Source organism: Arachis stenosperma, unplaced genomic scaffold (genome assembly GCF_014773155.1).
Source record: "Arachis stenosperma cultivar V10309 unplaced genomic scaffold, arast.V10309.gnm1.PFL2 arast.V10309.gnm1.Scaffold_1734, whole genome shotgun sequence".
Taxonomy (NCBI): Eukaryota; Viridiplantae; Streptophyta; class Magnoliopsida; order Fabales; family Fabaceae; genus Arachis; species Arachis stenosperma.
Window position 1 is genome coordinate 41206 of NW_026651388.1, and position 72089 is coordinate 113294.

At 37.9% G+C, this 72089-nt stretch overlaps 2 non-coding genes across 2 annotated transcripts; both read left to right on the forward strand.

Annotated features, from left to right (window-relative positions):
- Nucleotides 1-43393: 43393 nt before the first annotated feature.
- On the forward strand, nt 43394-43497 carry LOC130960148 (small nucleolar RNA R71). Its single transcript, XR_009079006.1, has one exon. It is a non-coding gene; the product is annotated as a small nucleolar RNA R71 (small nucleolar RNA).
- Nucleotides 43498-50543: 7046 nt separating this feature from the next.
- Nucleotides 50544-50647, forward strand: LOC130960149 (small nucleolar RNA R71). Its single transcript, XR_009079007.1, has one exon. It is a non-coding gene; the product is annotated as a small nucleolar RNA R71 (small nucleolar RNA).
- The last annotated feature ends 21442 nt before the right edge of the window (nt 50648-72089 follow it).

Sequence of the window (72089 nt, forward strand, 5' to 3'; positions counted from 1 at the left end):
ATTATTTCTTTTTACTTCCTTCCAATTCAATAAAGGTAATTCATAATAAAAGTGTTCCTTTTGATTGTTGTTGTTAATTTCTTTCAATAATTGTTGTTAGATTTCATTCTTGTTGTTGATTTACTATGTTTTCCTTTTATGCCTTCCAAGTGTTTGATGAAATGCTTGAGAGGATGTTAGACTAGAATTTTATGTTCTTGGCTTGAGAAGGTAACTTAGGATTTCTTGAGTCACTAGTGTCCAATTGATTGCTAGTTGATAGCCATTAACTCTAGCCTTCATTAATCCAATAAGTGGAAAGCTAGGATTTATGGACTAGGATTGATATAACTCACTTGACTTTCCTTTGTTAATTGATTTAAGGATGACTAAGTGGGATTAATCCTTGCAACTACCATACTTGTGGCTAGTGATAATGATGAAGATTCTTGACAATCAAATCTTGCCAAGACTATTTTCTTAATAAAGTTTTCTTACCATTTACTATTCATGTTTCTCATCTAAAACCCCAAAATAACTCACAACCAATAACAAGACGCTTTATTGTAATTCCTAGGGAGAACGACCCGAGGTCTAAATACTTCGGTTTATAAATTTCAGGGGTTTGTACTAGTGACAAACAACTTTTTGTACGAAAGGATTATTGTTGGTTTAGAAACTATACTTTACAACGAGATTTTATTTGAGAAATTCTAACCCGTCAAAAATCCAATCGTCAAAATGGCGCCGTTGCCGGGGATTTGCAATGGTGTTATGTTATTGGTTATTGTACATATGTGAATATTGTGAATAGGTTTATCTTTTGTTTGTTTCTTAATTTTTGTTAGTTTTCCTTTGCTCTCTCACTATGAATTCTCACCTTGGCTATGAGTTTGGCTCTAATTGTGTTGCAGGAAATGTGGACTTTAATGGCAACATGTACCATGGATGGAACCAACAAAGATGGGAGGAGCCTCAAGGAATTGATCACTCCTATTGGCAACAACCTCCGGATACTTATAGGTATAATTCCCATCCTAATGCATGGCAACTTAATGGCTATGATGACTCTTTTTGTGACACTCAACAATCACCATCATATGCCTATGAATCTCATCCTCAACATGAACCTCAACTATTCTCACAAGCCTTTCCATACCAAGCACCTTCCTATAATCCATATCCATCATATGACCAATCATCCATACCATATTCTTATAACCATTATGAGCAAGAACCCTTAGAACCACCACAACCCTACCGAGATTACTCCCAAGAACCACCTCAATACACACAATCTCCACAACCTTACCAAGAAGAACCACCCTCCTATTATGAACCCTCTCTCCAAAATGATGAACCTTCTTACTCACCCCAAGCCTCAATAGACGATCCTCTTACTTTGTTACTTCAAGGACAAGAAGCCATGAAGCGGGATACACTTGAGTTTGTGACCAACTTGACCAAGGTAGTGTCTACCTTAGCCTACCAATGCTTGAACACTCAAGGTACTTCCGTGACCACATGTGAAAAACCCAAAGAAGAGCAAAGCATGAAGGAGAAATTGGAAAATCCGGTGAGGAAGGAGGAGTCAAATTTTGTATTGGAACAATTGGAGAAGCCTATGGTTATTGAAAAAAAGGAAGAAGTGGTCGAAGATTTAGGAGATGTTGAAAGTCCATGGGAATGTAGCATCATGGAAAACTCTTCCAAGAAGCTTGAAATTGATGTTGAGGAGGCCGCGCAACCTCCAAGGCATGCCATCATTGGAGACTTGGAAGAGGCTTATCAAGAGATGGATTCAATCATGGATGAATTCCTCTCTACAATGGAATCCTCACCCGTTGGACGCAGAGTTGACATTATAGAAGAGTGTGCACAACCTCCCAAGGAAGACGGAAATGGCATGGTGTATATTGAAATTGAAGAATATGAAGGGGTTGATCAAGAGATGAATTCATTCATCGATGAATTCCTATCCAAAGTTGAATCACCTCCCATAAAACAATATGTCAACACCAAGCCATGTATCAAAAGGGAAAAGGTTGAAATTGAAGAAGCCGGTGAAGAGGTGGAAACAATCAAAGAGAAGCACAAGGAAGTGGACCTTGCATTGTCTAAGTGTGGGGAAGCCTCCCTTCCCAAATTGTCATCCAATACAACATTTAAGTGGGTAACATCTCTATCTCTAAGCTTTAATTTCTCACTTAAATATGGTTTGATTGAAAGTGATGGTCAACTTAGAACTCTTTTAGGGATTAAAAGTAAGAATGAGTTGTGTAGTGGTTGGAAAGTAGGTATTAAGCTTATCAAGGTCAAGACCTCAAGGCATAGGTATGATGTTGGGGCAAGGATCACTTTGTATGGATCTAGAAGGAAGCATTGGTGGAATAAAGAGAATTCTATGTGTCAATCACATTTATGCCATCCGCTCATCCGACAAAATCATGAGACTCAACTAACGGATGGATGTGAGAATAAGATATGGGATCCCGGATCGAAGCATGTCAACCAACTATGGGAGCTCATTTTTTGGGTGGAACTCTACCCAAGCTTAATAAAAATGGTTGGAAATTCTGTCAACCAATTGAGGAGCATGAATCCTTGGAGATTCAAGGATGAGTACAAGCATAAGCCACCTTGATAAGAAGCTTCTCAAAAATGTCCAACTTAAGGACTTAAACTAAAAGTGCTAGGTGGGAGACACCCCACCATGGTAAACTCTTTCCAATCTTTTACATTTACTTAATAAGTGATTTGAGTTACCATTGTAGGTAGATGTTTCATACAATTTGTTTGTACAACTTAATTGCTAGCTTAGTCACATGCATGTTGTGTTTAGTAGTAGATGAATAATGTCAAAATTGCCCTTTTGTGAATTGCATGATGGTTGAGTGAATAAGAGCTGTGAACACTAAGGGGAGCACCCAGCAATTTGTTTTTCTAAAAAAAAAAAAAAAAAAAAAAGAGAGAAGGGAGTGGACGCGAGCGCACCATTCACGCGCACGCGTCCTTGTGTGGATGCACCACGAGCCAACATTCCCGAGAGTTGGGCCTCCCTTGGGAAAATATTACGCCTTGAGCCCAACACTATCCACGCGGACGCGCACACCGTGCGTGCGCGCCGGTTTTAAGAACATGACCGTTCACGCGGACGCGCACATGCCGCATCCGCGCCGATTCGCTGCTGCAGATTTTTGAGCCAAACCCCAGAGAGTTGAGCCGGCTCTGGGCTAGCTTTAGGCCCGAGGCCCAACTCGGTCTGCGTGAGCGCGCACATCGCGCCATCGCGCCATCTCATACCATAGCAATGTACGCGCACGCGCACTTGGCGCGCTCGCGTCCATGCGTACTGACACCAATCTAGGCCAAGGACCCGAGAGTTGGGCGTGCCTCGAGCCCACTCTAAGCCTCAAGCCCAATCTATTACACGCGTGCGCGCACTGTACGCGCACGCGCCCATACCTCTTCTGCCATGCACGCCAGAGCGCAATGCACGCGCACGCGTGGATCTCCAACTCTTCTCACTTCGCGCGAACGCGCGTATGCCGCGTGCGCGCCGATCTGATGGCGCAATTTCCGGGCCATTCTCCAGAGAGTTAGGCCCGCTTTGGGCCAACTCTATGCCTATAGCCCAACCTCATGCACGCGTAAGCGCAATGTACGCGCACGCGTACCGTCCTATATTTCTCATCCACGTCTAAGCGCAGTGTACGCGCACGCGTAGGTCGCAAGTTTTCTTCATAGACGCGGACGCGCAAGGGGCGCGCGCGCGTCGATTCAAAACTTGGTATAACCCTAATGCGCGACGCATCCTGCGCAGTCGCGCACTCACCCCCTCAACCCCCATCATCTTCTTCCTTCTCTCAACCTCCAACGCCCGCCACAGCAGCGCCATTAACCACCACCGTGACCACCACTGTTCACCCACAACCCTCTTTCTCCCATTCTCTCACTCCCTCCCTCCTCTTCACCAACTCAGTCTCATCTCTCTCTTCCTCTGTCCCACCGCCACCACCTCATCTTCGCCGCCGGCAGCCATCTCACTCTCTCTCCTCCCGCTCTGTCCCCTCTCACTCTCTCTCTCTCTCTCATTCATTCCCTCGGTTCCTCACTCCTCCGGCAGAACCACCATTCACCGCCGCTGCTCGTCTTTCCCGCCACCGTTCACGGCGGCGCTGTTCTTGGCTGCATTTCTCTTCCATTTTCCCTTCCGTCACTGACCCCCCTGCTCCCAGGTTCCTGCTCCGTTTATGCATTTTCTCTGTTTTCTTTTGTTGCTCATGTATGTTAGTTCAATTGTATGTTAGTTAGTTTAAATTCGAATTTTGCATGTTAGGTTAGTTAGAAATAACTGCGGTTAGGTAGCTAGGGCTGGATAGAGGATTCTAGGCCTGATAAGTGCTCCGTTCGTGCTTCATTTGCTGTTTGATGTTTGGATGTTGTATGCTAATTTTGGACTATTTTTGTGCATTTCATGCTGCCTGAGTCATATACCAGTGGTGATGTACTCACTTGATGTTGTTTTATATGCTTATTGTGGTGATTTGCTATCCGGGAACATCCAATTTTAAGCCGGAATGCTGCCCAATTTTCGAGAAGATTGGTTTCATTTTTATCTTATTTCAAATAGTGGGCAACATTCCGCTTCTCTTTGACTTTCTGGATTTGCATATTCTTTGTGAACATGAACCACAACTTTTCCGTTCACTATGCATAAATTTCATCATATTACTAATCCATTTTCCTTAACCTACTAATGTCTCCAACTATCTAACTCCTGCTCACTTTAACCCTCTTTGACAATTCTTTCAAAACTATGATGACATTATTGCATTTTGGATATGAGTTGTTACCTTTCATGACACTTGCTTTCTTGGTTTATTTGTTCACTTTTACGCATTCCTTGCAACATCATGGTTGTTTCTTTTTGTCAATTGTATCCTGAACATGCTTTATTTGTTAAATGCTAAATGTCTTATATATTCTATCACTTTTTTTTTTTCAGGATGACTGACAAAGGCAAAGCCATAGCCACTACCTCTAAAAAGAGAAAACACTCTACTCCCTCCATTCCTTCCACCTATAAGAATTATGCCAAGAACCCCTTAAATGATGTGGACAAAGAGAATCAACAGTTGCCTTCCACCAATCCTGAAAAATTCCCTAATCTCTATTGTGAGCTCCGATTTTCTAAATATCGGACTACAAAGCTCAACATTGAGAAGAAGCTACTTCTCCCGATGGATGTGAGACGTTCTATTTCCGGTCAGATCATCGATTTGGGTATTGACTTTGTTGACCGGGATTTAGGGGATATTAATGTGTCTTGGGTGAAGGAATTTTACTGCAACTTCTTCCGTCCGACATTAGATTCGGTTCAGGTGAGGGGTAGGGAGATTATGATCACTGAGACTGCCATTGAGGAGGCACTACAGTGCCGGCATGTTCCGGATGAGTTGTGTGCCCATCAGCAGGCTGAGTTAGCCATACACAGTATGACCTTCGATTATGAGGCACTCAAGACTGTTATTGGGATACCAGAGGCTACTTGGGTTATGGATGCCAACAACACCAAGCCGAAGGGGATGTTGTTTACTCACTTGACTAGGGAGGCCAAGACTTGGCAGATGATCTTTGCTTGCTATGTCCTTCCCACCACCCACTTCTCTGAGATTCCTATGGAGATGCTTCTACTGATTGGGTGTGTCATGGAGGGGAAGGAAGTCTCTTTCCCTAGGTTGATCAGACAGTGTATGTGGCGGGCGCATATTCGTGGCCTACTCCCATTTCCTACTTTGATCACGAGTATGGCGGCCCTAGCTGAGGTTCCGTGGTTGGATGATGATGTGCGACCACCACCCCCTGATGTTGATGACAGGGAGGTTACTATCCCCTGGGGTGGTTGGGTGCACGAGAAGCCACTTGCTCGGCGCCGATCTCGGGCTAGAGCTGCCATTGGGACACCTTCACCTTCAGCCCCTACGGCCGCCCCATCATCCTCTACAGCAGCAGCTCCTTCATCATCTACAGATCCTCCAGCTGTCCCTGAGCCTACTTACCTCCTGGTCCAGCGCCTTTTCCGGTTCTTAGAGCGTGAGAGACGCCATGTTAGACGCCGTTTAGACAGGATGGACCAGGCACTGACTTCTTTGGGCGCTGAGCTACCTCTGCTCCCCGATTCTCCGGCCTCCGATGAGCAGGATCATCAGGAGGAGGAGGCAGAGGCGCCAGTTCAGCAGGACTCCCCTACCACTACAGAGCCACTAGAGATTCATGAGGAGCCGGTCCCACAGCCCGAGCCAGCACCTATCGTTGTACCTCCCACTGATCCTCCGGTTTAGCATCGAGGACGATGCTTGGTTTTAAGTGTGGGGAGGGCACCGGTAGCACTATTTGGGAACCGGTGAACTTTTTCAGCCTAGTTATCCTATTTTGCACATTTTGTATATATTTGGATGCATTTTTAGTTGCTTTGGGATACTTTTATTGCTTATTTTGGACTTTAGTTATTTTGATGCTTTTGGATATTTTAGATGTTTTGGATGATAGATTCCATACTTTTAGTTGGATTCTTCTTTATACATTTTGTTTATCTTTGTTTTTAGTTTGTAGTTGTGATTAGAAATCATACTTTGAATTGCAAATACTTAGTCACCCTTTTTGCATAATATATTGGTTTTAAGTGAAAAAGGAAAGGGTGAACTAAGAAATTTTTAAACTTTTCAATCACAACAATGCTTAGTCAAACATTGAGATTTTTCAAGAAGTTTAAATATAGGGCATTGACCCAATTGATTGAAAGGAAAATTTTTGGTGAAACTTGCTTGAATTTCATACCTTGTGAAGCATGTATTGAACTAAGAACACAAGCTTGTGAGACTTGAGCCTATTGATGTGGTTACATCTTATAACCACTTATTTTCCATTCTTGTGTGAATTTATTCTCTTTCTATGATTGTAATCCTTGATTTGCTTGATTCTATATGTCCAATTATTTCTTGTATTTATGCATTTATATGATTGAGGCCATTACTTCACTAACCACTTACCCAAATAGCCAACCTTTTATTCTCCATTGTTAGCCAATTTTGAGCCTATGTTTAACCAACTTATTCTCAATTTAGCACATTACAAGCCCAAGGCGAAAAACCAATAAAAGCCCTTGTTTGGATCTTTGATTAGCCTAGGCTAGTGAGAGTGTTTATTATTCAAAGTTGGTGAGGTTTGGGAACATTGGATGGGATAAAAGGGGTAGTACACTTTTATGTTTAGGAATTGGGTACATACTCATGTATTGATTAAATGAATAGACCTTGTGCATTGATGTTCTTGTATATAGTTTGACAAAAGAAAAAAAAAGAAATGAAAAGAAAAAAAAAGAGAAATAAAAGTGAAAATGAAAAAAACAAAAGAAAAAAAGAAGAAAGACAAAAAAAAAAGAAAATAATAAAAAGGGGACAAAATGCCCCAAAGTGAAGTCAAGAAGAAATCAATGCATAGGTGTTATAGATCAATTAAAAAATGCATGAATATGCAAGAAAAAGTGAAGAATGGGTAGTTAGAATAGTTCGAATTTGTATAGGTCATTATATAGGATAGGTGGGGAAGTCTATGCTAATCAAAGATTCAAATCCTAGTCCACTTAACCATAAAAGATCCTACCTTGACCCTAACCCCATTACAACCAAAATGAAAGACCTCATGATGAATGTATGCATGCATTGAATAAATGTTGATTGTTAGAAGAAAATCAAATTTTGGAAAACATGATTAGAAGGGAATTGAGTGAATCAACCCTTAAACACTTGAGTGAATAGAGCGGATACACATATCCGGTGAGGGTTCAAAAGTTCAATCACATGTGTTCACCCCTATTATCTATATTCTTGCAAGTTTAAATTCTTTTTGGTAATTCAATACAATTGTGGTTTGGAATTAATTCCTATTGCCTAGCCCTTGTGCTTATACATACTCTCTTGGCAAGTTGATGTGTTTGAATTAAGCATTTGCATTTATTTTAGATAGGATTCATATAGTTTAGTTGCATTCAATAAATGTCATAACCTTTAGTTCCTTTTTATTTTAGCATGAGGACATGCTAAGGTTTAAGTGTGGGGAGGTTGACAAACCCCAATTTGAGGCTTTGTCTTGTATTGAATTTAGAGTATTTTGATAACCTTTTGTCACATTTAGCCTATAAATTAGCATGGTTTTGTTATCTCTCCCGTATTTATGCCTAAGTGTAAAAACATGCTTTTAAACCTTATTTTGATGAATTCTAAAATTCTCTTTGATTCCATAAGATGCCTTGATGTGTTTGTTAGTAAATCCAGGATTAAAATAGGCTAGACATGGATCAAAGGAAGCAAGGAAGGAAGCATACAAGTGGAGAGAAGCACTAAAAGCCAAAAGAGCTGATCCAGGCCATGTACGCGTACGCGCACAAGGCGCTCGCGCGCACATTGCGAAATAGGCCAAGGACGCGCACGCGTACCATGCGCGCACGCGCCGATGATGGCACATGACTTCATTTATGTAACACGTGCCTGGCGATTTTGGAAGGTTTCAGCAACCAACTTTGGCGCCAAAATGCATATAAGAGCCAAGGATTGAAGGGGATTGACAACTTCTTTTCATACTTCTATACTTTTGATCATTAGTTTTAGTTTTAGAGAGAGAAGCTCTCACTTCTCTCTAGAATTAGGATTAGGTTTAGGTTTAGTTCTTAGATTTAGATTTAGATTCATCTTCTTCTACTTCCACATCTCAATTCCTTGTTGTTACATTCATTCTTCTTCCATTCTTTTATTGCAATTTCCTTTATGATGTTCTTATGTTTAGTTGTAGATCTAGTATTGTTTCTTTTTACTTCCTTCCAATTCAATAAAGGTAATTCATAATAAAAGTGTTCCTTTTGATTGTTGTTGTTAATTTCTTTCAATAATTGTTGTTAGATTTCATTCTTGTTGTTGATTTACTATGTTTTCCTTTTATGCCTTCCAAGTGTTTGATGAAATGCTTGAGAGGATGTTAGACTAGAATTTTATGTTCTTGGCTTGAGAAGGTAACTTAGGATTTCTTGAGTCACTAGTGTCCAATTGATTGCTAGTTGATAGCCATTAACTCTAGCCTTCATTAATCCAATAAGTGGAAAGCTAGGATTTATGGACTAGGATTGATATAACTCACTTGACTTTCCTTTGTTAATTGATTTAAGGATGACTAAGTGGGATTAATCCTTGCAACTACCATACTTGTGGCTAGTGATAATGATGAAGATTCTTGACAATCAAATCTTGCCAATACTATTTTCTTAATAAAGTTTTCTTACCATTTACTATTCATGTTTCTCATCTAAAACCCCAAAATAACTCACAACCAATAACAAGACGCTTTATTGTAATTCCTAGGGAGAACGACCCGAGGTCTAAATACTTCGGTTTATAAATTTCAGGGGTTTGTACTAGTGACAAACAACTTTTTGTACGAAAGGATTATTGTTGGTTTAGAAACTATACTTTACAACGAGATTTTATTTGAGAAATTCTAACCCGTCAAAAATCCAATCGTCACGCGTACGCGCCGATCTTCCGAAAAGTGCCATCCACGCGTACGCGTGATGTGCGCGGGCGCGTCGATTGTGCTGCACCCAATGCCCAGCCATTTTCCCGAGAGTTATGCCAGAACTGTGCCGGTGTTGTGCCTGGGGCACGAGGACACCCGCGCGTACGCATGGTTGACGCGTGCGCGTCGATTGGCAAGTTTTGAATCCACGCGTTAGCGTGCATGACGCTTGCGCGTCGATGAGTTTTTGAGGCCATCCACGCGTGCGCGTGGAGTGCGCGTACGCGTGGCCCTGTTTTCATCCCAAAGTTGATTTTTGAGTTTTAAAAGCCAAATCTCATACTTCTAAGCCTCCGATCTCACCATTCATGTCTTAAATCATCATAATATGCCTAGCTATTAGAAAGGGGCTAGTGAATGTGATAACTTGCGAGTGAAGCAAGGGAAAAATGTATGATCAATGAGGATCAAGATGATTATGTGAGATGCGGAGGATGGTGGTGGAAGTGTTGGTTATGCCATGGGCCGAAAGGCTGTAATTGTTAAAGAAATGGCTGGTTATGGATTTAACCGTGAGCCGGAATAGCTGTGTATGCTATGAATATTGGCTGGTTCTGGACTGAACCGTGAGCCGGATGGCTGATATGGATGTTGATCCATGGATGAGAATTCATGCATGTTGATGCTGAATTATTGATAATTGTAAATTGCACTTCCACTATCAGAGATACGAGTTTCCCTGGGTAGTAGCAGTGGCTAGCCACCACGTGCTCCAGGTTGAGACTTGATACTCTGTTGACCCTATGTCGTAAGTGTGGCCGGGCACTGTGAAAGGCCCGGATGAGCTCGAACCCCCGTAAATTTTCACCAGTGAGGGTGATGGATATGGATCATGTTTATGATCAAGTTTATAACGAGTATAACTCGAGTTTGGGGATGCACGACAGAGGGACAGTCCAATGGTTAGCGACCAGGACTTGTCGGGTTGGCGCTATAACCGACAAGATGATATCATCGGCCACTAGGGACAGGCATTCATCATATGCATATTATGTGAATTGTTTGAGATTGCCTATTTGACTGCATATAACTTGCTAATTGTCTAAATGTCTTACTTGCTCCTATGTGATATTCTTTGTTTGATATAACTGTGGTTGCTATATTATATCCTGCTGGTGGTTGGGAGGTTTGAAGGAATTGGAAAGGGAAGTATTAGTTAGACTGAAGAATCTTTAGTCAGATGCCCTTATACGGTTTAGCTTGTTTATAAGCTTAATATTATTTGGAGGAAGTTCTAGGATTGCCTTCGACTTTCCTCCATTATTATGTATTATATATGTGGAAGCTGTTACCATGCTGGGAACCTCTGGTTCTCACCCATGCGGATTTTGTGGTTTTCAGATGCAGGACGTGAGGTGTCCCGCTGATGCATGCTGGAGACTTCTATGTTGCGAAGATCCTTGTTCTCGGGACTATGCTTTGGTTTATATCTTGCTTAGATACTTTTCTCTCCATTAATTAATACAAACTGTGATGACTCCTCTTATGGGAGATTTTGGAGAATAGGTTTTATGTATTTGTGTCCCTTGGGGTTTCCTTTGGGGTTTTCCTTATTTGATCATATGTATATATTGTTATGCTCGGACCGGTTATCTTCGCAGCCGGATCTTGAGTCCTGATATTCCTGTTTTTGACACTCCTTTGTATATATAATCTCGCGTTGGTTTATCCTTGTTCGTTACGTTATCGATCGGAGTGATGCGCTTTTGAGTTGCGTTTTTTGTTTACCCCCTTTTTCTACAAAGGCTCCTAGTTAAAATCAATCATTCATACTACTATACGTACTAAATTTTTATTTTAGAGGTCGTAATACCTTGCCATCTCTGAATTATGACTTAAGCATAAGACTCTGTATGGTAGGGTGTTACATTATGGTATCAGAGCAGTTCGTTCCTGTAGAGCCTGAGGGATGGACTGATTATGCTTCTGTGCATTCTCTGTGTGTGTGTTATGTGCTATTAGTATATCTACTTGATATATTTGGCATAAACGTTCATGAGCATGCATTTGGGACTTTGAAGTACTAGACTTCCGATATTGAGACTGATCAACTTAATATCGATTGTTTGGTATGTATAGGAACCAGATGGCGCCTCGTGGACGCGGTAGAGGTAGTGCGAGAGGTCGTACGAATGCTCGTGCACCGGAGAATAACCCTAATGACCCGGTGAACTTCATGACTGCGTTGGAGAACATGGCTGCTGCTATGCAAGCCACTGCTGAGGCTCTTGGTCAACAGATGAGCAACCATGGTAATGATGGAAGTGGAGTTCAAGGCCCGATGACACTGGCAAACTTTTTGAAGGTTAATCCACCTAAGTTCAAGGGAACTACTAGTCCGACTGAGGCTGATACATGGTTTCAGGCTATAGAGCGAGCGTTGCAAGCGCAAGTGGTGCCTGAAGGACAGCGTGTCGAGTTTGCTACCTATATGCTTGTCGGTGAAGCGTCGCATTGGTGGCAAGGTATCCGACGTCTTCTGCAGCAGGGTGATGACTATATCACCTGGAATGTCTTTCAAGAAGAGTTCTATAAGAAGTACTTTCCGACTTCTGCTAGGACGGCTAAGGAACTTGAATTGTTACAGCTGAAGCAGGGCACTATGTCCATATCAGAGTATACTGACAAGTTTGAGGAGCTGTTCAGGTTCTCTCGTATGTGCCAAGGGACCCCGGTGGAATATGAAGAATGGAAGTGTGTTAAGTATGAAGGAGGACTCCGGAGTGATATCTTCAGTTCAGTGGGACCAATGGAGATTAGGACTTTTTCCGAGTTGGTGAACAAGTGTAGGGTTGCTGAAGAGTGTGTAAAAAGGGCAACCGCTGAGAAGGGGAGTCACAAAGGATCTTTCCCACAGAACCGAGGGAAGAGCTTTGCACCTAGAGGTCCGCCTTTCAAGAGGGAGGCTCCTTCAGGAGGCCCAACAACAACAACTCCCAAGGAAAGAAGTTTGGGAAGCAGCCTCAGAATGATCAAGCTTGCACTAGGTGTGGGAGTCACCATCCGGGAGCACCATGCAAGGCCGGATGGGGTTTGTGCTACAATTGTGGAAAAGCGGGGCATAAAGCCGCCAATTGTCTGGAGAGGCAGAAACAAGGTGCTGGAAAGGCACAACAGACTGGTCGGGTGTTCACCACTTCGGCTGTAGGAGCTGAGGGATCTGAGACACTTATTCGAGGTAACTGTGATATAGCTGGTCAAACTTTAAATGCTTTATTTGATTCGGGAGCATCACATTCATTCATTGCATTTGAGAAAGCTCATGAGTTAGGATTGAAGATTGTAACCTTAGGTTATGACCTAAAGGTATATATGCTACCCATGAAGCCATGGTAACTAGGCTAGGATGCCTGGAAGTTTCCTTTAGGTTCAAGCAGCGTGATTTTGTTCATGATTTAATCTGCTTGCCGATGATTGGTCTTGATCTTATCTTGGGATTGGACTGGTTATCTAAGAACCATGTTCTGCTTGATTGTTCTACAAAATCGGTGTACTTTATGCCGGAGGATACTGAAGGACCGGTCGTGGTGAATAATTATTACTTGAATTCGATGATGGTGAATTGTTCCGGAACCGAATGTCAGGGTATCTTGTTGTTAGCCGCGGGTGTTTCGGGTGATGATCAAAGGTTGGAGCAGATTCCGGTTGTGTGTGAGTTTCCGGAAGTGTTTCCCGATGATATTGATGAGTTTCCACCTAACCGAGAGGTTGAGTTTGCTATTGAGTTGGTGCCCGGGGCGGGACCAATCTCAAGTGCTCCTTACAGGATGTCACCGTTAGAGATGAACGAGCTAAAGTCTCAGTTAGAGGATTTGTTGGGAAAGAATTTTATACGACCAAGTGTTTCTCCATGGGGTGCTCCAGTGTTATTGGTGAAGAAGAAAGATGGGAGTATGCGGCTCTGTGTGGATTACAGGCAGTTGAACAAGGTTACAATAAAGAATAAGTACCCATTGCCGAGGATTGATGATCTCATGGATCAGTTACAAGGAGCTGGAGTTTTCTCTAAGATTGACTTGCGATCCGGTTATCACCAGATAAGGGTGAGGGGCGAGGATATCCCTAAGACCGCTTTCAGGACTCGTTATGGTCACTACGAGTACACTGTGATGTCTTTTGGGTTGACGAACGCTCCTGCGGTATTCATGGATTACATGAATAGAGTCTTCCGTCCGTTTCTGGATAAATTCGTTGTTGTCTTCATTGATGACATACTAATTTATTCCAAGACTGAAGAAGAGCATGCGGAACACTTGAGGACCGTATTGCAGATTCTAAAGGAGAAGAAACTTTATGCCAAACTGTCTAAGTGTGAGTTTTGGAAGAGTGAGGTGAAGTTTTTAGGCCATGTGGTGAGTAAGAAGGGAATAGCAGTAGATCCAACTAAGGTGGAGGCGGTGATGGATTGGAAACAACCAACCACCATAACAGAGATAAGGAGTTTTCTGGGTCTAGCTGGCTATTACCGAAGGTTTATCAAGGGCTTTTCACAGATAGCTTTGCCATTGACAAAGTTAACCCGCAAAGACACTCCGTTTGTTTGGACTCCTGAGTGCGAGGAGAGCTTTCAGACATTGAAGAAAAAGTTGACTACTGCACCTGTGTTAGTGTTACCCGAGTCGAACGAGCCTTTTGAGGTGTATTGTGATGCCTCATTGAAGGGTCTAGGGTGCGTGCTGATGCAGCATCGTAATGTGGTGGCGTATGCCTCACGACAGTTGAGACCTCATGAGGTTAGTTACCCTACGCACGATTTGGAACTCGCTGCGGTTGTGTTTGCCTTGAAGGTGTGGAGGCATTATCTCTATGGGGTTAAGTTCCAAGTCTTCTCTGATCATAAGAGCTTGAAGTATCTCTTTGATCAGAAAGAGCTTAATATGAGGCAGAGAAGGTGGATGGAATTGTTGAAGGACTACGACTTTGAGTTGCATTACCATCCGGGAAAGGCAAACGTAGTGGCAGATGCGTTAAGTCGGAAGTCATTATACGCGGCTTGGATGATGCTTCAAGAGGAGAAGTTGCTCAAGGGCTTCAAGAGTCTGAATATTGGTGCTCGAGAAGTATCCGGAACCTTGTGTTTGAGCCGATTAGAAATCTCAAGTGACTTTAAGTCTGAACTCCTAAAGGCTCATCAATATGATGAAGCTTTATGGAAGGTGTTACCGGCCATTGAGCAAGGAAACAGTGGAGAGTGTCGGAAGAAAAAGATGGGTTATGGAGATTCAAGGGTAGAATCATTGTGCCGGATGTTGGCACTTTGAGGCAAGATATCTTAAAGGAGGCTTTGTCTTGTATTGAATTTAGAGTATTTTGATAACCTTTTGTCACATTTAGCCTATAAATTAGCATGGTTTTGTTATCTCTCCCGTATTTATGCCTAAGTGTAAAAACATGCTTTTAAACCTTATTTTGATGAATTCTAAAATTCTCTTTGATTCCATAAGATGCCTTGATGTGTTTGTTAGTAAATCCAGGATTAAAATAGGCTAGACATGGATCAAAGGAAGCAAGGAAGGAAGCATACAAGTGGAGAGAAGCACTAAAAGCCAAAAGAGCTGATCCAGGCCATGTACGCGTACGCGCACAAGGCGCTCGCGCGCACATTGCGAAATAGGCCAAGGACGCGCACGCGTAGCATGCGCGCACGCGCCGATGATGGCACATGACTTCATTTATGTAACACGTGCCTGGCGATTTTGGAAGGTTTCAGCAACCAACTTTGGCGCCAAAATGCATATAAGAGCCAAGGATTGAAGGGGATTGACAACTTCTTTTCATACTTCTATACTTTTGATCATTAGTTTTAGTTTTAGAGAGAGAAGCTCTCACTTCTCTCTAGAATTAGGATTAGGTTTAGGTTTAGTTCTTAGATTTAGATTTAGATTCATCTTCTTCTACTTCCACATCTCAATTCCTTGTTGTTACATTCATTCTTCTTCCATTCTTTTATTGCAATTTCCTTTATGATGTTCTTATGTTTAGTTGTAGATCTAGTATTGTTTCTTTTTACTTCCTTCCAATTCAATAAAGGTAATTCATAATAAAAGTGTTCCTTTTGATTGTTGTTGTTAATTTCTTTCAATAATTGTTGTTAGATTTCATTCTTGTTGTTGATTTACTATGTTTTCCTTTTATGCCTTCCAAGTGTTTGATGAAATGCTTGAGAGGATGTTAGACTAGAATTTTATGTTCTTGGCTTGAGAAGGTAACTTAGGATTTTTTGAGTCACTAGTGTCCAATTGATTGCTAGTTGATAGCCATTAACTCTAGCCTTCATTAATCCAATAAGTGGAAAGCTAGGATTTATGGACTAGGATTGATATAACTCACTTGACTTTCCTTTGTTAATTGATTTAAGGATGACTAAGTGGGATTAATCCTTGCAACTACCATACTTGTGGCTAGTGATAATGATGAAGATTCTTGACAATCAAATCTTGCCAATACTATTTTCTTAATAAAGTTTTCTTACCATTTACTATTCATGTTTCTCATCTAAAACCCCAAAATAACTCACAACCAATAACAAGACGCTTTATTGTAATTCCTAGGGAGAACGACCCGAGGTCTAAATACTTCGGTTTATAAATTTCAGGGGTTTGTACTAGTGACAAACAACTTTTTGTACGAAAGGATTATTGTTGGTTTAGAAACTATACTTTACAACGAGATTTTATTTGAGAAATTCTAACCCGTCAAAATCCAATCGTCAAAATGGCGCCGTTGCCGGGGATTTGCAATGGTGTTATGTTATTGGTTATTGTACATATGTGAATATTGTGAATAGGTTTATCTTTTGTTTGTTTCTTAATTTTTGTTAGTTTTCCTTTGCTCTCTCACTATGAATTCTCACCTTGGCTATGAGTTTGGCTCTAATTGTGTTGCAGGAAATGTGGACTTTAATGGCAACATGTACCATGGATGGAACCAACAAAGATGGGAGGAGCCTCAAGGAATTGATCACTCCTATTGGCAACAACCTCCGGATACTTATAGGTATAATTCCCATCCTAATGCATGGCAACTTAACGGCTATGATGACTCTTTTTGTGACACTCAACAATCACCATCATATGCCTATGAATCTCATCCTCAACATGAACCTCAACCATTCTCACAAGCCTTTCCATACCAAGCACCTTCCTATAATCCATATCCATCATATGACCAATCATCCATACCATATTCTTATAACCATTATGAGCAAGAACCCTTAGAACCACCACAACCCTACCGAGATTACTCCCAAGAACCACCTCAATACACACAATCTCCACAACCTTACCAAGAAGAACCACCCTCCTATTATGAACCCTCTCTCCAAAATGATGAACCTTCTTACTCACCCCAAGCCTCAATAGACGATCCTCTTACTTTGTTACTTCAAGGACAAGAAGCCATGAAGCGGGATACACTTGAGTTTGTGACCAACTTGACCAAGGTAGTGTCTACCTTAGCCTACCAATGCTTGAACACTCAAGGTACTTCCGTGACCACATGTGAAAAACCCAAAGAAGAGCAAAGCATGAAGGAGAAATTGGAAAATCCGGTGAGGAAGGAGGAGTCAAATTTTGTATTGGAACAATTGGAGAAGCCTATGGTTATTGAAAAAAAGGAAGAAGTGGTCGAAGATTTAGGAGATGTTGAAAGTCCATGGGAATGTAGCATCATGGAAAACTCTTCCAAGAAGCTTGAAATTGATGTTGAGGAGGCCGCGCAACCTCCAAGGCATGCCATCATTGGAGACTTGGAAGAGGCTTATCAAGAGATGGATTCAATCATGGATGAATTCCTCTCTACAATGGAATCCTCACCCGTTGGACGCAGAGTTGACATTATAGAAGAGTGTGCACAACCTCCCAAGGAAGACGGAAATGGCATGGTGTATATTGAAATTGAAGAATATGAAGGGGTTGATCAAGAGATGAATTCATTCATCGATGAATTCCTATCCAAAGTTGAATCACCTCCCATAAAACAATATGTCAACACCAAGCCATGTATCAAAAGGGAAAAGGTTGAAATTGAAGAAGCCGGTGAAGAGGTGGAAACAATCAAAGAGAAGCACAAGGAAGTGGACCTTGCATTGTCTAAGTGTGGGGAAGCCTCCCTTCCCAAATTGTCATCCAATACAACATTTAAGTGGGTAACATCTCTATCTCTAAGCTTTAATTTCTCACTTAAATATGGTTTGATTGAAAGTGATGGTCAACTTAGAACTCTTTTAGGGATTAAAAGTAAGAATGAGTTGTGTAGTGGTTGGAAAGTAGGTATTAAGCTTATCAAGGTCAAGACCTCAAGGCATAGGTATGATGTTGGGGCAAGGATCACTTTGTATGGATCTAGAAGGAAGCATTGGTGGAATAAAGAGAATTCTATGTGTCAATCACATTTATGCCATCCGCTCATCCGACAAAATCATGAGACTCAACTAACGGATGGATGTGAGAATAAGATATGGGATCCCGGATCGAAGCATGTCAACCAACTATGGGAGCTCATTTTTTGGGTGGAACTCTACCCAAGATTAATAAAAATGGTTGGAAATTCTGTCAACCAATTGAGGAGCATGAATCCTTGGAGATTCAAGGATGAGTACAAGCATAAGCCACCTTGATAAGAAGCTTCTCAAAAATGTCCAACTTAAGGACTTAAACTAAAAGTGCTAGGTGGGAGACACCCCACCATGGTAAACTCTTTCCAATCTTTTACATTTACTTAATAAGTGATTTGAGTTACCATTGTAGGTAGATGTTTCATACAATTTGTTTGTACAACTTAATTGCTAGCTTAGTCACATGCATGTTGTGTTTAGTAGTAGATGAATAATGTCAAAATTGCCCTTTTGTGAATTGCATGATGGTTGAGTGAATAAGAGCTGTGAACACTAAGGGGAGCACCCAGCAATTTGTTTTTCTAAAAAAAAAAAAAAAAAAAAGAGAGAAGGGAGTGGATGCGAGCGCACCATTCACGCGCACGCGTCCTTGTGTGGATGCACCACGAGCCAACATTCCCGAGAGTTGGGCCTCCCTTGGGAAAATATTACGCCTTGAGCCCAACACTATCCACGCGGACGCGCACACCGTGCGTGCGCGCCGGTTTTAAGAACATGACCGTTCACGCGGACGCGCACATGCCGCATCCGCGCCGATTCGCTGCTGCAGATTTTTGAGCCAAACCCCAGAGAGTTGAGCCGGCTCTGGGCTAGCTTTAGGCCCGAGGCCCAACTCGGTCTGCGTGAGCGCGCACATCGCGCCATCGCGCCATCTCATACCATAGCAATGTACGCGCACGCGCACTTGGCGCGCTCGCGTCCATGCGTACTGACACCAATCTAGGCCAAGGACCCGAGAGTTGGGCGTGCCTCGAGCCCACTCTAAGCCTCAAGCCCAATCTATTACACGCGTGCGCGCACTGTACGCGCACGCGCCCATACCTCTTCTGCCATGCACGCCAGAGCGCAATGCACGCGCACGCGTGGATCTCCAACTCTTCTCACTTCGCGCGAACGCGCGTATGCCGCGTGCGCGCCGATCTGATGGCGCAATTTCCGGGCCATTCTCCAGAGAGTTAGGCCCGCTTTGGGCCAACTCTATGCCTATAGCCCAACCTCATGCACGCGTAAGCGCAATGTACGCGCACGCGTACCGTCCTATATTTCTCATCCACGTCTAAGCGCAGTGTACGCGCACGCGTAGGTCGCAAGTTTTCTTCATAGACGCGGACGCGCAAGGGGCGCGCGCGCGTCGATTCAAAACTTGGTATAACCCTAATGCGCGACGCATCCTGCGCAGTCGCGCACTCACCCCTCAACCCCCATCATCTTCTTCCTTCTCTCAACCTCCAACGCCCGCCACAGCAGCGCCATTAACCACCACCGTGACCACCACTGTTCACCCACAACCCTCTTTCTCCCATTCTCTCACTCCCTCCCTCCTCTTCACCAACTCAGTCTCATCTCTCTCTTCCTCTGTCCCACCGCCACCACCTCATCTTCGCCGCCGGCAGCCATCTCACTCTCTCTCCTCCCGCTCTGTCCCCTCTCACTCTCTCTCTCTCATTCATTCCCTCGGTTCCTCACTCCTCCGGCAGAACCACCATTCACCGCCGCTGCTCGTCTTTCCCGCCACCGTTCACGGCGGCGCTGTTCTTGGCTGCATTTCTCTTCCATTTTCCCTTCCGTCACTGACCCCCCTGCTCCCAGGTTCCTGCTCCGTTTATGCATTTTCTCTGTTTTCTTTTGTTGCTCATGTATATTAGTTAGTTCAATTGTATGTTAGTTAGTTTAAATTCGAATTTTGCATGTTAGGTTAGTTAGAAATAACTGCGGTTAGGTAGCTAGGGCTGGATAGAGGATTCTAGGCCTGATAAGTGCTCCGTTCGTGCTTCATTTGCTGTTTGATGTTTGGATGTTGTATGCTAATTTTGGACTATTTTGTGCATTTCATGCTGCCTGAGTCATATACCAGTGGTGATGTACTCACTTGATGTTGTTTTATATGCTTATTGTGGTGATTTGCTATCCGGGAACATCCAATTTTAAGCCGGAATGCTGCCCAATTTTCGAGAAGATTGGTTTCATTTTTATCTTATTTCAAATAGTGGGCAACATTCCGCTTCTCTTTGACTTTCTGGATTTGCATATTCTTTGTGAACATGAACCACAACTTTTCCGTTCACTATGCATAAATTTCATCATATTACTAATCCATTTTCCTTAACCTACTAATGTCTCCAACTATCTAACTCCTGCTCACTTTAACCCTCTTTGACAATTCTTTCAAAACTATGATGACATTATTGCATTTTGGATATGAGTTGTTACCTTTCATGACACTTGCTTTCTTGGTTTATTTGTTCACTTTTACGCATTCCTTGCAACATCATGGTTGTTTCTTTTTGTCAATTGTATCCTGAACATGCTTTATTTGTTAAATGCTAAATGTCTTATATATTCTATCACTTTTTTTTTCAGGATGACTGATAAAGGCAAAGCCATAGCCACTACCTCTAAAAAGAGAAAACACTCTACTCCCTCCATTCCTTCCACCTATAAGAATTATGCCAAGAACCCCTTAAATGATGTGGACAAAGAGAATCAACAGTTGCCTTCCACCAATCCTGAAAAATTCCCTAATCTCTATTGTGAGCTCCGATTTTCTAAATATCGGACTACAAAGCTCAACATTGAGAAGAAGCTACTTCTCCCGATGGATGTGAGACGTTCTATTTCCGGTCAGATCATCGATTTGGGTATTGACTTTGTTGACCGGGATTTAGGGGATATTAATGTGTCTTGGGTGAAGGAATTTTACTGCAACTTCTTCCGTCCGACATTAGATTCGGTTCAGGTGAGGGGTAGGGAGATTATGATCACTGAGACTGCCATTGAGGAGGCACTACAGTGCCGGCATGTTCCGGATGAGTTGTGTGCCCATCAGCAGGCTGAGTTAGCCATACACAGTATGACCTTCGATTATGAGGCACTCAAGACTGTTATTGGGATACCAGAGGCTACTTGGGTTATGGATGCCAACAACACCAAGCCGAAGGGGATGTTGTTTACTCACTTGACTAGGGAGGCCAAGACTTGGCAGATGATCTTTGCTTGCTATGTCCTTCCCACCACCCACTTCTCTGAGATTCCTATGGAGATGCTTCTACTGATTGGGTGTGTCATGGAGGGGAAGGAAGTCTCTTTCCCTAGGTTGATCAGACAGTGTATGTGGCGGGCGCATATTCGTGGCCTACTCCCATTTCCTACTTTGATCACGAGTATGGCGGCCCTAGCTGAGGTTCCGTGGTTGGATGATGATGTGCGACCACCACCCCCTGATGTTGATGACAGGGAGGTTACTATCCCCTGGGGTGGTTGGGTGCACGAGAAGCCACTTGCTCGGCGCCGATCTCGGGCTAGAGCTGCCATTGGGACACCTTCACCTTCAGCCCCTACGGCCGCCCCATCATCCTCTACAGCAGCAGCTCCATCATCTACAGATCCTCCAGCTGTCCCTGAGCCTACTTACCTCCTGGTCCAGCGCCTTTTCCGGTTCTTAGAGCGTGAGAGACGCCATGTTAGACGCCGTTTAGACAGGATGGACCAGGCACTGACTTCTTTGGGCGCTGAGCTACCTCCGCTCCCCGATTCTCCGGCCTCCGATGAGCAGGATCATCAGGAGGAGGAGGCAGAGGCGCCAGTTCAGCAGGACTCCCCTACCACTACAGAGCCACTAGAGATTCATGAGGAGCCGGTCCCACAGCCCGAGCCAGCACCTATCATTGTACCTCCCACTGATCCTCCGGTTTAGCATCGAGGACGATGCTTGGTTTTAAGTGTGGGGAGGGCACCGGTAGCACTATTTGGGAACCGGTGAACTTTTTCAGCCTAGTTATCCTATTTTGCACATTTTGTATATATTTGGATGCATTTTTAGTTGCTTTGGGATACTTTTATTGCTTATTTTGGACTTTAGTTATTTTGATGCTTTGGATATTTTAGATGTTTTGGATGATAGATTCCATACTTTTAGTTGGATTCTTCTTTATACATTTTGTTATCTTTGTTTTTAGTTTGTAGTTGTGATTAGAAATCATACTTTGAATTGCAAATACTTAGTCACCCTTTTTGCATAATATATTGGTTTTAAGTGAAAAAGGAAAGGGTGAACTAAGAAATTTTTAAACTTTTCAATCACAACAATGCTTAGTCAAACATTGAGATTTTTCAAGAAGTTTAAATATAGGGCATTGACCCAATTGATTGAAAGGAAAATTTTTGGTGAAACTTGCTTGAATTTCATACCTTGTGAAGCATGTATTGAACTAAGAACACAAGCTTGTGAGACTTGAGCCTATTGATGTGGTTACATCTTATAACCACTTATTTTCCATTCTTGTGTGAATTTATTCTCTTTCTATGATTGTAATCCTTGATTTGCTTGATTCTATATGTCCAATTATTTCTTGTATTTATGCATTTATATGATTGAGGCCATTACTTCACTAACCACTTACCCAAATAGCCAACCTTTTATTCTCCATTGTTAGCCAATTTTGAGCCTATGTTAACCAACTTATTCTCAATTTAGCACATTACAAGCCCAAGGCGAAAAACCAATAAAAGCCCTTGTTTGGATCTTTGATTAGCCTAGGCTAGTGAGAGTGTTTATTATTCAAAGTTGGTGAGGTTTGGGAACATTGGATGGGATAAAAGGGGTAGTACACTTTTATGTTTAGGAATTGGGTACATACTCATGTATTGATTAAATGAATAGACCTTGTGCATTGATGTTCTTGTATATAGTTTGACAAAAGAAAAAAAAAGAAATGAAAAGAAAAAAAAAGAGAAATAAAAGTGAAAATGAAAAAAAAAACAAAGAAAAAAGAAGAAAGACAAAAAAAAAAAAAATAATAAAAAAGGGGACAAAATGCCCCAAAGTGAAGTCAAGAAGAAATCAATGCATAGGTGTTATAGATCAATTAAAAAATGCATGAATATGCAAGAAAAAGTGAAGAATGGGTAGTTAGAATAGTTCGAATTTGTATAGGTCATTATATAGGATAGGTGGGGAAGTCTATGCTAATCAAAGATTCAAATCCTAGTCCACTTAACCATAAAAGATCCTACCTTGACCCTAACCCCATTACAACCAAAATGAAAGACCTCATGATGAATGTATGCATGCATTGAATAAATGTGATTGTTAGAAGAAAATCAAATTTTGGAAAACATGATTAGAAGGGAATTGAGTGAATCAACCCTTAAACACTTGAGTGAATAGAGCGGATACACATATCCGGTGAGGGTTCAAAAGTTCAATCACATGTGTTCACCCCTATTATCTATATTCTTGCAAGTTTAAATTCTTTTTGGTAATTCAATACAATTGTGGTTTGGAATAATTCCTATTGCCTAGCCCTTGTGCTTATACATACTCTCTTGGCAAGTTGATGTGTTTGAATTAAGCATTTGCATTTATTTTAGATAGGATTCATATAGTTTAGTTGCATTCAATAAATGTCATAACCTTTAGTTCCTTTTATTTTAGCATGAGGACATGCTAAGGTTTAAGTGTGGGGAGGTTGACAAACCCCAATTTGAGGCTTTGTCTTGTATTGAATTTAGAGTATTTTGATAACCTTTGTCACATTTAGCCTATAAATTAGCATGGTTTTGTTATCTCTCCCGTATTTATGCCTAAGTGTAAAAACATGCTTTTAAACCTTATTTTGATGAATTCTAAAATTCTCTTTGATTCCATAAGATGCCTTGATGTGTTTGTTAGTAAATCCAGGATTAAAATAGGCTAGACATGGATCAAAGGAAGCAAGGAAGGAAGCATACAAGTGGAGAGAAGCACTAAAAGCCAAAAGAGCTGATCCAGGCCATGTACGCGTACGCGCACAAGGCGCTCGCGCGCACATTGCGAAATAGGCCAAGGACGCGCACGCGTACCATGCGCGCACACGCCGATGATGGCACATGACTTCATTTATGTAACACGTGCCTGGCGATTTTGGAAGGTTTCAGCAACCAACTTTGGCGCCAAAATGCATATAAGAGCCAAGGATTGAAGGGGATTGACAACTTCTTTTCATACTTCTATACTTTTGATCATTAGTTTTAGTTTTAGAGAGAGAAGCTCTCACTTCTCTCTAGAATTAGGATTAGGTTTAGGTTTAGTTCTTAGATTTAGATTTAGATTCATCTTCTTCTACTTCCACATCTCAATTCCTTGTTGTTACATTCATTCTTCTTCCATTCTTTTATTGCAATTTCCTTTATGATGTTCTTATGTTTAGTTGTAGATCTAGTATTGTTCTTTTTACTTCCTTCCAATTCAATAAAGGTAATTCATAATAAAAGTGTTCCTTTTGATGTTGTTGTTAATTTCTTTCAATAATTGTTGTTAGATTTCATTCTTGTTGTTGATTTACTATGTTTTTCTTTTATGCCTTCCAAGTGTTTGATGAAATGCTTGAGAGGATGTTAGACTAGAATTTTATGTTCTTGGCTTGAGAAGGTAACTTAGGATTTCTTGAGTCACTAGTGTCCAATTGATTGCTAGTTGATAGCCATTAACTCTAGCCTTCATTAATCCAATAAGTGGAAAGCTAGGATTTATGGACTAGGATTGATATAACTCACTTGACTTTCCTTTGTTAATTGATTTAAGGATGACTAAGTGGGATTAATCCTTGCAACTACCATACTTGTGGCTAGTGATAATGATGAAGATTCTTGACAATCAAATCTTGCCAAGACTATTTTCTTAATAAAGTTTTCTTACCATTTACTATTCATGTTTCTCATCTAAACCCCAAAATAACTCACCAATAACAAGACGCTTTATTGTAATTCCTAGGGAGAACGACCCGAGGTCTAAATACTTCGGTTTATAAATTTCAGGGGTTTGTACTAGTGACAAACAACTTTTTGTACGAAAGGATTATTGTTGGTTTAGAAACTATACTTTACAACGAGATTTTATTTGAGAAATTCTAACCCGTCAAAAATCCAATCGTCACGCGTACGCGCCGATCTTCCGAAAAGTTCCATCCACGCGTACGCGTGATGTGCGCGGGTGCGTCGATTGTGCTGCACCCAATGCCCAGCCATTTTCCCGAGAGTTATGCCAGAACTGTGCCGGTGTTGTGCCTGGGGCACGAGGACACCCGCGCGTACGCATGGTTGACGCGTGCGCGTCGATTGGCAAGTTTTGAATCCACGCGTTAGCGTGCATGACGCTTGCGCGTCGATGAGTTTTGAGGCCATCCACGCGTGCGCGTGGAGTGCGCGTACGCGTGGCCCTGTTTTCATCCCAAAGTTGATTTTTGAGTTTTTAAAAGCCAAATCTCATACTTCTAAGCCTCCGATCTCACCATTCATGTCTTAAATCATCATAATATGCCTAGCTATTAGAAAGGGGCTAGTGAATGTGATAACTTGCGAGTGAAGCAAGGGAAAAATGTATGATCAATGAGGATCAAGATGATTATGTGAGATGCGGAGGATGGTGGTGGAAGTGTTGGTTATGCCATGGGCCGAAAGGCTGTAATTGTTAAAGAAATGGCTGGTTATGGATTTAACCGTGAGCCGGAATAGCTGTGTATGCTATGAATATTGGCTGGTTCTGGACTGAACCGTGAGCCGGATGGCTGATATGGATGTTGATCCATGGATGAGAATTCATGCATGTTGATGCTGAATTATTGATAATTGTAAATTGCACTTCCACTATCAGAGATACGAGTTTCCCTGGGTAGTAGCAGTGGCTAGCCACCACGTGCTCCAGGTTGAGACTTGATACTCTGTTGACCCTATGTCGTAAGTGTGGCCGGGCACTGTGAAAGGCCCGGATGAGCTCGAAACCCCCGTAAATTTTCACCAGTGAGGGTGATGGATATGGATCATGTTTGATCAAGTTTATAACGAGTATAACTCGAGTTTGGGGATGCACGACAGAGGGACAGTCCAATGGTTAGCGACCAGGACTTGTCGGGTTGGCGCTATAACCGACAAGATGATATCATCGGCCACTAGGGACAGGCATTCATCATATGCATATTATGTGAATTGTTTGAGATTGCCTATTTGACTGCATATAACTTGCTAATTGTCTAAATGTCTTACTTGCTCCTATGTGATATTCTTTGTTTGATATAACTGTGGTTGCTATATTATATCCTGCTGGTGGTTGGGAGGTTTGAAGGAATTGGAAAGGGAAGTATTAGTTAGACTGAAGAATCTTTAGTCAGATGCCCTTATACGGTTTAGCTTGTTTATAAGCTTAATATTATTTGGAGGAAGTTCTAGGATTGCCTTCGGCTTTCCTCCATTATTATGTATTATATATGTGGAAGCTGTTACCATGCTGGGAACCTCTGGTTCTCACCCATGCGGATTTTGTGGTTTTCAGATGCAGGACGTGAGGTGTCCCGCTGATGCATGCTGGAGACTTCTATGTTGCGAAGATCCTTGTTCTCGGGACTATGCTTTGGTTTATCTTGCTTAGATACTTTTCTCTCCATTAATTAATACAAACTGTGATGACTCTTATGGGAGATTTTGGATAATAGGTTTATGTATTTGTGTCCCTTGGGGTTTCCTTTGGGGTTTTCCTATTTGATCATATGTATATATTGTTATGCTCGGACCGGTTATCTTCGCAGCCGGATCTTGAGTCCTGATATTCCTGTTTTTGACACTCCTTTGTATATAATAATCTCGCGTTGGTTTATCCTTGTTCGTTACGTTATCGATCGGAGTGATGCGCTTTTGAGTTGCGTTTTTTGTTTACCCCTTTTTCTACAAAGGCTCCTAGTTAAAATCAATCATTCATACTACTATACGTACTAAATTTTTATTTTAGAGGTCGTAATACCTTGCCATCTCTGAATTATGACTTAAGCATAAGACTCTGTATGGTAGGGTGTTACATTATGGTATCAGAGCAGTTCGTTCCTGTAGAGCCTGAGGGATGGACTGATTATGCTTCTGTGCATTCTCTGTGTGTGGTTATGTGCTATTAGTATATCTACTTGATATATTTGGCATAAACGTTCATGAGCATGCATTTGGGACTTTGAAGTACTAGACTTCCGATATTGAGACTGATCAACTTAATATCGATTGTTTGGTATGTATAGGAACCAGATGGCGCCTCGTGGACGCGGTAGAGGTAGTGCGAGAGGTCGTACGAATGCTCGTGCACCGGAGAATAACCCTAATGACCCGGTGAACTTCATGACTGCGTTGGAGAACATGGCTGCTGCTATGCAAGCCACTGCTGAGGCTCTTGGTCAACAGATGAGCAACCATGGTAATGATGGAAGTGGAGTTCAAGGCCCGATGACACTGGCAAACTTTTTGAAGGTTAATCCACCTAAGTTCAAGGGAACTACTAGTCCGACTGAGGCTGATACATGGTTTCAGGCTATAGAGCGAGCGTTGCAAGCGCAAGTGGTGCCTGAAGGACAGCGTGTCGAGTTTGCTACTATATGCTTGTCGGTGAAGCGTCGCATTGGTGGCAAGGTATCGACGTCTTCTGCAGCAGGGTGATGACTATATCACCTGGAATGTCTTTCAAGAAGAGTTCTATAAGAAGTACTTTCCGACTTCTGCTAGGACGGCTAAGGAACTTGAATTGTTACAGCTGAAGCAGGGCACTATGTCCATATCAGAGTATACTGACAAGTTTGAGGAGCTGTTCAGGTTCTCTCGTATGTGCCAAGGGACCCGGTGGAATATGAAGAATGGAAGTGTGTTAAGTATGAAGGAGGACTCCGGAGTGATATCTTCAGTTCAGTGGGACCAATGGAGATTAGGACTTTTTCCGAGTTGGTGAACAAGTGTAGGGTTGCTGAAGAGTGTGTAAAAAGGGCAACCGCTGAGAAGGGGAGTCACAAAGGATCTTTCCCACAGAACCGAGGGAAGAGCTTTGCACCTAGAGGTCCGCCTTTCAAGAGGGGAGGCTCCTTCAGGAGGCCCAACAACAACAACTCCCAAGGAAAGAAGTTTGGGAAGCAGCCTCAGAATGATCAAGCTTGCACTAGGTGTGGGAGTCACCATCCGGGAGCACCATGCAAGGCCGGATGGGGTTTGTGCTACAATTGTGGAAAAGCGGGGCATAAAGCCGCCAATTGTCTGGAGAGGCAGAAACAAGGTGCTGGGAAGGCACAACAGACTGGTCGGGTGTTCACCACTTCGGCTGTAGGAGCTGAGGGATCTGAGACACTTATTCGAGGTAACTGTGATATAGCTGGTCAAACTTTAAATGCTTTATTTGATTCGGGAGCATCACATTCATTGCATTTGAGAAAGCTCATGAGTTAGGATTGAAGATTGTAACCTTAGGTTATGACCTAAAGGTATAATGCTACCCATGAAGCCATGGTAACTAGGCTAGGATGCCCGGAAGTTTCCTTTAGGTTCAAGCAGCGTGATTTTTGTTCATGATTAATCTGCTTGCCGATGATTGGTCTTGATCTTATCTTGGGATTGGACTGGTTATCTAAGAACCATGTTCTGCTTGATTGTTCTACAAAATCGGTGTACTTTATGCCGGAGGATACTGAAGGACCGGTCGTGGTGAATAATTATTACTGAATTCGATGATGGTGAATTGTTCCGGAACCGAATGTCAGGGTGCTCCAGTGTTATTGGTGAAGAAGAAAGATGGGAGTATGCGGCTCTGTGTGGATTACAGGCAGTTGAACAAGGTTACAATAAAGAATAAGTACCCATTGCCGAGGATGATGATCTCATGGATCAGTACAAGGAGCTGGAGTTTTCTCTAAGATTGACTTGCGATCCGGTTATCACCAGATAAGGGTGAGGGGGCGAGGATATCCCTAAGACCGCTTTCAGGACTCGTTATGGTACGAGTACACTGTGATGTCTTTTGGGTGACGACGCTCCTGCGGTATTCATGGATTACATGAATAGAGTCTTCCGTCGTTTCTGGATAAATTCGTTGTTGTCTCATTGATGACATACTAATTTATTCCAAGATAAGAAGAGCATGCGGAACACTTGAGGACCGTATTGCAGATTCTAAAGGAGAAGAAAACTTTATGCCAAACTGTCTAAGTGTGAGTTTGGAAGAGTGAGGTGAAGTTTTTAGGCCATGTGGTGAGTAAGAAGGGAATAGCAGTAGATCCAACTAAGGTGGAGGCGGTGATGGATTGGAAACAACCAACACATAACAGAGATAAGGAGTTTTCTGGGTCTAGCTGGCTATTACCGAAGGTTTATCAAGGGCTTTTCACAGATAGCTTTGCCATTGACAAAGTTAACCCGCAAAGACACTCCCGTTTGGACTCCTGAGTGCGAGGAGAGCTTTCAGAATGAAGAAAAAGTGACTACTGCACCTGTGTTAGTGTTACCGAGTCGAACGGCCTTTTGAGGTGTATTGTGATTGCCTCATTGAAGGGTCTAGGGTGCGCTGATGCAGCATCGTAATGTGGTGGCGTATGCCTCAAGACAGTTGAGACTCATGAGGTTAGTTACCCTACGCACGATTTGGAACTCGCTGCGGTTGTGTTTGCCTTGAAGGTGGAGGCATTATCTCTATGGGTTAAGTTCCAAGTCTTCTCTGATCATAAGAGCTTGAGTATCTTGATCAGAAAGAGCTTAATATGAGGCAGAGAAGGTGGATGGAATTGTTGAAGGACTACGACTTTGAGTTGCATTACCATCCGGGAAAGGCAAACGTAGTGGCAGATGCGTTAAGTCGGAAGTCATTATACGCGGCTTGGATGATGCTTCAAGAGGAGAAGTTGCTCAAGGGCTCAAGAGTCTGAATATTGGTGCTCGAGAAGTATCCGGAACCTTGTGTTTGATTAATATGAGGCAGAGAAGGTGGATGGAATTGTTGAAGGACTACGACTTTGAGTTGCATTACCATCCGGGAAAGGCAAACGTAGTGGCAGATGCGTTAAGTCGGAAGTCATTATACGCGGCTTGGATGATGCTTCAAGAGGAAAGTTCTCAAGGGCTTCAAGAGTCTGAATATTGGTGCTCGAGAAGTATCCGGAACCTTGTGTTTGAGCCGATTAGAAATCTCAAGTGACTTTAAGTCCGAACTCCTAAAGGCTCATCAATATGATGAAGCTTTATGGAAGGTGTTTACCGACCATTGAGCAAGGAAAACAGTGGAAGTGTCGGAAGAAAAAGATGGGTTATGGAGATTCAAGGGTAGAATCATTGTGCCGGATGTTTGGCACTTTGAGGCAAGATATCTTAAAGGAGGCACACAAAAGCGGATTCTCCATTCACCCGGGAAGTACTAAGATGTACCATGATTTAAAGGCGATGTTTTGGTGGCCGGGTATGAAGAATGATGTGGCGGAGTATGTCTCAAAGTGCTTAACTTGTCAAAAGGTAAAGATTGAACATCAAAAGCCCGCCGGTATGTTGCAACCTCTAGAGATTCCACAATGGAAGTGGAAAGTATTGCAATGGACTTTGTGTCGGATTGCCAAGGACTAGGGCTGGCTTTGATGCTATTTGGGTGATTGTGGACCGATTGACGAAGTCAGCTCACTTTTTGCCCATTCGTATGACTTACACCCTTGAGGAGCTAGCACGGTTGTACATTAAGGAGATTGTGAGACTTCATGGTGTACCTGCTACTATAATCTCTGATAGAGATCCTCGTTTCACTTCAAGGTTTTGGGGTGCATTTCAGAAAGCTTTTGGAACCCGATTAAGCTTGAGCACGGCTTACATCCTCAAACAGATGGTCAATTTGAGAGGACAATCCAAACACTAGAGGATATGTTGAGAGCTTGTGTTTGGACCAACCGGCGAGTTGGGATCGGTATATGCCATTGGTGGAGTTTGCATACAATAATAGTTATCATGCGAGCATCGGAATGGCTCCGTATGAGGCCTTGTATGGGAAAAATGTCAATCTCCGCTATGTTGGTATGAAGCTGGAGAGAAAAGCTTGTTGGGGCCAGAAATGATAGCTGAGACTACTGAACGGTCAAGAAAATCCGTGATAGGATGTTTACGGCACAGAGTCAAAAGAGTTACGCCGATCAAAGGCGAAAGCCCTTAGAATTTGAGGAAGGAGACCATGTTTTCCTTAAGGTTACTCCGACTACTGGAGTAGGTAGGCGATTAAGGCAAAGAAGTTGAATCCTCGATACATTGTCCATTTCAGATCCTAGAGAGGATTGGACCGGTGGCGTATCGGATGGCTCTACCACCTCATCTTTCGAACCTGCACGACGTGTTCCACGTGTCGCAGCTTCGGAAGTACACTCCTGATGCTAGTCATGTGTTAGAACCTGAATCGGTTCAGTTGAGGGAAGATTTGACGCTTCCAGCGGCTCCAGTCAGAATTGATGATACTAGTATGAAACGGTTGCGAGGAAAAGAGGTTTCATTAGTCAAAGTGGCATGGAGTCGAGGCGGCGTTGAGGAACACACTTGGGAACTTGAGTCGGAGATGCGAACGGATTATCCGCATTTATTCTCAGGTAATTGCATTTGAATTTTGTGGGCAAAATTCCCAATTAGGTGGGTAGAATGTAAACCCGGTTAATTAACGGCCAAACCGGGCCAACCGGACCCAAAGTGGGCCCTTGGCCAACATAACTTAACCAAAACCCTAGTTTTCAGCACTCTCTCTCCTCATTTGTTACACACACAAGCTGAAATTAGAGAGAAAGGGAGGAAGAACACTCTCTCAAGTCTCTCCCTTGGTTGATCTTCAAACCACCATAACTTTTGATCTAGAGCTCCGATTGCCGCCCCGTTTGTGGCCACGCGTTCACCGCGGAGAGCTCTACAAAACCCATATAATCAATCTTGAGGTAAGCCACGTGTTGCTGTTCGAAATCTCAGCCCTTATTTTCGAGTTTCATGGGTTAATGTTGAGATTTTGGGTTCTTTGATGTTATAGGACCCAACTCTCTTGAAGGAGAAGGTTAATCTTGTCTCCTTGGACCTTGGAGGTGGTAAGGTTCTCAACCCTAGTGTATTTGTTGTTTTATGATGTTTGGGTTTTGAGATGTTGTGTATGGGTATGATGGTTGTGGCTTAGGTTGTGTATGTGAATATTGGAGCTTGATTGGTGACTTTGAAAAGCTTGGAAAGGGTTTGGTGTGAAAAATCTGTCTTGGAGGTGTTGAGGCCTTGAGAGCTTGTGGATAAGTGGTTTGGAAGCTCCGGTGGAGCTTGGGAAATTCGGCTAAGGTATGGTTTCGGTTTCCCGTATCTAAATGTAATGTGGTAGGAAATATTAGGCTAGAGGCCCTAAGATAGGCATTGAATGGTTGATGTTGTTGAATGATTGAGATATATGATGTGGTCATATATGTGATGATGATTATTGATGCCTTGGTGGTATGATGTATGAGAAATATGCATGTTGTGATTATGCTTGATGAGTGGTTATGGTTGCATTGTGGGTTGAACCATGTTGAAGGTGAGTATGATGTTGATTGTGTACATTAATGGTTTATTGGAATTGTGTTGTTGAAAATTGGCATGAGGAATAGTATATGATATGTCAGTATGTTTGAGTTTGAGCCACTTGGGTGAAGTGGGCTAAAATGATGAGATAGTGATGTGTATATGTGGTTATGTGTCAATGTGTGAGTTGAGGAGGCTTGATGTTGAATTTGATGCATTTTGAATTGATTTCAAAGAAAAGGGATGAAATTGGCATGTTTTGATTGACTTTGAAAGGAGTTGAAAATGGTTTGTTTTGAAAATGGCATATTGTGGTTTTGTATGAAAATATGGTTTTTGGGCATACTTTGACGGGACATAACTTGGACTACGGATCTCCGTTTTGTATCAAATTTGTTTAGAAATGAAATTGGATCCGGGATGTCCATGCCGTTCGAAGAACGGGTGAAAAACGATTTAAAATGAGGAAGTTATGTCCGTTGAAAGATTGGGGTTTAAATCTGTGAAATTCTGCAGCTTTTGACTAAGAAAATTTTTAGCAGAATGACCCCTTGCGCGTGGGCGCACCTGGCGCGTACGCGCCGATCTTCCGAAAAAGTGCCATCCACGCGTACGCGTGATGTGCGCGGGCGTGTCGATTGTGCTGCACCCAATGCCCAGCCATTTTCCCGAGAGTTATGCCAGAACTGTGCCGGTGTTGTGCCTGGGGCACGAGGACACCCGCGCGTACGCATGGTTGACGCGTGCGCGTCGATTGGCAAGTTTTGAATCCACGCGTTAGCGTGCATGACGCTTGCGCGTCGATGAGTTTTTGAGGCCATCCACGCGTGCGCGTGGAGTGCGCGTACGCGTGGCCTGTTTTCATCCCAAAGTTGATTTTTGAGTTTTAAAAGCCAAATCTCATACTTCTAAGCCTCCGATCTCACCATTCATGTCTTAAATCATCATAATATGCCTAGCTATTAGAAAGGGGCTAGTGAATGTGATAACTTGCGAGTGAAGCAAGGGAAAAATGTATGATCAATGAGGATCAAGATGATTATGTGAGATGCGGAGGATGGTGGTGGAAGTGTTGGTTATGCCATGGGCCGAAAGGCTGTAATTGTTAAAGAAATGGCTGGTTATGGATTTAACCGTGAGCCGGAATAGCTGTGTATGCTATGAATATTGGCTGGTTCTGGACTGAACCGTGAGCCGGATGGCTGATATGGATGTTGATCCATGGATGAGAATTCATGCATGTTGATGCTGAATTATTGATAATTGTAAATTGCACTTCCACTATCAGAGATACGAGTTTCCCTGGGTAGTAGCAGTGGCTAGCCACCACGTGCTCCAGGTTGAGACTTGATACTCTGTTGACCCTATGTCGTAAGTGTGGCCGGGCACTGTGAAAGGCCCGGATGAGCTCGAACCCCCGTAAATTTCACCAGTGAGGGTGATGGATATGGATCATGTTTATGATCAAGTTTATAACGAGTATAACTCGAGTTTGGGGATGCACGACAGAGGGACAGTCCAATGGTTAGCGACCAGGACTTGTCGGGTTGGCGCTATAACCGACAAGATGATATCATCGGCCACTAGGGACAGGCATTCATCATATGCATATTATGTGAATTGTTTGAGATTGCCTATTTGACTGCATATAACTTGCTAATTGTCTAAATGTCTTACTTGCTCCTATGTGATATTCTTTGTTTGATATACTGTGGTTGCTATATTATATCCTGCTGGTGGTTGGGAGGTTTGAAGGAATTGGAAAGGGAAGTATTAGTTAGACTGAAGAATCTTTAGTCAGATGCCCTTATACGGTTTAGCTGTTTATAAGCTTAATATTATTTGGAGGAAGTTCTAGGATTGCCTTCGGCTTTCCTCCATTATTATGTATTATATGTGGAAGCTGTTACCATGCTGGGAACCTCTGGTTCTCACCCATGCGGATTTTGTGGTTTTCAGATGCAGGACGTGAGGTGTCCCGCTGATGCATGCTGGAGACTTCTATGTTGCGAAGATCCTTGTTCTCGGGACTATGCTTTGGTTTATATCTTGCTTAGATACTTTTCTCTCCATTAATTAATACAAACTGTGATGACTCCTCTTATGGGAGATTTTGGATAATAGGTTTTATGTATTTGTGTCCCTTGGGGTTTCCTTTGGGGTTTTCCTTATTTGATCATATGTATATTGTTATGCTCGGACCGGTTATCTTCGCAGCCGGATCTTGAGTCCTGATATTCCTGTTTTTGACACTCCTTTGTATATATATAATCTCGCGTTGGTTTATCCTTGTTCGTTACGTTATCGATCGGAGTGATGCGCTTTTGAGTTGCGTTTTTTGTTTACCCCCTTTTTCTACAAAGGCTCCTAGTTAAAATCAATCATTCATACTACTATACGTACTAAATTTTTATTTTAGAGGTCGTAATACCTTGCCATCTCTGAATTATGACTTAAGCATAAGACTCTGTATGGTAGGTGTTACATTATGGTATCAGAGCAGTTCGTTCCTGTAGAGCCTGAGGGATGGACTGATTATGCTTCTGTGCATTCTCTGTGTGTGTGTTATGTGCTATTAGTATATCTACTTGATATATTTGGCATAAACGTTCATGAGCATGCATTTGGGACTTTGAAGTACTAGACTTCCGATATTGAGACTGATCAACTTAATATCGATTGTTTGTATGTATAGGAACCAGATGGCGCCTCGTGGACGCGGTAGAGGTAGTGCGAGAGGTCGTACGAATGCTCGTGCACCCAAGACTCAAGTAAAGCTTTGTAGAAAAGAAAACAAAAACCCAGAGGAAGAGAATTCAATTCCCTCCCAGAAACTCTCTCCAAATAACAAGTAAGCTCTCCGAAAACTCTCAATGAATACTCCCCAGGAAAGCTCTCTTTTAAAACTTCAAATCCTAAGCTATATATACACTTTCTTCTAATGATCTTCAAGCCTTGAATTGAGCCTTGGCCTTGATGGAATTGGGTTGAATTAGGCCTCTGTTGCTTGCTCTTGGTGTTGGGAAGAAATCCACTTGTGAACCGGGCTGAGTGACTTTCACGTTTGAGGCAACGTTTGAGGTCAAACGTTGCCTCAAACGTTGCCGTGTGAACCATGATGCAAAGGCCCAAAATGCTGTCATCCACGTTTGGCTCAACGTTTGAGGTCAAACGTGAGCTCAAACGTGGATCCCTCATATATTCTTTTTAGCCAACGTTTGGCCCAACGTTTGAGGTCAAACGTTGGCGCAAACGTGGCTCAATTAGCTCATCAATCAGGGGTCCTTCCATGCTCCTAATAGCCCAAGATGTAGCCAACGTTTGACCCAACGTTTGAGGTCAACGTTGGCTTAAACGTTGCTTCCAAAGCTTGCTCTGCCTCCTCTCAGGTGCCAACGTTTGCCTCAACGTTTGAGGTTAAACGTTGGCGCAAACTTCACCTCCCAGGAGTGCCAATTTTCTTCTCTGTGGTGCCAACGTTTGCCTCAACGTTTGAGGTCAAACGTTGGCGCAAACGTTGCCCCCCTTAGCTTCTTCTTTAGCCAACGTTTGCCTCAAAGTTTGAGGTCAAACGTTGGCTCCAACGTTGGCCTCCCCTGGAGCTTCTTCTTCAGCCAACGTTTGCCTCAAAGTTTGAGGTCAAACGTTGGCTCAAACGTGGGCTCCTCTCCAGGGTGTTCTTCAACTTTTTGTAACCTTCTTCCAAGCCTGGCTTCACCTGTCATCAATCAATCAAAAACATCAAAGTTGTGCTTCAAATCATGAGATTGTTTCTCTTCCAAAATATATGACAAATATAGCACAAAACCTCATGAAAAATGCACCATTTTATACATGATTGACTGAGGCAAAGATGATATGAAATTCAACCCAAAAGACTTACTTGTGGCTTAAGAAAGTGCATAAAACTAAATAAAAGTAAAGAAAAAGACTAGTAAAACTAGGCTAAGATGACTTGTCATCAAAATTGCGGAAACTTAAAGTGCAAGAAATGTAAATGACTTGAATTATAAAGGGAGAATGGGAATTGGATCTGCAGGAATTAAAGAAAGAAGGTAAAATTAAACAAGCAGAGAGTAGATGATGGATTCAATTAAACCAGATTTCCGATCAAAAGGAAAATAAGCTTGGTGTGGTAATTAAACAAGGAAATTAAAATAGAAATCAATAGATCTCAGGACCCAAGAGACTAGATAGCCAAGTCTAGATCTCACTGCCTTCCTAGATCCAAATCCAAAATTCAATAACAAGAAATGTAAAGATCAAGCAGTAGAAAGAAAATGAAGCAGTAAAGAGAAATTCAAATTCAATGGTGCAGAAAAGTAAACAAGAGATCTCAAGGTGAGATTAAGACAGAATTTCCTCAATTCTCCACACCCAAGACTCAGATAAAGCTTTGCAGGAAAGTAAACAAGAAAACCCAAAGGAAGAGAATTCAATTCTCCTCCCAGAAACTCTCTCAAATGCAAAGTAAGCTTTCCGAAAACTCTCAATGAATACTCCAAAGGAAAAGCTCTCTTTAAAACTTCAAATCCTAAGCTATATATACACTTTCTTCTAATGATCTTCAAGCCTTGAATTGGGCCTTGGCCTGATGGAATTGGGTTGAATTAGGCCTCTGTTGCTTGCTCTTGGTGTTGGGAAGAAATCCACTTGTGAACCGGGCTGAGTGACTTTCACGTTTGAGGCAACGTTTTGATGCTACAAATTTAGGAAATTGCACGATCGGCAAAAATTCCTTCCGGCAAGTGCACCGGTTATCGTCAAGTAAAAACTCACAATAGAGTGAGGTCGAATCCCACAAGGATTGGTTGAGTGAGCAATTCGGATTAGAAGTGTGTTCTAGTTGAGCGGAATCAAGATTTAGATGAGAATTGCAGAATGTAAAATTGGCGGGAAACGTAAATGGCAAGAAATTGAAATTGCGGAATCTTAAATTGCATGAATTAAAGAGCGAGAAGCTAAATTTGCTGAAATTAAAAAGGGATCGGGGTCATTGCATGAATTTAATTGCAGAATGTAAAGAGAAAGTGGTAGATCAGAAATGGGGAATTCATTGGGTTTCAGGAGATATTGAGATCTCCGAATCAAAACATTTTTATCCCTTCCTCAACCAATGCGTTCATTGAATTTTGCTTGGCAATCTTATATGATTGGATCCCAATCCCTTGGCTCACCAATTCTCTCTAAAAACAAATAAATTCCCAATCCCTTGGTTTAAACGTTCATAAGAAGAGATGATGCTCGATCACTGATTATACCACACAGTTTCATGAACCACAATTTGGTAGGATTACATGTCACGATATCCATTCAAACCCCAATCCAATTCACTGTGAGAAAGCTTCTCTAGCATGAATCCTCCATTCCTTTCCCAAGGTTCCGAAGGGTTCCAATTATGGATAGTTTCTTTCCCAAGACAACTAACCAATGGAATTAGATCGAGAAGCTTTCTAACAAAAATTCAGAGAAAAGATTGAAGAAGATAAAAACTATTATTTATTCATTGAATTACAATAGAGCTCCCTAACCCAATGAAAGGGGGTTTAGTGAGTCATAGCTCTGAATTTAATTACAAAAAGTATGAAAACTAGAAAAAGTGATCCAAAGTTTTTTTTCTACTAACTTAAATTCTATCCTATTTATACACTTTCTAATTGAGCTTCTGTTGTTCTTGGGCTTTGAGGCCTTTCCCTGATTTCCTTTGCTTTGGGTTTATGATCCATAATCCTGATGAGGCTGCTGATCCAATTCTGTAACATTCATTGAGCCAACTTAGTGATAATCAAGTAATGACACATGACTCAATAAATTGAAATTCCAGACTCATCAATTCTTCAGGCCCAATCCCATAAACCATGATATTCAATTGGGTTTCATACCAGAGTACGTTTAAGTTAATGTTTGTGCTCAAATGCTAACTTAAACTGCAATATCTTTGGCCCAGAAACCTTTTCAAATAGTGGCGTTTAAGTTGCAGTTTAAGCTTGAACTGCAACTTAAACGCCAGACACTTCCAGTGATGCCTTTTGTGGAAGCACGTTTAAGTTCCAGTTTAAGCTTAAACTGGAACTTAAACGTTGGACACTCCTGGAGGTGGTATAACTCAAGCACGTTTAAGCTTCAGTTTAAGGTTAAACTGAAGCTTAAACGTGGAAATGGAAGAAAGCAACCCTGGAGGGTAAAGTAGTCGAACACGTTTAAGCTTCAGTTTAAGGTTAAACTGAAGCTTAAACGTGGAAATGAAGAAAGCAACCCTGGAGGAGAATTTTGGTCGAACACGTTTAAGCTCCAGTTTAAGGTTAAACTGGAGCTTAAACGTGGAAATGGCTCCCTGGTGCATTTCTCATTTCTGGCGTTTAACTTCCAGTTTAAGGTTAAACTGGAGGTTAAACGCCACTTTCAGCTTTTCCTCAGCTTTCATGATTTTGGCGTTTAAGCTCCAGTTTAAGCTTAAACTGGAGCTTAAACACCACTGATAGTTCCCAGCATTATATGGCTTGGCAGTTTAAGTTCCAGTTTAAGCTTAAACTGGAACTTAAACTCCACATGTGATATTCAAGCTTCCTTTATTGATTTTGTTGCTTCCTTGCCTAACCTCTTCTTCCCTAAAATCATCCAAACAACTGCATCAAAGTCTTGCAAAATTTCATGAGAAATCTTCCATTCATAGCATTCAAGTAATATAACTAAAAACTCATGGAATTTGCATCAAAATCATACTGTTTGGATGGTTCATTGCTTTGTTATTCATTTAACCATTCTTGGTTACTTTAAGCTCAAGAAAATGCATAAAACAACTAAAACTAACAGAAAAATGCTAGTGAAACTAGCCTAAGATGCCTTGGCATCACAACACCAAACTTAATACTTGCTTGTCCCTAAGCAAGTCCTGAGTTATTTGAGAAGAAGGTATGAAACAAAAAGCAATTACATTGGCTATATTAGTAAGCACTTGAAGTTCATCAGAAGGGTTTTATGCAGAAAGTTGCAGCATCACTTTTTCATTCTTATCAGGTAAGATTATCACTTTTTCATTGCATCCATCAAACACTGCTATGGCCTCTTGTTATTCTTATGTCCTTGGCACTTTTCCCTTCTTTGTTTTCTTTTTCTTAGAGCTCCTTTGCTCCTTGTTTGCTTAGTGTCATGTGTTGCACAAGCCTTTGGCATTTTCTTTTTCTTATCAGTGCACTACACTATCCACTACAGGCATTTTAGTTCACATTTCTTCTTGAGACATTGGTGCCCAGCACCTCTTTGTGTGACTAAATGTTTTGTATTTAGGTTGCTCTTGATAATGGACTTTTGGTTGATAATCCCGGGTTAGTTAACCCAAGTTACAAGTGTTGAAACACTCCTCAGAACCTATTCATCCAAGCATATCCTTAATACATAAACACCACAGGCATTTGTCTCAGAAGTTCAAACCATTGGTGCCTAGCTTATTTTCTCAATTTTTTTTTTTGCTTTTTGGTTGCCCTTTTTCAGTGGCTTTTTCTTCTTCTTTTTCTTTCTTTTTCATGGCCAAGACATTTATTCATCAAGATCCATAGATAGTATTCAAACTTCTACACAAAAATGATAATTCTACACTCAATTTCCAGTGATCTGACTAAACAATCAAGCATGCATACCACCACTTAATTCTACTTAATTTGTCACTAATTGAGCCAAGTTACTTTTGTTCAAACTTTTCTTTTATTTTGGAAACAGAACAAGCATGGCAAGCATTTGTTTAAGAAGGTAAAGTTATATCCAAACATCTAGGCATTCACTTTATTCAAAGCAGTAAACAGACAAACATACTAGAAATTTCACATAAAACTTAAATGACTTAAAATGAAAGAAAGCTCATAAAGACAATTCACAAACTATTATTTGATTATTAAGGAACAAGACCACCTCTCATTTGTTGCTTGGTTCTTCTTGATTCTTGGGGTCCTGCTTCTTCTTGCTTCTTGCCTCTTTTTGACCACTTGTACTTCCTTTGTCTTTTCTTATGAGCTTTGTCCAGAATCCAGCTTTTTTCATTGTTTCTTCCACTCTTTCTTCAAGGATCACTGCCTTGTTCATTTCTCCTTCTTTCCTCCCCTTGAAATACTCATCAAAAGCTGGGAATGCTGGGTCCATCTTGTGTAGATGTTCCCCTATGTAGTTAAGCTTGATTTGAGAACTGATGTTGTAATCAGCTTGAACTGCATATCTTGCATTCTGCAAAGTGGTGGCTTCCTTGATTGCCAAGATATTGTCATCTTGGTGTTGGCCTATGTGGCTGAGGGATTCCTGTAATTGTAAATTCTGTTCCCTTTGCAGATCTAGGAATCTTGATTCAAAGTTCCTTTGCATGTCCATCATTTTTAGGCGAAAGTCCTCTTGCTTCTCTTGAGACCTCATGTATTGTTGAGACATTCCTTCTATGATTTGCTGCATTCTGCTCATATCCATGGGGTCTCTGGGAACTTGTTGCCTTCTTTCTGGATTTCCTTGCTCTTCTTGCTCTTCTTCTCTTTCTTGCTCTGCTTCTTGCTCCCCTTCTGCTTGTTGCCCTTCTTCATTTCTTCTTTTTGTATGTCTTGGAGCAATTGGGCCAAGAGTCATTCTGTGAGCAGTCATGGCCATTCCAGGATGTAGCCAATCAGGTCTTGCATCTTCAAGTGGTACTTGGGCCTTGATGCATAGTCTGATGATGGTGCTAGGGAAGTGGAGCCAGGAGTCAGGGTCACTTTTCTCACTAAACTCTTGTATCTGTTCAGCAATGAGTTTATGAACTTTGATCTCTCCTCCCATCATAATGCAATGTAGCAAGACGGCTCTTTTAGGGAGTATTTCTGAAGAGTTTGCAGGGGTAGGATGGATCTCCTAACTATCTCATACCACCCTTTAGCTTCAGGTGTTAGGTCTCCCCTTCTCAAGATTCTTGGAGCCCCTTTTGTTCCTCTCACCCATTCAGCTCTGATGGCACAAAGGTCTTCAGCAATAGTCAGATAGTCAGGTTCTCCTATCATCCTATCCTCATAACTTGCTTGGCTGAAACGTATGTTTTTCAGGCCAAGAGTTTTCATGATTACCTTGGGGCTGAAGTCAACTTCCACCCCTCTCACATAGCTTTGGTATGTGGGTTCCTCGGTTGGATCCTCCCTCACTGCATTTGCATAAAACTCCTTCACCAGGTTGATGTTGATTCTAGTGATTGGCTTAGTCAGGAGCTCCCACTTCCTCTTTTTGATCTTCTCCCAAACACTTGGGAACTCCTCCTCTCCAAGGTCAAAGGGAATCTCAGCTAGTATCCTTTTCGGTTTCATCTATTCGGCCTGAATCTCATGGAAAACCGATTTGTATTTCCATGCATCAAATTCCCTTTCCTCCTCCATTGGCTGCTTGTCTTTTCTTCTTTTGTGGCTAGATGAGGCTGCCATTGGTTCTTTAGTTTTGGCAAGTGACAAGCTAAGGTTGACAAGGTGAAGTAAGAAAATGTTGTTAGAAGTGTGGTGAGGTTGTTTTCGGCAAGAGGTAGTTATGCTATGATGAAAGAATATGTGCAAGAAGGAGATTTGGTGGTGTGGAACTCGTTCCCCAAGTGGTTCTTTATAGTGCATGCAAGTGAAAAATGGACGGCTAGGGTGATTTGTGAAGGATGGCTTGATGGTAAATATATGAGTTAGGGAGAAAGACGAATTGCTTTTCACTTTCTTGGAAGTATTCTGGGTGCATTAAGTTGTACATGTAGCTATCTTTTCATGCAGAACTTCCTTTTCCCATGTGTTAGTTTCAAAGACTTGTGAACTCCCTTTTTGACCAAGCACCGTACCTCCCCCTTTGTTTTTCATCCATTCTTATCCTTCCTTTTGTACCTGCACAAACAAACAACTTTGCTATCATTTTTTCGGTCCATGTGAATAATGAATAGTACTTGCACATGTTTTTCATTCTTTTGAATTGTAAATCAATGATTGACTTCATGAGCTTATAGCCGTGACCCTTGTATGTATGCACACTTATTACTGGACACCAAACTTAGTGTTTGGTAATGTCTCCTGATGACATGAAATCCATGTTGGTTGTCTTTAATGAATGTGCATAATTCTAATAAATCATAGTCACTTTGGCTTTTTGATCCTAAACAATTTTACTACCTAACGTAATTGAAATCAAAGTATTAAAACATGCAAATGGTATACTTGTCATGAATTTCTAAATCCAGAGGAACTTCTTGCTTTTCATTAACTGTGTTCAAAGATGAAACCAAACTTAATGTTTGGTTGTGCACCTTGAATGAAAGATTGAATACAATTTGAATAAGATTTGGGGTGCCTTCAGGCACACCAACTTAGAGACCAATTGTATTTACATGCAATGTTTAGTGCACCTTATCAACAGTTGTCCTGAGGATTCAAGTTCATGCATAAGAAACCATGCTTTATTAGATGCAAAGCAAAACAATAAAGAGTAAGGATACTAAAACATGGGTTGCCTCCCATGAAGCGCTTCTTAACGTCACTAGCTTGACGGTTGTCCCTTGTTAGGGTGGATTGTAGTGCTTGATGTCCTCTTGATCTTGTGTGTGTATTGCAGCCACTTGATTTGTTTCTAATTTCCTGGTGAGCTCTGCTAGTTGCTTAGCAAACACCTTGTTTGGGCTAGAATTGTATCAACATGGTTCAGCTCCATGACTCCCTTAGTGTTGTGTCTCTCTGAAGCATAGTAGTACTCATTCTCAGCCACTGTCTCAATCACTTCAATGGCTTCTTCCACAGTCTTTTCCTGTTCAATGAACCTCCTGATGAATGGTCTACAGCCTTCCTTGATTCATAAGAAAGTCCATCATAGAAAATATGCAATTGCACCCAGTCATGGAACATGTCTGGTGGGCATTTCCTTGTCAAATCCTTGAACCTCTCCCATGCCTCGTAGAGAGTTTCACCATCTTGTTGTTTAAAAGTCTGAACCTCAGATCGAAGCCTATTGACCTTTTGTGGGGGTAGAAACGTGCCAGAAACTTGCTTTCCACCTCATCCCAGGTTGTTAGGCTCCCCCTTGGGAATGATTCCAACCAATTAGCTGCCTTGTCCCTAAGTGAAAATGGGAACAAGAGCAGTTTATAGGCATCTTCCTGGACTCCATTGGACTTCACAGTGTCGCAAATTCTCAGGAATTTTGTGAGATGTTGGTTTGGATCTTCATTAGCACTCCCACCAAATGAACAATGATTCTCCACCAGTGATATTAGCTGTGGTTTGAGTTCAAAATTGTTGGCCTGAATGGGTGGTTTCTGAATGCTGCTACCACAATTCCTAGAGGTTGGGTTTATGTATGAACCAAGAACCCTCCTCTCGGGAATGGCATTGTTTCCATCAGCTCTCTCATGGTTGTGAACTTCTCTATCCATGTTGAGATCTAGAGCTTCCTCAAAATTGTCCTCAGATTCTCCTTCAGATTCTTCTTCTCCAATACTCTCTTCCCTCTTGCTTCCCTTCTAAGTTTATGAAGGGTCCTCTCTGGTTCGGTATATGGAGGAGTTGATGTCTCTCTTCTCCTACCTGTCATACAAGAACACAGCACAGGCAACAAACAAGTGAAATACTCTTGGTTAATGGAAGAGTATGGTTAGAGCAGTTGAGGAATTAATTCAAATAGTTAGTGAGTCAGTGAGTTAGTTGCTTGAATTTAAAGGCATAAAGAAAGAAGGCATGTAACAGAGTGCAGAAATTAAAATTCAACAAGTAACTTGAACTGAATTAACAAAACAAGAAAAATGCTCAATCTAGTTAACTTCCAATTTGAGAATTGTCAATCGAAAACCAATCCCCGGTAACGGCGCCATAAACTTGATGCTACGAATTTAGGAAATTGCACGATCGGCAAAAATTCCTTCCGGCAAGTGCACCGGTTATCGTCAAGTAAAAACTCACAATAGAGTGAGGTCGAATCCCACAAGGATTGGTTGAGTGAGCAATTCGGATTAGAAGTGTGTTCTAGTTGAGCGGAATCAAGATTTAGATGAGAATTGCGGAATGTAAAATTGGCGGGAAACGTAAATGGCAAGAAATTGAAATTGCGGAATCTTAAATTGCATGAATTAAAGAGCGAGAAGCTAAATTTGCTGAAATTAAAAAGGGATCGGGGTGATTGCATGAATTTAATTGCAGAATGTAAAGAGAAAGTGGTAGATCAGAAATGGGGAATTCATTGGGTTTCAGGAGATATTGAGATCTCCGAATCAAAACATTTTTATCCCTTCCTCAACCAATGCGTTCATTGAATTTTGCTTGGCAATCTTATATGATTGGATCCCAATCCCTTGGCTCACCAATTCTCTCTAAAAACAAACAAATTCCCAATCCCTTGGTTTAAACGTTCATAAGAAGAGATGACGCTCGATCACTGATTATACCACACAGTTTCATGAACCACAATTTGGTAGGATTACATGTCACAATATCCATCCAAACCCCAATCCAATTCACTGTGAGAAAGCTTCTCTAGCATGAATCCTCCATTCCTTTCCCAAGGTTCCGAAGGGTTCCAATTATGGATAGTTTCTTTCCCAAGACAACTAACCAATGGAATTAGATCGAGAAGCTTTCTAACAAAAATTCAAGAGAAAAGATTGAAGAAGAAGATAAAAACTATTATTATTCATTGAATTACAATAGAGCTCCCTAACCCAATGAAAGGGGGTTTAGTGAGTCATAGCTCTGAATTTAATTACAAAAAGTATGAAAACTAGAAAAGTGATCCAAAGTTTTTTTTTCTACTAACTTAAATTCTATCCTATTTATACACTTTCTAAATTGAGCTTCTGTTGTGTTTCTTGGGCTTCGAGGCCTTTCCCTGATTTCCTTTTGCTTTGGGTTTATGATCCATAATCCTGATGAGGCTGCTGATCCAATTCTGTAACATTCATTGAGCCAACTTAGTGATAATCAAGTAATGACACATGACTCAACAAATTGAAATTCCAGACTCGTCAATTCTTCAGGCCCAATCCCATAAACCATGATATTCAATTGGGTTTCATACCAGAGTACGTTTAAGTTAATGTTTGTGCTCAAATGCTAACTTAAACTGCAATATCTTTGGCCCAGAAACCTTTTCAAATAGTGGCGTTTAAGTTGCAGTTTAAGCTTGAACTGCAACTTAAACGCCAGACACTTCCAGTGATGCCTTTGTGGAAGCACGTTTAAGTTCCAGTTTAAGCTTAAACTGGAACTTAAACGTTGGACACTCCTGGAGGTGGTATAACTCAAGCACGTTTAAGCTTCAGTTTAAGGTTAAACTGAAGCTTAAACGTGGAAATGGAAGAAAGCAACCCTGGAGGGTAAAGTAGTCGAACACGTTTAAGCTTCAGTTTAAGGTTAAACTGAAGCTTAAACGTGGAAATGAAGAAAGCAACCCTGGAGGAGAATTTTGGTCGAACACGTTTAAGCTCCAGTTTAAGGTTAAACTGGAGCTTAAACGTGGAAATGGCTCCCTGGTGCATTTCTCATTTCTGGCGTTTAACTTCCAGTTTAAGGTTAAACTGGAGGTTAAACGCCACTTTCAGCTTTTCCTCAGCTTTCATGATTTTGGCGTTTAAGCTCCAGTTTAAGCTTAAACTGGAGCTTAAACACCACTGATAGTTCCCAGCATTATATGGCTTGGCAGTTTAAGTTCCAGTTTAAGCTTAAACTGGAACTTAAACTCCACATGTGATATTCAAGCTTCCTTTATTGATTTTGTTGCTTCCTTGCCTAACCTCTCTTCTTCCCTAAAATCATCCAAACAACTGCATCAAAGTCTTGCAAAATTTCATGAGAAATCTTCCATTCATAGCATTCAAGTAATATAACTAAAAACTCATGGAATTTGCATCAAAATCATACTGTTTGGATGGTTCATTGCTTTGTTATTCATTTAACCATTCTTGGTTACTTTAAGCTCAAGAAAATGCATAAAACAACTAAAACTAACAGAAAAATGCTAGTGAAACTAGCCTAAGATGCCTTGGCATCACAACACCAAACTTAATACTTGCTTGTCCCTAAGCAAGTCCTGAGTTATTTGAGAAGAAGGTATGAAACAAAAAGCAATTACATTGGCTATTAGTAAGCACTTGAAGTTCATCAGAAGGGTTTTATGCAGAAAGTTGCAGCATCACTTTTCATTCTTATCAGGTAAGATTATCACTTTTTCATTGCATCCATCAAACACTGCTATGGCCTCTTGTTATTCTTATGTCCTTGGCACTTTTCCCTTCTTTGTTTTTCTTTTTCTTAGAGCTCCTTTGCTCCTTGTTTGCTTAGTGTCATGTGTTGCACAAGCCTTTGGCATTTTCTTTTTCTTATCAGTGCACTACACATATCCACTACAGGCATTTTAGTTCACATTTCTTCTTGAGACATTGGTGCCCAGCACCTCTTTGTGTGACTAAATGTTTTGTATTTAGGTTGCTCTTGATAATGGACTTTTGGTTGATAATCCCGGGTTAGTTAACCCAAGTTACCAAGTGTTGAAACACTCCTCAGAACCTATTCATCCAAGCATATCCTTAATACATAAACACCACAGGCATTTGTCTCAGAAGTTCAAACCATTGGTGCCTAGCTTATTTTCTCAATTTTTTTTTTTGCTTTTTGGTTGCCCTTTTTCAGTGGCTTTTCTTCTTCTTTTTCTTTCTTTTTCATGGCCAAAGACATTTATTCATCAAGATCCATAGATAGTATTCAAACTTCTACACAAAAATGATAATTCTACACTCAATTTCCAGTGATCTGACTAAACAATCAAGCATGCATACCACCACTTAATTCTACTTAATTTGTCACTAATTGAGCCAAGTTACTTTTGTTCAAACTTTTCTTTTATTTTTGGAAACAGAACAAGCATGGCAAGCATTTGTTTAAGAAGGTAAAGTTATATCCAAACATCTAGGCATTCACTTTATTCAAAGCAGTAAACAGACAAACATACTAGAAATTTCACATAAAACTTAAATGACTTAAAATGAAAGAAAGCTCATAAAGACAATTCACAAACTATTATTTGATTATTAAGGAACAAGACCACCTCTCATTTGTTGCTTGGTTCTTCTTGATTCTTGGGGTCCTGCTTCTTCTTGCTTCTTGCCTCTTTTTGACCACTTGTACTTCCTTTGTCTTTTCTTATGAGCTTTGTCCAGAATCCAGCTTTTTTCATTGTTTCTTCCACTCTTTCTTCAAGGATCACTGCCTTGTTCATTTCTCCTTCTTTCCTCCCCTTGAAATACTCATCAAAAGCTGGGAATGCTGGGTCCATCTTATGTAGATGTTCCCCTATGTAGTTAAGCTTGATTTGAGAACTGATGTTGTAATCAGCTTGAACTGCATATCTTGCATTCTGCAAAGTGGTGGCTTCCTTGATTGCCAAGATATTGTCATCTTGGTGTTGGCCTATGTGGCTGAGGGATTCCTGTAATTGTAAATTCTATTCCCTTTGCAGATCTAGGAATCTTGATTCAAAGTTCCTTTGCATGTCCATCATTTTAGGCGAAAGTCCTCTTGCTTCTCTTGAGACCTCATGTATTGTTGAGACATTCCTTCTATGATTTGCTGCATTCTGCTCATATCCATGGGGTCTCTGGGAACTTGTTGCCTTCTTTCTGGATTTCCTTGCTCTTCTTGCTCTTCTTCTCTTTCTTGCTCTGCTTCTTGCTCCCCTTCTGCTTGTTGCCCTTCTTCATTTCTTCTTTTGTATGTCTTGGAGCAATTGGGCCAAGAGTCATTCTGTGAGCAGTCATGGCCATTCCAGGATGTAGCCAACTAGGTCTTGCATCTTCAAGTGGTACTTGGGCCTTGATGCATAGTCTGATGATGGTGCTAGGGAAGTGGAGCCAGGAGTCAGGGTCACTTTTCTCACTAAACTCTTGTATCTGTTCAGCAATGAGTTTATGAACTTTGATCTCTCCTCCCATCATAATGCAATGTAGCAAGACGGCTCTTTTAGGGAGTATTTCTGAAGAGTTTGTAGTGGGTAGGATGGATCTCCTAACTATCTCATACCACCCTTTAGCTTCAGGTGTTAGGTCTCCCCTTCTCAAGATTCTTGGAGCCCCTTTTGTTCCTCTCACCCATTCAGCTCTGATGGCACAAAGGTCTTCAGCAATAGTCAGATAGTCAGGTTCTCCTATCATCCTATCCTCATAACTTGCTTGGCTGAAACGTATGTTTTTCAGGCCAAGAGTTTTCATGATTGCCTTGGGGCTGAAGTCAACTTCCACCCCTCTCACATAGCTTTTGTATGTGGGTTCCTCGGTTGGATCCTCCCTCACTGCATTTGCATAAAACTCCTTCACCAGGTTGATGTTGATTCTAGTGATTGGCTTAGTCAGGAGCTCCCACTTCCTCTTTTTGATCTTCTCCCAAACACTTGGGAACTCCTCCTCTCCAAGGTCAAAGGGAATCTCAGCTAGTATCCTTTTCGGTTTCATCTATTCGGCCTGAATCTCATGGAAAACCGATTTGTATTTCCATGCATCAAATTCCCTTTCCTCCTCCATTGGCTGCTTGTCTTTTCTTCTTTTGTGGCTAGATGAGGCTGCCATTGGTTCTTTAGTTTTGGCAAGTGACAAGCTAAGGTTGACAAGGTGAAGTAAGAAAATGTTGTTAGAAGTGTGGTGAGGTTGTTTTCAGCAAGAGGTAGTTATGCTATGATGAAAGAATATGTGCAAGAAGGAGATTTGGTGGTGTGGAACTCGTTCCCCAAGTGGTTCTTTATAGTGCATGCAAGTGAAAAATGGACGGCTAGGGTGATTTGTGAAGGATGGCTTGATGGTAAATATATGAGTTAGGGAGAAAGACGAATTGCTTTTCACTTTCTTGGAAGTATTCTGGGTGCATTAAGTTGTACATGTAGCTATCTTTTCATGCAGAACTTCCTTTTCCCATGTGTTAGTTTCAAAGACTTGTGAACTCCCTTTTTGACCAAGCACCGTACCTCCCCCTTTGTCTTTTTCATCCATTCTTATCCTTCCTTTTGTACCTGCACAAACAAACAACTTTGCTATCATTTTTTTCGGTCCATGTGAATAATGAATAGTACTTGCACATGTTTTTCATTCTTTTGAATTGTAAATCAATGATTGACTTCATGAGCTTATAGCCATGACCCTTGTATGTATGCACACTTATTACTGGACACCAAACTTAGTGTTTGGTAATGTCTCCTGATGACATGAAATCCATGTTGGTTGTCCTTAATGAATGTGCATAATTCTAATAAATCATAGTCACTTTGGCTTTTTGATCCTAAACAATTTTACTACCTAACGTAATTGAAATCAAAGTATTAAAACATGCAATGGTATACTTGTCATGAATTTCTAAATCCAGAGGAACTTCTTGCTTTTCATTAACTGTGTTCAAAGATGAACACCAAACTTAATGTTTGGTTGTGCACCTTGAATGAAAGATTGAATACAATTTGAATAAGATTTGGGGTGCCTTCAGGCACACCAAACTTAGAGACCAATTGTATTTTACATGCAATGTTTAGTGCACCTTATCAACAGTTGTCCTGAGGATTCAAGTTCATGCATAAGAAACCATGCTTTATTAGATGCAAAGCAAAACAATAAAGAGTAAGGATACTAAAACATGGGTTGCCTCCCATGAAGCGCTTCTTTAACGTCACTAGCTTGACGGTTGTCCCTTGTTAGGGTGGATTGTAGTGCTTGATGTCCTCTTGATCTTGTGTGTGTATTGCAGCCACTTGATTTGTTTCTAATTTCCTAGTGAGCTCTGCTAGTTGCTTAGCAAACACCTTGTTTTGGGCTAGAATTGTATCAACATGGTTCAGCTCCATGACTCCCTTAGTGTTGTGTCTCTCTGAAGCATAGTAGTACTCATTCTCAGCCACTGTCTCAATCACTTCAATGGCTTCTTCCACAGTCTTTTTCCTGTTCAATGAACCTCCTGATGAATGGTCTACAGCCTTCCTTGATTCATAAGAAAGTCCATCATAGAAAATATGCAATTGCACCCAGTCATGGAACATGTCTGGTGGGCATTTCCTTGTCAAATCCTTGAACCTCTCCCATGCCTCGTAGAGAGTTTCACCATCTTGTTGTCTAAAAGTCTGAACCTCAGATCGAAGCCTATTGACCTTTTGTGGGGGGTAGAAACGTGCCAGAAACTTGCTTTCCACCTCATCCCAGGTTGTTAGGCTCCCCCTTGGGAATGATTCCAACCAATTAGCTGCCTTGTCCCTAAGTGAAAATGGGAACAAGAGCAGTTTATAGGCATCTTCCTGGACTCCATTGGACTTCACAGTGTCGCAAATTCTCAGGAATTTTGTGAGATGTTGGTTTGGATCTTCATTAGCACTCCCACCAAATGAACAATGATTCTCCACCAGTGATATTAGCTGTGGTTTGAGTTCAAAATTGTTGGCCTGAATGGGTGGTTTCTGAATGCTGCTACCACAATTCCTAGAGGTTGGGTTTATGTATGAACCAAGAACCCTCCTCTCGGGAATGGCATTGTTTCCATCAGCTCTCTCATGGTTGTGAACTTCTCTATCCATGTTGAGATCTAGAGCTTCCTCAAAATTGTCCTCAGATTCTCCTTCAGATTCTTCTTCTCCCAGTACTCTCTTCCCTCTTGCTTCCCTTCTAAGTTTATGAAGGGTCCTCTCTGGTTCGGTATATGGAGGAGTTGATGTCTCTCTTCTCCTACCTGTCATACAAGCACAGGCAACAAACAAGTGAAATACTCTTGGTTAATGGAAGAGTATGGTTAGAGCAGTTGAGGAATTAATTCAAATAGTTAGTGAGTCAGTGAGTTAGTTGCTTGAATTTAAAGGCATAAAGAAAGAAAGCATGTAACAGAGTGCAGAAATTAAAATTCAACAAGTAACTTGAACTGAATTAACAAAACAAGAAAAATGCTCAATCTAGTTAACTTCCAATTTGAGAATTGTCAATCGAAAACCAATCCCCGGCAACGGCGCCATAAACTTGATGCTACGAATTTAGGAAATTGCACGATCGGCAAAAATTCCTTCCGGCAAGTGCACCGGTTATCGTCAAGTAAAAACTCACAATAGAGTGAGGTCGAATCCCACAAGGATTGGTTGAGTGAGCAATTCGGATTAGAAGTGTGTTCTAGTTGAGCGGAATCAAGATTTAGATGAGAATTGCGGAATGTAAAATTGGCGGGAAACGTAAATGGCAAGAAATTGAAATTGCGGAATCTTAAATTGCATGAATTAAAGAGCGAGAAGCTAAATTTGCTGAAATTAAAAAGGGATCGGGGTGATTGCATGAATTTAATTGCGAATGTAAAGAGAAAGTGGTAGATCAGAAATGGGGAATTCATTGGGTTTCAGGAGATATTGAGATCTCCGAATCAAAACATTTTTATCCCTTCCTCAACCAATGCGTTCATTGAATTTTGCTTGGCAATCTTATATGATTGGATCCCAATCCCTTGGCTCACCAATTCTCTCTAAAACAAACAAATTCCCAATCCCTTGGTTTAAACGTTCATAAGAAGAGATGACGCTCGATCACTGATTATACCACACAGTTTCATGAACCACAATTTGGTAGGATTACATGTCACAATATCCATCCAAACCCCAATCCAATTCACTGTGAGAAAGCTTCTCTAGCATGAATCCTCCATTCCTTTCCCAAGGTTCCGAAGGGTTCCAATTATGGATAGTTTCTTTCCCAAGACAACTAACCAATGGAATTAGATCGAGAAGCTTTCTAACAAAAATTCAAGAGAAAAGATTGAAGAAGAAGATAAAACTATTATTTATTCATTGAATTACAATAGAGCTCCCTAACCCAATGAAAGGGGGTTTAGTGAGTCATAGCTCTGAATTTAATTACAAAAAGTATGAAAACTAGAAAAAGTGATCCAAAGTTTTTTTTTCTACTAACTTAAATTCTATCCTATTTATACACTTTCTAAATTGAGCTTCTGTTGTGTTTCTTGGGCTTTGAGGCCTTTCCCTGATTTCCTTTTGCTTTGGGTTTATGATCCATAATCCTGATGAGGCTGCTGATCCAATTCTGTAACATTCATTGAGCCAACTTAGTGATAATCAAGTAATGACACATGACTCAACAAATTGAAATTCCAGACTCATCAATTCTTCAGGCCCAATCCCATAAACCATGATATTCAATTGGGTTTCATACCAGAGTACGTTTAAGTTAATGTTTGTGCTCAAATGCTAACTTAAACTGCAATATCTTTGGCCCAGAAACCTTTTCAAATAGTGGCGTTTAAGTTGTAGTTTAAGCTTGAACTGCAACTTAAACGCCAGACACTTCCAGTGATGCCTTTTGTGGAAGCACGTTTAAGTTCCAGTTTAAGCTTAAACTGGAACTTAAACGTTGGACACTCCTGGAGGTGGTATAACTCAAGCACGTTTAAGCTTCAGTTTAAGGTTAAACTGAAGCTTAAACGTGGAAATGGAAGAAAGCAACCCTGGAGGGTAAAGTAGTCGAACACGTTTAAGCTTCAGTTTAAGGTTAAACTGAAGCTTAAACGTGGAAATGAAAAAGCAACCCTGGAGGAGAATTTTGGTCGAACACGTTTAAGCTCCAGTTTAAGGTTAAACTGGAGCTTAAACGTGGAAATGGCTCCCTGGTGCATTTCTCATTTCTGGCGTTTAACTTCCAGTTTAAGGTTAAACTGGAGGTTAAACGCCACTTTCAGCTTTTCCTCAGCTTTCATGATTTTGGCGTTTAAGCTCCAGTTTAAGCTTAAACTGGAGCTTAAACGCCACTGATAGTTCCCAGCATTATATGGCTTGGCAGTTTAAGTTCCAGTTTAAGCTTAAACTGGAACTTAACTCCACATGTGATATTCAAGCTTCCTTTATTGATTTTGTTGCTTCCTTGCCTAACCTCTTCTTCCCTGAAATCATCCAAACAACTGCATCAAAGTCTTGCAAAATTTCATGAGAAATATTCCATTCATAGCATTCAAGTAATATAACTAAAACTCATGGAATTTGCATCAAAATCATACTGTTTGGATGGTTCATTGCTTTGTTATTCATTTAACCATTCTTGGTTACTTTAAGCTCAAGAAAATGCATAAAACAACTAAAACTAACAGAAAAATGCTAGTGAAACTAGCCTAAGATGCCTTGGCATCACGTTTGAGGTCAAACGTTGCCTCAAACGTTGCCGTGTGAACCATGATGCAGAGGCCCAAAATGCTGTCATCCACGTTTGGCTCAACGTTTGAGGTCAAACGTGAGCTCAAACGTGGATCCCTCATGTATTCTTTTTAGCCAACGTTTGGCCCAACGTTTGAGGTCAAACGTTGGCGCAAACGTGGCTCAATTAGCTCATCAATCAGGGGTCCTTCCATGCTCCTAATAGCCCAAGATGTAGCCAACGTTTGACCCAACGTTTGAGGTCAATCGTTGGCTTAAACGTTGCTTCCAAAAGCTTGCTCTGCCTCCTCTCAGGTGCCAACGTTTGAGGTTAAACGTTGGCGCAAACTTCACCTCCCAGGAGTGCCAATTTTCTTCTCTGTGGTGCCAACGTTTGCCTCAACGTTTGAGGTCAAACGTTGGCTCCAACGTTGCCATCTTTCTTCCTTGTGGCGCCAACGTTTGCCTCAACGTTTGAGGTCAAACGTTGGCGCAAACGTTGCCCTCCCCTTAGCTTCTTCTTTAGCCAACGTTTGCCTTAAAGTTTGAGGTCAAACGTTGGCTCCAACGTTGGCCTCCCCTGGAGCTTCTTCTTCAGCCAACGTTTTCCTCAAAGTTTGAGGTCAAACGTTGGCTCAAACGTGGGCTCCTCTCCAGGGTGTTCTTCAACTTTTTGTAACCTTCTTCCAAGCCTGGCTTCACCTGTCATCAATCAATCAAAAACATCAAAGTTGTGCTTCAAATCATGAGATTGTTTCTCTTCCAAAATATATGACAAATATAGCACAAAACCTCATGAAAATGCACCATTTTATACATGATTGACTGAGGCAAAGATGATATGAAATTCAACCCAAAAGACTTACTTGTGGCTTAAGAAAGTGCATAAAACTAAATAAAAGTAAAGAAAAGACTAGTAAAACTAGGCTAAGATGACTTGTCATCACAACACCAAACTTAAACTTGCTTGTCCCCAAGCAAGAAGAGAATTTATTGAGCAGAAAGAATGAAAGAAGAAGAGAATGCACATGTTAGTAGAGTATTATTGGTAGCTCATGGGATTTCATGCAGATATGTGACTACTCACTTTTTATTTGGCTTATAGGTCTAGGAATTTTCCTCTAAGCATCAAGCAACACACTGCTATGACCTCTCATTATTCTTTTGTCCTTGTTTGCTAATAAATTTTCTTTATAAGCTTTGATTCAGTGTCATGTGTAACAAGCTTCTTTTCTTTATTTGTACTTGACACATTATTCACTTTGGACACTTGGCTCACATGCCTTCTTAGAACATTGATGCCCAGCACCTCTTTGGGTTACTAAATGTCTTGTAGCTAGGTTGCTCTTGATAGTGGACTTTCAGTTGATAATCCCGGGTTAGTTAACCCAAGTTACCAAGTGTTGATGCACTCCAAAGAACTTAATAATCCAAGCAGATCCTAGTACAAAGACACCACAGGCACATATTCTAAGGTTCAAGCTATTGGTGTCTAGCTTTATTTCTTCTTTCTTTTGTTCTTGTTGCTACCATTTTTGGCTTTTCTCATTTCATTTTTCTTTTCTTTTTCAGCCAAGGACTTTTTATTTACTTGAGATTCATAGACAGTGAGCTACTTTCTACTCAAAAGAAAATAATCTATTCCTTTTATTCACTAAAAGTGAGTCATTCCACATAATCACACATACATACCTCCACTTACTATTATTTGACTCTTAGCTAACAATGAACCATATTACTTCTTGTTTCAAACATTTCTTTTATTGAATTAAAAGGCTTAGGAACAAAGCATGCATTAGTTAAGTGAAAGTAAACATACAAGTACACACTTAGACTAGCTTACTTATTTTAGGAAAGATAAACATAAAGCAACACTTAAAATAACCACTCAAGATGCAAAGAGAACTTTAAACAGATAGGATGCATGCTTTTTCTTGTGGTGATGAACAAGGAGTGAATCCACCTTTCATTTGTCATGCTTTTTCTTTCTTCTTGCATTTGCTTGGGGAGTGGTGCCCTCTGTGTCCAAGCCTATTGTCTGCTGATTCTTCCAGAATCCAGCTTTATTCATTGTTTCTTCCACTCGATCTTCAAGGCTCATGGCTTTGCTTACTTTTATTTCACTTTTCTTGTTGAAGAATTCATCATAGGTTGGAAATGCTGGATCCATGTTGTGCAGATGTTCTCCAATATAATTCAATTTGATTTGGCTATTTATGTTGTAATCGGCTTGGACTTCATATCTTGCATCTTGAAGGGTTGTGAATTCCTTGAAGGCTCTCATATTTTTTAGCTTGCATTTGTGCCAACTTCCCAAATGATTCGTGAGATTGAAAAGCATGCTCCTCTTGCATTACAAAGAATTTTGATTCAAACTCACTTTGTTGGTTCATCATTTTCAGCTGCCATTCCTCTTGCTCTTGGTGGTGCTTCATGTATTGTAGATGGTACTCCTCTTGCCTTTCTTGAATTCTTGTGTACTGTTGTGACAACCTTCCAATTGCTTCTTGCATCTGAGTCATATCCAGATTGTTGTATGATGGAATGTGTTGCTGTTCCTCTTCCTCTTCTTGTGACTCTTCTTCCTCCATTGGTTCATCTCCTTGTCTTCTTCTTTGTGGCCTTCGGCTCTGCTGTGCTTCAGTAACCATCATCATTCTTTCGATGGTTATAGGCATGCCCGGGACCAACCATGTTGGATTTTCATCTTCCATTGGCACTTTGGCTCTCATGCACAAACGCATAATGGTACTTGGGTAGTATAGCCAACCTTCGGCCGAATTCTTTTCTGCAATCCTTTGAATGTCTTTTGCAATGATTTCATGAACCTTTACTTCTTCTCCCATCATTATACAATACAACATGATAGCTCTATTCTTGTTGACCTCAGAAGTGTTCACCGTGCCCAAGATTGATCTCTTCAATAGCTCATACCACCCTTTTGCTTCAGGGGTGAGGTCTCCTCTTCTCAAGTATTTGTACTTGTTTTTGGTGGTTCCTACCCACTCCGAGTTTACCACACAAATTTTACTAGCAATCTCATCATAGTCTTGTTCTTCATTTAGCCTTTGATGGTATCCTGGCTCATCAAAATGGGTTGCCCTTAGTTTCAACACTTTCATGATAGTGCTTGGGCTAAAATCTACTTCAGTTCCCCGTACATAACTCTTGTAAGTTGAAGCTTGATTCACTTCTATCCTTGGGGTGTTAGTGTAGAACTCCCATATAATGTTTGCATTGATCCTGGTGATTGGTGAAATGAGCTCTTCCCACCTCCTCTTTCTAATCTTGGCATTCATTTCTTGGCAATCGTCATCCTCCAAGAGAAGTGGAACTTCTGGATATATCTTTTTATCTCTCATCCATCCCCATTGTGTTTGATGGTACCATGTTTTGAATCTCCACTGATCAAATTCAGGGACACTTTCTTCGTTCATAGGTTCTTTTCCTTTCCTCCGTTTGGTTCTTGAAGAAGAGGCCATACTTGGTCTTTTTGAGATTATGGTTGTATGTGGAAGGAGGTTAAGGTTTCGGCATGTCTTTGGAAGAAGAAATTTGTGAAATTGAAAAATATATGATGGGTAGTGATGAAGGGAATGAAGGTTGGATAGTTGGGATGCAAGGGGTGTATAGCTTCTTCGGTTATGTGCATGGCTAGGTGGTGTTTTGTAATCATTTATTTAAACAATGAAGGGCTAGGATGCAAGTGGATATCTTGCAAATCTAAGGTGTGCATGCAAAGATGAATAAGGACAAGGCTTGCTTCCTCAAGGGTTTTCAACGTACCCTTCCCAAAGATGTGCAGAACCATCTCTTGAAGCATGTGATGCATTTTTGTCTTCATGCTATGTCCTTCCTTGTCTTGTCCCTTTCATTGAATATTCTCTTGACCACCTAACCATCACTACAAGACAGCAAGAATACTATATTTAAATAAGGGAAAGAGAAAAAGAAAAGAAATAAATGCAAACTATTATTCCTTATGCTAGATCAACCGTGCTCTCTTCATACATAGCCACGGGTGACACCAAACTTAATGTTTGGTCCTATGGTCCAAGATGTTACTTCTTTAAACCATTGTTCTTTTGAAATTCCTACTTTGTTTTTGGTTAAATCTTTCATAAGGAATGCTTTATCAAATTATCCTCTAACAATTATAATTATTGTTAAACCTCCATGATATTCAAAACTTAAAGGACCATTGACTTTCATGACTTGTTCCTCTAAATTAGTTAGTGTAACCCATGGGTACACCAAACTTAGAATTTGATCATATACCCTCCAATGTCATGAACAATTGTCAAGTTTGTCCATAAGAGTCTGAATTCATATTGGTGCAACAATTATTATTTATCTTAAAATATTAAAAGACAAGAAAATTAAATCATGGGTTGCCTCCCATGGAGCGCTCGTTTACTGTCATTAGCTTGACATTGAACCCTTCTTTTATGGTGGTTGATAACTGTAGTGCCTCAGCTTGTCCCCTCTGACTGTGAGCTTCTTCTTTGTCCCTTGGTGCTCGATTTCCACATGCTCAAGAGAAAGCACTTTGTTAACTGTGTAGTAATCTTGTGCTTCTTGCTGTTGGTATACTAATTGTACCTTGTCATCCTTGGAAAATCCTTCAGTTGGGATTTTTTTATTCTTCCACCCTTTGTGAGCCTTTTTCTTGTTTTTCTTCCTTTTTCTTATTAACCTTTCTTCCTTGATATCAGCTTTGGTTGTGGTACCTCCCTTTTTGTTTATCATCCTGATTCCTTTTTGAATTCCTTCTCCTCTTTGCACATGCTCATTCTTCTGCTCCCCTGTGTTATTGGTTGCTTGCCTTTGACAACAATCACTGACTACCTTGCTTCCTTCTTCACTAATTTGTGGTTCTGGAAACACTTTCAAGATAATGCTTTCCTCATGCATCTTGAGAGTCAATTCTCCTTGCTCTACGTCTATGATAGCTCTAGCAGTGGCCAAGAAAGGTCTCCCAAGTATGATGGAGTCACTTTCATCCGTATCTGAATTTAAAACCACAAAATCCGCAGGATATATGAATTTGTCCACCTTGACTAGAAGGTTTTCAATCACACCCCTGGGATGTACTATTGACTGATCCACCAATTCTAATGACATCTGTATTGGTTTCACCTTCTCTATGCCAAGCTTTTTCACTAAAGAGGATGGGATCAGATTTATGCTTGCTCCTAAGTCACACATCCCCTTGTCGATAAATAGACTTCCAATGGTACAAGGTAAGAAGAAACTCCCTGTATCTTCCAACTTGGGAGGGAGTCCTTTTCTGATGAGCGCACTGCATTCTTCAGTGAGGAGTATAGTCTCCTTCTCCAGCCAGCTTCTTTTCTTGTTGATGAATTCCTTTAAAAACTTGGCATATAAGGGCATCTGTTCCAATGCCTCAGCCAGGGGAATATTAATTTCCAACTTCTTGAAAGTTTCCAGGAATTTGCGGAAGTGTTGGTCTTTGATTTCTTTGTTGAACCTCTGTGGATATGGCAGTGGAGGGGTGAGGTTCTTCTCCTTTTTCTGTTGTCCTTGAGTCACTTCTTCCTCTTCCTTATGTGTATTGATTGGCTGCTCTTCTTCTCCTTTGGGGTTCTCTGTGTTCTTGTTTGGCACCATAACTTGATCATTGGCTTCCTCTGCATCTATTGGCTTTTTGCTGCTCTCCACTTGTTTCTTTGTAGTGTCATTGTTACTCCCCAATGTTCTCCCACTCCTCAACTGTATTGCCTTACACTCTTCCTTAGGATTTGGAATTGTGTCACTTGGCAGGGAACTTGATGGCCTCTCTGTTGCAAGGTGTTTAGAGAGCTGGCCTATTTGTCTTTCCATGTTCTTGATGGAAGCTTCTTGATTCTTGGCCGTCATTTCTTGATGTTTCCACAGCTTGTCTATCAAGGTTTCCAGGTTAGTGATTCTTTGAGATTCTGGAGATGTTTGTGGTTGGTTTTGAGGTGTGGGTGGTTGATGATAGGTATTTTGGTTGATGGATTGGTTATGGTTTGGATAATGGTTAAAGTTGGGGTAAGTGTTTTGTGGTTTTCTGAATGAATTTTGGTTATTGTTCTGCTGGTTGTTCCTCGGGTTATTTTGGTTTGTGTTTCTTTGCCATGACTGTTGGTTATGGTTATGGTTATCTCCCCATCTAAGGTTAGGGTGGTTCTTCCAGGAGGGGTTATAAGTCTCGCCATAAACTTCATTCTTACCAGAATTTTGGTTATGCATGTATTGCACTTGCTCCTGTTGTTGCTCTTCTTGGCTTTCTTCATTCTGCACCCATACATTGGATGGTTTGGCTTGTGTTCACAGCTGCTACTTGAAGGCTGTCAATTCTTTTGGCCATTTGTTCAAACTGTTGTTGGATTTGTTGTTGCATCATCTTGTTTTGGGCCAAAATGGAATCCACTCCTTCTAGTTCTAATACCCCCTTTCTCTGTGATGGTTGGCGGGTTCTTTGATGAGCAAAGAAGTATTGATTGTTGGCCACCATGTCCACAAGATTCTGGGCTTTTTCAGCAGTTTTCATCAGTTGTAATGAACCTCCAGCAGAGTGATCTAGTGCCTCTTGAGATTTCAGCGTCAAGCCTTCATAGAAATTCTGCAGCACATCCCATTCATTGAACATTTCTGGTGGACACTTTCTGATTAGAGCTTTGTATCTCTCCCATGCTTCATACAAGGATTCGGCATCTAATTGGGTGAATGTCTGCACCTCAGTTTTCAATCTAACGATCCTTTGGGGAGGGTAGAATTTGGCTAAGAATTTAGTCACCAAATCGTCCCAACTAGTGATGCTTCCTTTGGGAAAAGTTTCAAGCCATTGTGCAGCCTTATCCCTTAATGAAAATGGGAATAACAGGAGCTTGTATGTCTCAGGATTCACACCATTGGATTTGACAGTGTCACAAATTCTTAAGAAGGTAGATAAATGCTGGTTGGGATCTTCCAATGGGCTTCCTCCATAGGAACAATTGTTCTGAACAAGTGTAATGAGTTGTGGCTTCAACTCAAAGTTGTTCGCATTGACATTAGGAGTGAGGATGCTGCTCCCACAGTGCCTTGGATTTGCAAACGTGTAAGAGGCTAGGACCCTTCTTTGAGGGGGGTTATTGTTGTTGTTGTTAGCTGCTCCCCCTGGTGGATTGAGATTAGATGTATCTCCTTCCATTTCATGGTATTCTTCTTCAGATTCTTCCTCTCCAACAATACCTTTCCCTCTTTCAGCCCTCCTTATTCTCCTGAGAGTCCTCTGATCGGATTCAGATAGAATAGGAATTACTCTCCCTGTAGGACATACAAACAGGATAGGAGAAACTCACAACCAGTGATACTTCACTCTATTGCTAGAATGAAGTCTCAGTTAGCTTAAGCAAAAATTCAAACAGTTAATGGGTTAGTCAAAATTAAAGAAAAAGTGCTTGATCTAAACTACCACCTCACTTAATCATTGTCAATCTATTCAATCCCCGGCAACGGCGCCAAAAACTTGATGTGCGGAAAACGATCCGACACAAAACTCACCGGCAAGTGTACCGGGTCGCATCAAGTAATAATAACTCACATGAGTGAGGTCGATCCCACAGGGATTGAAGGATTGAGCAATTTTAGTTTAGTGGTCGAATTAGTCAAGCAAACAAGTGTTGATTGTGTGAAATTGTGTTGACAGAAATTAAATTGCATAGAATGTAAAGGGGAGTGGGTGATTTGCAGGAAATTAAAGGGATAAAAAGAAAAAGAACTGAATCTTAAAGTGCAAGTAATGTAAATTGCGGAAACTTAAAGTGCAAGAAATGTAAATGACTTGAATTATAAAGGGAGAATGGGAATTGGATCTGCAGGAATTAAAGAAAGAAGGTAAAATTAAACAAGCAGAAGAGTAGATGATGGATTCAATTAAACCATATTTCAGATCAAAAGGAAAATAAGCTTGGTGTGGTAATTAAACAAGGAAATTAAAATAGAAATCAATAGATCTCAGGACCCAAGAGACTAGATAGCCAAGTCTAGATCTCACTGCCTTCCTAGATCCAAATCCAAAATTCAATAACAAGAATGTAAAGATCAAGCAGTAGAAAGAAAATGAAGCAGTAAAGAGAAATTCAAATTCAATGGTGCAGAAAAGTAAACAAGAGATCTCAAGGTGAGATTGAGACAGAATTTCCTCAATTCTCCACACCCAAGACTCAGATAAAGCTTTGCAGGAAAGTAAACAAGAAAACCCAAAGGAAGAGAATTCAATTCTCCTCCCAGAAACTCTCTCAAATGCAAAGTAAGCTTTCCGAAAACTCTCAATGAATACTCCAAAGGAAAAGCTCTCTTTAAAACTTCAAATCCTAAGCTATATATACACTTTCTTCTAATGATCTTCAAGCCTTGAATTGGGCCTTGGCCTTGATGGAATTGGGTTGAATTAGGCCTCTGTTGCTTGCTCTTGGTGTTGGGAAGAAATCCACTTGTGAACCGGGCTGAGTGACTTTCACGTTTGAGGCAACGTTTGAGGTCAAACGTTGCCTCAAACGTTGCCGTGTGAACCATGATGCAGAGGCCCAAAATGCTGTCATCCACGTTTGGCTCAACGTTTGAGGTCAAACATGAGCTCAAACGTGGATCCCTCATGTATTCTTTTTAGCCAACATTTGGCCCAACGTTTGAGGTCAAACGTTGGCGCAAACGTGGCTCAATTAGCTCATCAATCAGGGGTCCTTCCATGCTCCTAATAGCCCAAGATGTAGCCAACGTTTGACCCAACGTTTGAGGTCAAACGTTGGCTTAAACGTTGCTTCCAAAAGCTTGCTCTGCCTCCTCTCAGGTGCCAACGTTTGCCTCAACGTTTGAGGTTAAACGTTGGCACAAACTTCACCTCCCAGGAGTGCCAATTTTCTTCTCTGTGGTGCCAACGTTTGCCTCAACGTTTGAGGTCAAACGTTGGCTCCAACGTTGCCATCTTTCTTCCTTGTGGCGCCAACGTTTGCCTCAACGTTTGAGGTCAAACGTTGGCGCAAACGTTGCCCTCCCCTTAGCTTCTTCTTTAGCCAACGTTTGCCTCAAAGTTTGAGGTCAAACGTTGGCTCCAACGTTGGCCTCCCCTGGAGCTTCTTCTTCAGCCAACGTTTGCCTCAAAGTTTGAGGTCAAACGTTGGCTCAAACGTGGGCTCCTCTCTAGGGTGTTCTTCAACTTTTTGTAACCTTCTTCCAAGCCTGGCTTCACCTGTCATCAATCAATCAAAAACATCAAAGTTGTGCTTCAAATCATGAGATTGTTTCTCTTCCAAATATATGACAAATATAGCACAAAACCTCATGAAAAATGCACCATTTTATACATGATTGACTGAGGCAAAGATGATATGAAATTCAACCCAAAAGACTTACTTGTGGCTTAAGAAAGTGCATAAAACTAAATAAAAGTAAAGAAAAAGACTAGTAAAACTAGGCTAAGATGACTTGTCATCAAAATACAAAATAAATTAATTTTAAAAATTTAAACTTTTTAAATTTTTTGTTTATTGGATATTTTTTAAAATCTTTATTTTTCAAATTTTTTGTAAAAAGATTATTTTTTAAGTTTCAAAATTTAAAATAAAAAGTTTTCATCATTTCTTTTTGTCTTCCTAATATTGCTGGACTTTATTTTATTTTTTAATTTTCAATAAAAAAATTAATTTTTAAATTTAAAAATTCATAAAATGAAAAACTTTGTCTTTTCAATTCCTAAATTTTTTTTCAAGAACATTTTTTTATTTTTTTAATCACCGGATAATCCTATTTTTTCACAAATACAAAATAAATTAATTTTAAAAATTTAAACTTTTTAAATTTTTGTTTATCGGATATTTTTTAAAATCTTTATTTTTCATCTTTTTGGTAAAAATATTATTTTTTAGTTTCAAAATTTTAAAATAAAAAGTTTTCATCTTTTTTTTGGCTTCCCAATATTGCAGGACTTTATTTATTTTTTTATTTTCAATAAAAATATTTATTTTTTTAATTTAAAAATTCATAAAAATGAAAATTTTGTCTTTTCAAATCTTAAATTTTTTTCAAGAATATTTTTTTTATTTTTTAATCAATGCATAATGCTATTTTTTCACAAATACAAAATAAATTAATTTTAAAAATTTAAACTTTTTAAATTTTTTGTTTATTGGATATTTTTTAAAATCTTTATTTTTCAACTTTTTTGTAAAAAGATTATTTTTAAGTTTCAAAATTTAAAAATAAAAATTTTTCATCTTTTCTTTTTGTCTTCCTAATATTGCTGGACTTTATTTTATTTTTTAGTTTTCAATAAAAAAATTTATTTTTTAAATTTAAAAATTCATAAAAATGAAAAACTGTCTTTTCAATTCCTAAATTTTTTTTCAAGAACATTTTTTTATTTTTTTAATCACCGGATAATCCGATTTTTTAACAAATACAAAATAAATTAATTTTAAAAATTTAAACTTTTTAAATTTTTGTTTATTGGATATTTTTTAAAATCTTTATTTTTCAACTTTTTGGTAAAAAGATTATTTTTTTAGCATCAAAATTTAAAAATAAAAAGTTTTCATCTTTTTTTTGGCTTCCCAATATTGCAGGACTTTATTTATTTTTTAATTTTCAATAAAAATATTTAATTTTTTTAATTTAAAAATTCATAAAAATGAAAATTTTTTCTTTTCAAATCCTAAATTTGTTTTCAAGAACATTTTTTATTTTTTAATCACTGGATAATGCTATTTTTTCACAATACAAAATAAATTAATTTTAAAAATTTAAACTTTTTAAATTTTTTGTTTATTGGATATTTTTTAAAATCTTTATTTTTCAACATTTTGTAAAAATTATTTTTTAAGTTTCAAAATTTAAAAATAAAAAGTTTTCATCTTTTCTTTTGTCTTCCTAATATTGCTGGACACTATTTTATTTTTTAATTTTCAATAAAAAATTTTAATTTTTAAATTTAAAAATTCATAAAATGAAAACTTTGTCTTTTCAATTCCTAAATTTTTTTCAAGAACATTTTTTATTTTTTTAATCACCGGATAATCCGATTTTTTCACAATACAAAATAAATTAATTTTAAAATTTAAACTTTTTAAATTTTTGTTTATTGGATATTTTTTAAAATCTTTGTTTTTCAACTTTTTGGTAAAAAGATTATTTTTTAGCATCAAAATTTAAAAATAAAAAGTTTTCATCTTTTTTTTGGCTTTCCAATATTGCAGGACTTTATTTTATTTTTTAATTTTCAATAAAAATATTTAATTTTTTAATTTAAAAATTCATAAAAATGAAAAATTTTTTCTTTTCAAATCCTAAATTTTTTTTCAAGAACATTTTTTATTTTTTAATCACTGGATAATGCTATTTTTTCACAAATACAAAATAAATTAATTTTAAAAATTTAAACTTTTTAAATTTTTTGTTTATTGGATATTTTTTAAAATCTTTATTTTTCAACATTTTTGTAAAAATATTATTTTTTAAGTTTCAAAATTTAAAAATAAAAAGTTTTCATCTTTTCTTTTTGTCTTCCTAATACTGCTGGACACTATTTTATTTTTTAATTTTCAATAAAAAATTTAATTTTTAAATTTAAAAATTCATAAAAATGAAAACTTTGTCTTTTCAATTCCTAAATTTTTTTTCAAGAACATTTTTTATTTTTAATCACCGGATAATCCTATTTTTTCACAAATACAAAATAAATTAATTTTAAAAATTTAAACTTTTTAAATTTTTTTATTGGATATTTTTTAAAATTTTTATTTTTCATCTTTTTGGTAAAAAGATTATTTTTTAGTTTCAAAATTTTAAAATAAAAAGTTTTCATCTTTTTTTTTTGGCTTCCCAATATTGGAGGACTTTATTTTATTTTTTAATTTTCAATAAAATATTTATTTTTTTAATTTAAAATTCATAAAAATGAAAAATTTTGTCTTTTCAAATCCTAAATTTTTTCAAGAACATATTTTTATTTTTTAATCACTGGATAATGCTATTTTTTCACAAATAAAAGATAAATTAATTTTAAAAATTTAAATTTTTAAATTTTTGTTTATTGGATAATTTTGAAAATCTTTATTTTTACACTTTTTGGTAAAAGATTATTTTTTTAGCATCAAAATTTAAAAATAAAAAGTTTTCATCTTTTTTTTGGCTTCCCAATATTGCAGGACTTATTTTATTTTTTAATTTTCAATAAAAATATTTAATTTTTTAATTTAAAAATTCATAAAAATGAAAAATTTTTTCTTTTCAAATCCTAAATTTTTTTTCAAGAACATTTTTTTTTAATCACTGGATAATGCTATTTTTTCACAAATACAAAATAAATTAATTTTAAAAATTTAAACTTTTTAAATTTTTTGTTTATTGGATATTTTTTAAAATCTTTATTTTTCAACATTTTTGTAAAAAGATTATTTTTTAAGTTTCAAAATTTAAAAATAAAAAGTTTTCATCTTTTATTTTTGTCTTCCTAATATTGCTGGACTTTATTTTATTTTTAATTTTCAATAAAAAATTTAATTTTTAAATTTAAAAATTCATAAAAATGAAAAACTTTGTCTTTTCAATTCCTAAATTTTTTTCAAGAACATTTTTTTATTTTTTTAATCACCGAATAATCCTATTTTTTCACAAATACAAATAAATTAATTTAAAAATTTAAACTTTTTAAATTTTTGTTTATTGGATATTTTTTAAAATCTTTATTTTTCATCTTTTGGTAAAAAGATTATTTTTTAGTTTCAAAATTTTAAAATAAAAAGTTTTAATCTTTTTTTGGCTTCCCAATATTGCAGGACTTTATTTTATTTTTTTATTTTCAATAAAAATATTGAATTTTTTAATTTAAAATTTCATAAAATGAAAAATTTTGTCTTTTCAAATCCTAATTTTTTTCAAGAACATTTTCTTATTTTTTAATCACTGGATAATGCTATTTTTTCACAAATACAAATAAATTAATTTTAAAAATTTAAACTTTTTAAATTTTTTTTATTGGATATTTTTTAAAATCTTTATTTTTCAACTTTTTTGTAAACAGATTATTTTTTAAGTTTCAAAATTTAAAAATAAAAGTTTTCATCATTTCTTTTTGTCTTCCTAATATTGCTGGAGTTTATTTCATTTTTTAATTTTCAATAAAAAAAGTTAATTTTTAAATTTAAAAATTCATAAAAATGAAAACTTTGTCTTTTCAATTCCTAAATTTATTTTCAAGAACATTTTTTTATTTTTTTAATCATTGGATAATGCTATTTTTCGTAAATATAGAATAAATTAATTTTAAAAATTTAAACTTTTTAAATTTTTGTTTATTGGATAATTTTGAAAATCTTTATTTTTACACTTTTTGGTAAAAAGATTATTTTTTTAGTATCAAAATTTAAAATAAAAAGTTTTCATCTTTTTTTTTCGCTTCCCTATATTGCAGGACTTTATTTTATTTTTTAATTTCCAATAAAAATATTTAATTTTTTAATTTAAAAATTCATAAAAATGAAAAATTTTTTCTTTTTCTAAATTTTTTTCAGAACGTTTTTTATTTTTAATCACTGGATAATGCTATTTTTTCACAAATACAAAAAAATTAATTTTAAAAATTTAAACTTTTTAAATTTTTGTTTATTGGATATTTTTTAAAATCTTTATTTTTCAACATTTTGTAAAAAGATTATTTTTTAAGTTTCAAAATTTAAAAATAAAAGTTTTCATCTTTTCTTTTTGTCTTCCTAATATTGCTGGACTTATTTTATTTTTTAATTTTCAATAAAAAAAATTAATTTTTAAATTTAAAAATTCATAAAAATAAAAACTTTGTCTTTTCAATTCCTAAATTTTTTTCAAGAACATTTTTTTTAATCACCGGATAATCCTATTTTTTCACAAATACAAAATAAATTAATTTTAAAAATTTAAACTTTTTAAATTTTTTCTTTATTGGATATTTTTTAAAATCTTTATTTTTCAACTTTTTTGTAAATAGATTATTTTTTAAGTTTCAAATTTTAAAATAAAAAGTTTTCATCTTTTTTTGGCTTCCCAATATTGCAGGACTTTATTTTATTTTTTAATTTTCAATAAAAATATTATTTTTAATTTAAAAATTCATAAAAATGAAAGATTTTGTCTTTTCAAATCCTAAATTTTTTTCAAAAATTTTTTTTATTTTTAATCACTGAATAATGCTATTTTTTCAAAATACAAAATAAATTAATTTTAAAAATTTAAACTTTTTAAATTTTTTCTTTATTGGATATTTTTAAAATCTTTATTTTTCAACTTTTTTGTAAATAGATTATTTTTAAGTTTCAAAATTTAAAAATAAAAGTTTTCATCATTTCTTTTGTCTTCCTAATATTGCTGGAGTTTATTTTATTTTTAATTTTCAATAAAAAAAGTTAATTTTTAAATTTAAAAATTCATAAAATGAAAAACTTTGTCTTTTCAATTCCTAAATTTGTTTTCAAGAACATTTTTTTATTTTTTTAATCATTGGATAATACTATTTTTCGTAAATATAGAATAAATTAATTTTAAAAATTTAAACTTTTTAAATTTTTGTTTATTGGATATTTTTTAAAATCTTTATTTTTCAACTTTTTGGTAAAAATTATTTTTTTAGTTTCAAATTTAAAAATAAAAGTTTTCAACTTTTTTTTGCCTTCCAATATTACTGGACTTTATTTTATCTTTTAATTCTAAAAAAAATTGATTTTTAAATTTAAAAATTCTTAAAAATAAAAAATTTTGTCTTTTCAAATCCTAAATTTTTTTCAAGAATATTTTTATATTTTTTTACTCACCGGATAATGCTATTTTTTCATAAATACAGAATAAATTAATTTAAAAATTTAAACTTTTTAAATTTTTGTTTATTGGATAATTTGAAAATCTTTATTTTTACACTTTTTGGTAAAAAGATTATTTTTTTAGTATCAAATTTAAAAATAAAAAGTTTTCATCTTTTTTTTGGCTTCCCAATATTGCAGGACTTTATTTTATTTTTTAATTTTCAATAAAATATTTAATTTTTTAATTTAAAAATTCATAAAAATGAAAAATTTTTCTTTTCAAATTCTAAATTTTTTTCAGAACGTTTTTTTATTTTTTAATCACTGGATAATGCTATTTTTTCACAAATACAAAAAAAAATTAATTTTAAAAATTTAAACTTTTTAAATTTTTTGTTTATTGGATATTTTTTAAAATCTTTATTTTTCAACATTTTTGTAAAAATATTATTTTTTAAGTTTCAAAATTTAAAAATAAAAAGTTTTCATCTTTTCTTTTTGTCTTCCTAATATTGCTGGACTTTATTTTATTTTTTAATTTTCAATAAAAAAAATTTAATTTTTAAATTTAAAAGTTCATAAAAATGAAAAACTTTGTCTTTTCAATTCCTAAATTTTTTTCAAGAATATTTTTTATTTTTTTAATCACCGGATAATCCTATTTTTCACAAATACAAATAAATTAATTTTAAAAATTTAAACTTTTTAAATTTTTGTTTATTGGATATTTTTTAAAATCTTTATTTTTCAACTTTTTCGTAAAAAGATTATTTTTTTAGTTTCAAAATTTAAAAATAAAAGTTTTCAACTTTTTTTTGCCTTCCCAATATTGCTGGACTTTATTTTATCTTTTAATTCTAAAAAAAAATTTGATTTTTAAATTTAAAAATTCATAAAAATAAAAAATTTTGTCTTTTCAAATCCTAAATTTTTTTTCAAGAATATTTTTATATTTTTTTACTCACTGGATAATGCTATTTTTTCATAAATACAGAATAAATTAATTTTAAAAATTTAAACTTTTTAAATTTTTGTTTATTGGATAATTTTGAAAATCTTTATTTTTACACTTTTGGTAAAAAGATTATTTTTTTAGTATCAAAATTTAAAAATAAAAAGTTTTCATCTTTTTTTTGGCTTCCCAATATTGCAGGACTTTATTTTATTTTTTAATTTTCAATAAAAATATTTAATTTTTTAATTTAAAAATTCATAAAATGAAAAATTTTTTCTTTTCAAATTCTAAATTTTTTCAGAACGTTTTTTTATTTTTTAATCACTGGATAATGCTATTTTTTCACAAATACAAAATAAATTAATTTTAAAAATTTAAATTTTTTAAATTTTTTGTTTATTGGATATTTTTAAAATTTTTATTTTTCAACTTTTCTGTAACAGATTATTTTTTAAGTTCAAAATTTAAAAATAAAAGTTTTCATCATTCTTTTTGTCTTCCTAATATTGCTGGAGTTTATTTTATTTTTTAATTTTCAATAAAAAAAGTTAATTTTTAAATTTAAAAATTCATAAAAATGAAAAACTTTGTCTTTTCAATTCCTAAATTTGTTTTCAAGAACATTTTTTTATTTTTTTAATCATGGATAATGCTATTTTTCGTAAATATAGAATAAATTAATTTTAAAAATTTAAACTTTTAAATTTTTGTTTATTGGATATTTTTAAAATCTTTATTTTTCAACTTTTTGGTAAAAAGATTTTTTTTTAGTTTCAAATTTAAAAATAAAAGTTTTCAACTTTTTTTGCCTTCCCAATATTGCTGGACTTTATTTTATCTTTTAATTCTAAAAAAAATTTGATTTTTAAATTTAAAAATTCATAAAAATAAAAATTTTGTCTTTTCAAATCCTAAATTTTTTTCAAGAATATTTTTTTATTTTTTTACTCACCGGATAATTCTATTTTTTCATAAATACAGAATAAATTAATTTTAAAAATTTAAACTTTTTAAATTTTTGTTTATTGGATAATTTTGAAATCTTTATTTTTACACTTTTTGGTAAAAGATTATTTTTTTAGTATCAAAAATTAAAAATAAAAAGTTTTCATCTTTTTTTTGGCTTCCCAATATTGCAGGACTTTATTTTATTTTTTAATTTTCAATAAAAATATTTAATTTTTTAATTTAAAAATTCATAAAATGAAAAATTTTTTCTTTTCAAATTCTAAATTTTTTTCAGAACGTTTTTTTTATTTTTTAATCACTGGATAATGCTATTTTTTCACAAATACAAAATAATTAATTTTAAAAATTTAAATTTTTTAAATTTTTTGTTTATTGGATATTTTTTAAAATCTTTATTTTTCAACTTTTCTGTAAACAGATTATTTTTTAAGTTTCAAAATTTAAAAATAAAAAGTTTTCATCATTTCTTTTGTCTTCCTAATATTGCTTGAGTTTATTTTATTTTTTAATTTTCAAAAAAAAATTTAATTTTTAAATTTAAAAATTCATAAAAATGAAAACTTTGTCTTTTCAATTCCTAAATTTGTTTTCAAGAACATTTTTTTATTTTTTAATCATTGGATAATGCTATTTTTCGTAAATATAGAATAAATTAATTTTAAAAATTTAAACTTTTTAAATTTTTGTTTATTGGATATTTTTAAAATCTTTATTTTTCAACTTTTTTGGTAAAAGATTATTTTTTAGTTTCAAATTTAAAAATAAAAAGTTTTCAACTTTTTTTTGCCTTCCCAATATTGCTGGACTTTATTTTATCTTTTAATCCTAAAAAAAAATTTGATTTTTAAATTTAAAAATTCATAAAAATAAAAAATTTTGTCTTTTCAAATCCTAAATTTTTTTCAAGAATATTTTTTTATTTTTTTACTCACCGGATAATTCTATTTTTTCATAAATACAGAATAAATTAATTTTAAAAATTTAAACTTTTTAAATTTTTGTTTATTGGATAATTTTGAAAATCTTTATTTTTACACTTTTTGGTAAAAATATTATTTTTTTAGTATCAAAATTTAAAATAAAAAGTTTTCATCTTTTTTTGGCTTCCGAATATTGCAGGACTTTATTTTATTTTTTAATTTTCAATAAAAATATTTAATTTTTAATTTAAAAATTCATAAAAATGAAAAATTTTTTCTTTTCAAATTCTAAATTTTTTTCAGAACGTTTTTTTATTTTTTAATCACTGTATAATGCTATTTGATCACAAATACAAAATAATTAATTTTAAAAATTTAAATTTTTTAAATTTTTGTTTATTGGATATTTTTAAAATCTTTATTTTTCAACTTTTCTGTAACAGATTATTTTTTAAGTTTCAAAATTTAAAAATAAAAAGTTTTCATCATTTCTTTTTGACTTCCTAATATTACTGGAGTTTATTTTATTTTTTAATTTTCAATAAAAAAAAGTTAATTTTTAAATTTAAAAATTCATAAAAATGAAAAACTTTGTCTTTTCAATTCCTAAATTGTTTTCAAGAACATTTTTTTATTTTTTTAATCATTGGATAATGCTATTTCGTAAATATAGAATAAATTAATTTAAAATTTAAACTTTTTAAATTTTTGTTTATTGGATATTTTTTAAAATCTTTATTTTTCAACTTTTTGGTAAAAAGATATTTTTTTTAGTT